At 37.2% G+C, this 72089-nt stretch overlaps 2 pseudogenes; both read right to left on the minus strand.

Annotated features, from left to right (window-relative positions):
- Positions 1-11291: 11291 nt before the first annotated feature.
- On the minus strand, positions 11292-12897 carry LOC129903688 (protein DOG1-like 3; annotated as a pseudogene).
- Positions 12894-32587, minus strand: LOC129903689 (protein DELAY OF GERMINATION 1-like; annotated as a pseudogene).
- Positions 32588-72089: the final 39502 nt, after the last annotated feature.

Genomic DNA, 72089 nt, shown 5'->3' on the forward strand with positions numbered 1-72089 from the left:
GGTGCTTAGTCATTACCTCACTGGAATTCATTAGAAATATATGCATTATCATCATTATGAAAGGCTATAGTAAATACCAATCCAACATCTTAAATAATCATGAGAGTAGCTCATTAACATGATTGATTCATACAAGAATGAGAAAATCCTTCAATTCTTATGAATCCATGATAAGGTGATAAAAATCCTTTCACCATCTTTAACATGAGTGTGTGAGAATTACCTTTCACAACCATAGATACTTACTTAAAACATCATTCATAACTTTTCATGAGTCATTCATAAGCCTTGATAATCATTCATATATCAATCATAGAAATCCTTTATAAATCATGATCATAAATCCGTGAAATCATACTTGAAAATAGCATATGACATGGGTCTATAAAAATTGACTTGAAATCATGCAATCTAACTTGAATTGTGCATAATTAGATCAACAACAATGAAATAATTCATAATTGAGATAACCCACTGCAATTTCATGAAAATTAGGCTTAGAAGAAGAAGTCATAAAGAAAATTGAAGAAGAACCTTGGGACTCTTTGGATGAATTCCCACATACCTTAGACTATAGAAGCCCTAAATGCACTTGAATTTGGAGACTTGAGCTTGAAACCCTTGAAATCTTGCTTGAGGAAGAAGAAGACCTTTGGGAGAACCTTTAGAAATAACATTTTGTGATTTGGTGTTAGGGAGTGAATGAGGGAGTTAGGAGGGTTTAGGGTAGTTAATAGAATAGAATTTGTACCCAAAAACCGTCAAAATAAATGAAGGAGTTAGTATAAAAAAGACCAAAACACCCTTAAAAATTAACTGAACGGACCCCCTGGATGGACCATTTTCACAGTCCGTGTAAAGCTTCATGGGCTGTGGAAACTGCATTGGTCAAGGCTGGGCATAAGACACTTTGACGGAAGGGACTATAGTCCGTGGAGATCATGATGGGCCATGGAGGCCCTCGTGAAGTTGACTTATTTCCTTGGTTCATAGGGCTGAGTTCCATAGAGGTCACTACGGTCTGTGAAACTACTACGGGTCATGAACATCAATCATGGGATAGACTTGATAGGCCTTGAGGGGTCAGACCACGGGACACACCCACGGTCCATGGTGCTTCCCATGGTCTGTCAACCCTCTCATCATCCTTCATCATTATTTCCCCAAACTTCCAGTGCTGGACCACATTGGCTTTTCATGACCCGTGGCCCACTACACGGTCCGTGAAAGGCTTCTTGAAGGGACAAAAAGGTGTAATTCTTTTGAGATCCTCTTTTAAACTCTATTTTCTGACTTTCCAACTTTTGAGGTCTTACAAAATCTCTCCCTTGGGAACATTCATCCTCGAATAGGTGTGGGTATCCTTCTCGAAAAAGGGCTAGGGGAATTAGCATTATGATCCTATTGAACCTCGCTGGATGAACCAACGCCCACCATATCATGCAAGTGAAAATGAGAAAGATAAAGGAAAGGGAAGCAACTAATAATTGAAAAGTCGAACTCCAGTGATGACTCATCATCGGATGATGTTATTCCCAAAAGATGAGAGGGTCCTACTAAGATAATTCACGCACCCACTGTGGAGTCCCAACCTTCTCCTCTTGCTGAAGATCAGGTGAATGAGCACTCACGGGTGGATATGCACTTCAAAGTTGTCCAGAACCCATTATCTAATAATGTGCCTTGGGTAGTTCTCGTCTTCGCACCCTGTTCTATGAATTGTTTAAATGCTGTTTGACTTTACACCATTATTAAGGAGAAAAGACTCTCTATTGATTGAGTACTCACTAGATACCCCAATATTTTGAGGATTATCTAATTTCACAATTCAAACAGTTCACTAGAGCTCGGATATCTAATTACATAATTCGAATGGTTTACTAAAGCTCGAATACCTTATGTCCCAGCTTAGGTTTGTGAGTTCTATGAAGCATATGCCAAATTGCTTCCAAAAAGGAAGAAGAAAACCAGCATAGTGGGACCTATTAAGGGTATGACAATTTGAGGAAAGGAAGTTAAATGCAGTGAAAACGATATCAATGATGTTTTTGGATGCACAGTCCAGATTCATCATTCATTGGCGAATAAAATAAAAAATAGCACATAGGATTTAAAAGGTTGGTTGGCACCCCTAATTTTGGATATTACCCCTCCGTGGATTGAGGAGGGAGCGATGATAGAGAATAAGGACATCAACATGGTTGTGTGGTATTAGTTTAGATTCATTAGCAGCACACTCATGCCTTCACAAAATAAGTCGATCGATCTTCACCCCAAAGCGGTATTATTGGGGAGTATCATTTATAGGCAGAGATTGAACTTAGATTCGATCATTGTGCCAGATATTTTCTTGAGGGCCCGACAGAAGCAGACTTTATTGCCATTCCCTATATTGATTACATATCTTTGTGAGCGGGCTGGAGTCCTATTTATTGATGCAACTGATGTTCGTGTGCCCCCCGCTACATCTAGTGACATCTTCCAGATTAAGGCAGACTATTTGGGGGATGTTGAGTTCCAGAAGAGACTGGCACTGATTGATACGACGCTAGTAGTAAATATGGAGTCTCTAGAGACAGGCACTACATCTCCCACTCTTACTGTGCTAGATATATCTACTACCACTTCTACCTCTATAGTCCCTACCACTAGTACCACATCCCGACCACCACTTACATAAGCCATGCTTTACCAGATGGGCAACCTTTCCCACTCGGTTAATGTGAGAGCCTTAATACTTGAGGCTTTTGTCCACACCATGATTGCTACAACTATTAAGGTAACTATTGCCCCCTTACGGAAGGAGATAGTGGGACAACGTTCTATATTGAGCGACATTGCACTATGGTTAGCTACTCTCACTGCTCAAGTGAAGGAGCTAGAGAAAGATGAGGGAAGCTTTGCTGCTTTATTATCTATATAGACTGATATTAAGGACTTGAGGAGGGATATAGACAAGCTTAGATCCACAAACATTTCTATGTTTTGGGGGAGGTATTGATGCACTTGAGGATCCGAGTTCAGAAGTACCTCTAGTCCACATATTTGTTAGTTTTCAGGACCCTCCGGCTGCTATGACCAGAGTTTATGCAGATGTAGCTGATGATGATGCGGAGCCTCCTGATACTGATAAGGAGAAGTTAGTTGAGATTGATCATTAGGCCGAGGATACATACGAGGGACTTTCTAATTTTGAGGATGACCAGCTCCAGGTGGTTGTTGAGTGTTCACTTGCGGATCCATCTCCCGTTGAGCCACTCCTAACCTTCTTAGTAAGACCAGGCACTGATGCCCCAGTTGAGGATGCATCTGTGGTCCAGCGATCTCCTCAGTCTTAGCCTGACGGGGGAATCCCCATCTCTATTTCTCTTTTACTTTCATATTTTTATTTTCGCATTGAGGGCACTACTTTATCTTTTTTGGTAGCGTGAGGGTACCTTAGGTATCTAACCATTTATTTTTGGCTATTTTTGATGCTTTAACATTTTGGGTTGTAAATATTACTTTGTTATTGTGATGGATTGAATATATTTGGTTTGGTTTTGGAAATTGTCACTTGTTCTCCCTCTTAAATTGCTATGGTTGTGTCTAAAGTTTCACTTGTACATTTAAAAATTGGTTTTGATGAATATCGATGACTTGAATAATGATCTTGATGAATGACACGGTTGTGTGATACCAACGAGGCAAAAAAGTTGCATAAGTCTTGTGTGAACTTTTGGTATCTCTATGTGATTAATCAAATCTCAATTAGGAGTCTTACAATGATCGTTGCATGTGAGCCTAATTTGTAGAGTTATGTTTGATATACATGTTGGAATGCCATGTGTGTTGAGGCTTACTTGAAAGGTATCCATGTGGATACCTAGAACTTTCCCCACTAGTCCAATCTATTAGAATTGGTGATTGAAAGAAATGATTTTAGGAATGATTTTTGATAGCGAACCTAATTGCTATACCTTCTTGTGATTCCCTTATGAGGGAGTGAACCTAGTTTGGCACCATTTTAAGCCTACCCTTTTCTTTGGATGAAAGATAAACTCAATTGGTAAATAAATTTTCAAAATTTCATTTATTTCCCTACCTATAATCTTCTTAGAGCATTGGGTGTTTCGAATAACCAACTTAGGCCAGAAGCCTAAGTTGGGGGTGTGGTAGATGAAAAAGAATCCGGATAAATGGTTTGTGAAAATCACCCTTGGGCACATGATATATAAAATAATGGACCCCTCCATATACAATTTAAATAAGAGAAAAATAAAAATTTATCACACACTATTAAATTTTGGCACTTCAATAAAATTATACTTTATAAAAAAGGAAGAAATTAGGTTGAAGTTGGCTATGTTGTTCTAACTCTTCAATAATGCTATTGGATTGGTGTTGGATTTTCAAAATAATGCATTTTAAATCATCCAAGCTGAAAAGAAAGTCAGTTGTTATTTAAGATTATCTCATGACAACTTTACATGGCAAATTTCGCCTTTTGCTGACTGATGTTTTGTTTTCTTCTCCAACTACCCCACCCCCTCCCATACTAAACCCCCTAATAGTTTTTCTATTTTTTTAATTTGCTTGATGTCAATTAGCTAGTTTTATGTGCATCACCTAATGTATTTACAATTGACTGGCAAATTGCAGTTGAGTAACAAATTCAACAATTCTTGCTCATTGTTCGGTACTTTTTTTGGTTCTATTTTATAGGACATTCTTACCTTTTTTTTTAATATGTATCAAAAAGAATGACAACGTTTTAAACTATGTTTTGCTCTTAATGACACACTCTTATAACCACAAAAAGGAATTGACATGTTTAAGATTGCAAATTCTAAGAACGCTTTTGTATCTCACAAAAGGCTTTATTTTTTTGAACTCTATGTTTAGTCAAAACACTATTATATAATATAAAAACAAAGAGAGTACATGATTTTTCCAAACTTCCTAGCCTAATTTATGCAGAAGACAATAATAACATAAGGGTATAAACATCTTCATTCAATACTAGAACCTAAGTAGTCATCTGTGCTACTCGGACTCTCTAAAATACTGTCTATCATATCAATGTCTGATTCAAAACATGTGTGATATTTTTGAAGAGTGAGAGCAACATGTATCATCATGACTCTGCCACAACAACAGAACTAAAGAAAAGAAATCAAAAAAAGATTTTTAATACTCTTTATGTCTCTGCATAAAAAAAATAAAAAAAAAGGCCTAAAAGATGTTCATCCTATTCCTAGTAATTAGTAGTAACAACATTTGGCTCTTTAAGCAGTAATAATATTCATAACTATTATCATGTTGATCTTGTTTGTTTCGTTATTAAAATCACTAATTTTTTACAGATGTCCCCTCATAATTTTTCCAAAAAAAATATTTGTGATGAGAAACAACAATATCTTTTTTCTTACTATAAGACCCTAGAAGTTAAAAGTCGAAAAATGAGGAACAAAAGATAAAATTCTAGAAAACACAGCTTTTGCGGACTGGGTGGTCTTCATGAGACCCAATATGGGCTGTGAAGAGAACCACGAGCCATGAAAGGCTACCGTGTTCCCTGTCCAGCCAAGTGGTATCCTGAGAGAGGACCACGAGAGGCCTTCACGACCCGTGGTGCGGTCCATAAACTGTTATCGCTTCCATGGTGGATACCTCTACAGGCCCTTATCAGAATCCTCTTCACGCCTCAAGTTCACTAACTATAGTATCCTCCATGGACCGTGAAGGTCTCTATCGAGGAACTTCTAAAACTTCCCTGCGAACTCCAAACTTTGAAGTTCAAGACAACCACCACATAGGACTACTACGGAACATGGTGCCCATTATGGGTCGTGGTGGATCTTGTGGTGGGCAGCCTTCCCAAGCCTTTTTTAGATAAAGTACAAGTCCCTTACCACGTAGGGGACTACGGACCATGGTGTCCTTCATGGTCCATGGTGATGGCCCATTATGGGTCCCGAATTCAGTTTTAATAAGGGCTATTCTAGTCTTTGAGTTGTTAATTTCAGTTGTTAATGAGTTTCTCGAATTTTTTCCCAATGATCTCCTAGGTTTTCCTCCCGAAAGGGAAATAGACTTCAGTATTGATTTCCTACCCGATACGCAGTCTATCTCTATTCTTCCTTACCGAATGACTCCTGCAGAATTGGAAGAGTTAAAGAATCAGTTAAAGGATTTATTAGATAAGGATTTCATTAGACTGAGTATCTCTCCATAGGGTGCTCCTATTCTCTTTATTAGAAAGAAATATAGTTCTCTTTGAATATGCATTGATTATCGGTAGTTGAACAAGGTCACAATTAAGAATAAGTATCCAGTTCTAAGGATAGATTATCTGTTTGATCAATTGCAAGGGGCTAGTTACTTTTTAAAGATTGATCTCCATTTTGATATCATCAATTAAGGGTAAGGGAGTGTGATATTCCCAAGATGGCATTTCAAAATCGGTATGGTCACTTTGAATTCTTTGTTATATCTTTTGGACTAACGAATGCCTCTGCAACTTTTATAGATTTGATGAATAGGGTGTTTAAGCAATACTTGGATATGTTTGTGATCATATTCATTGATGATATTTTAATCTATTTTCGGAATGAGAAAGAGCATGCCGATCATTTGAGGATTGTGATGTAAATTCTCAAGGACCATTAGTTGTATGCAAAATTTAGCAAATATGATTTTTGGTTAAGGTCAGTTCCATTCCGTGGTCATATTTTTTCCAAAAAAGGAATTATGGTTGATCCGAAGAAGACCGAGGCAGTTAAGAATTCACTTAGACCGTTGAGCCCTTTAGATATTCAGAGTTACTTGGGTTTAGCCAGTTATTATAGATGGTTTGTGGAAGGTGTCTCTTCCATTGCATCTCCCTTGATGACTTTGACTCAAAAGAAGGTAAAATTCCAATAGTCCAAAATAGGTGAGAAAAGCTTCCAAGAGTTGAAGGATAGGCTTACCTTATCTCTGTTATTGACTCTACTCGAAGGTTTCGATCGGTTCATTGTGTATTATGATGCTTCATGAGTTGGTCTTGCTTATGTGTTAATGCAAAATGGTAAAGTGATAGATTATGCTTCAAGGCAACTCAAGGCACATCAGAATAATTATCCAACTCATGACTTGGAGTTGACTGCGGTAGTGTTTGCTTTGAAGTTGTCAAGACACTATCTATATGGTGTCTATGTGGATATTTCTACCAATCATAAGAGTTTCCAATATATGTTCATTCAAAAAGACTTGAACCTTAAACAAATGATATGGCTTGAGCTAACGCTCATAGTAGATTATCCATGAACAATGTTTCCATGTTGATGGTAAGAAGAAAGAATTAGTTCGAGATGAGCATTAATTAGCACGTTTAAATGTGCGATTGGTTAATTCTGAAGATAGTGGTGTTATTGTACAAAATAGTTCTGAATTATCTCTTATGGTGGATGTAAAGTCAAAGCAAGATAAAGATCCCGTTTTGGTTAAATTGAAGAAAGCAGTTGCTGAAAAAGCCATTGAGGCTTTCTCCCAAGGGGGAGATGGTGTTTTGAGATATCAAGGACGATTGTGTGTTCCGCTTGTAGATGGATTGAAAGATATGATATTGTTCGAAGCTCATAGTTTGCGGTATTCTATTCATCCTAATTCCACAAAGATGTATCGATATTTGAGGGAGTTGTATTGATGGAATGGCATGAAAAAGGAATTGCAGAATTTGTGGCTAAGTGTCCTAATCCTCAACAAGTGAAAGTTGATCATCAAAAACCGGTAGGTTTGTCTCAAGACATTCATATTCCTACTTTGAAGTAGGAAGCCTTGAATATGGACTTTGTTACTGGTTTGCCTCAGACTCGCAGGCAATATGACTCTATTTGGGTGATTGTCGACCGAATGACTAAGTCAGCTCATTTTGTTCTTGTTAAGACTTCATATTCAGCTGAGGACTATGCTAGATTATATATTCGAGTACTGGTTAAGATTTATGGTATTCCATTGTCTATCATTTCGGATCGAGGTACTCAATTTACATCTCAGTTTTGGAGATCTTTCCAAAAGGGTCTTTGTACCTAAGTGAAGCTTAGTATCGCTTTTCACCTACAAACTGATGGTCAAGCCGAGATCACCATTCAGACATTAGAAGATATGTTGAGAGCATGCGTCATTGATTTTAAAGAAAATTGGGATGATCATTTACCATTAATAGAGTTTGTTTATAATAACAATTATCACTCTAGCATTGAGATGGCTCCATTTAAAGCTTTGTATGGTAGGCGGTCTAGATTCCCTATTGGTTGGTTCGAGGTAGGTGAAGTTACTTTGATAGGATCCGAGTTGGTTTTGAGACTATGGAGAAGGTTAGACTCATTAGAGAATGATTAAAAATTTCCCAAAGCCGACAAAAGTCCTACTCAGATGTGAGAAGAAGGGAACTTGAATTCGAGGTTAATGATTGGGTTTACTTAAAAATTTCACCCATGAAGGGTGTGATGCATTTTAGTAAGAAAGTGAAGGTGATTCCCTGCTATGTTGGCCCATAACAGATTTTGAGGCCAATTGGAAAAGTGGCTTATGATTTGTATTTTCCTTCTGAGTTGGCATCGGTGCATCCGATGTTCCATGTGTCATTATTAAGGAAATTGGTTGGTGATCCTATCTCTATCGTGCTATTGGACAATATTGAGGTTAAGGAGAGTCTTTATTATGAAGAGGTTCTAGTTGAGATCTTGAATCGGTAAGGTAGAAAGTTGAGAAACAAAGAAATAACTTCAGTTAAAGTTTTATGGAGGCACAAAGAGGTTGAGGGTGCTACATGGGAGGCCGAAGCCAATATGATGTCTCGATATCCTCATTTCTTTCCTTCTGTGCCTAGTTGAGGTATTTCATTCCTTCATGATCCAATCAACCCAAATCATGTATTTTAGTTGTTCTCATGGTTTCATATGCATTCATTTTCATGAAATTAGTTTTTAAAGTTATGTTTGTAGTTGAGATTAAAGATTTCATGATTTATGCATGATCGAGATGTTTTACATTCATTTTGGGCTGTTATGTTTCTTTCCTATTCCATTCATGCTAGTTTGAGTTCCATTCGAGAATGAATATTCCCAAGGGGGAGATATTATAAGACCCCAGTAGTTGGAAAGTCGAAAAATGAGGAAAAAAAGATGAAATTTTAGAAAACATAGTTTTTGAGCACCAAGTGGTCTTCACGAGACCCAATACGAGTCGTGAAGAGAACCATGGGCTGTGAAAGGCTATAGTGGTCCTTGCCCAGCCAAGTGTTATCCTAAGAGAGGACCATGAGAGGCCATCACGACCCATGGTGCAGTCCATGCAATGTTATGGCTTCTATGATGGATACTTCTATAGGTTTCTATCAGAATCCTCTTCACGCCTCAAGTTCACGGACCGTAGTATCCTCCACGAACCGTGAAGGTCTCCGTGGAGGAACTTCTGAAACTTTCCTGCAAACTCCAAAATTTGAAGTTCAAGGTAACCACCACGAAGGACCACCACGGACCGTGGTGCCCATGATAGGTCGTGGTAGGTAGCCTTCCCAAGCCTTTCACGGTCCGTGGTGATGCCCGTTATGGGTCCCGAATTTAGTTTTCATAAGGGTTATTCTAGTTTTTTCCCTATATGTCATTAAAGAATGTTGACAGTTCTTCGGGATAAGTTCATACCTATTAACTACCCTAGAGCATTCTAACTCTCTCATTTTCTCCATAACTCCCAAAACCCCAAAGTCTTCTCTCAAGGTTTTCTTCTCTCTCAAGCAAATTCTAAAGGGTTCTTCAAGATCAAGCTTTTAATCTCTACAATCTATGGCTAATCAAGGTTAAGGTATGTGGGACTTCATCCATGGGTACCTTTCACCCATGCATTTCCAAACATTTCTTCTCAATTCTTATTATTATTTCTTCAATTAAAAGTCCTAATTTCATAATTTTCATTAGGTCTTGTCAATTATGATATTCTTCAATGCATTTAGTCTAATTATGCATAATTCACATCATATTTGAGATTACAAGTTGAATTTCAATGACCTATGATATATGCTAGTTTCAAGTATGATTTATGAGATATGATCATGATTTTGAAGTTATATTTTATGAAAGCTTTATGCTATGAATTAAAGATGCTTTATGTAAAAAAATTTATGAATGATGATTCTATAATGTTTCGTGCAAAGTTAAAGATAGGGAAAGTTAAGCCCTCAATATGTTTACGACTAAAGATATGTAATGATGGAAGGTCCACCCCCATATTGCATGAGTTCTATGATAGATGAGCTAATCCTACGTTTTTACTATGATGATGCTAAATAAGCTATTTTATGATATTTTGTAGAGATGGATTAATAGGTAGTTACTATCTTTCCCTATGATGTCTATGATCATGTTTTATGAGTTCCATTGGGATATTGACTAAGCATCGGGAGGACTTTTAGGTTGGATTCGGTCCGATAACGCAGTTAGTTATCCAAGAAAATCCTATTATCAACCTTAGTCCCAAACTACGTTACCCGCATAGGTTGATATATGCCAATATGGAAAAGCTAGTGGATCCAAGTAACACAGTTTAAAGAGTTACTTATGGAGTATGCCCTAGTAAGGTAGTCTCCCTTGTATCGATGCAGGAGTCATAGGATTCAATGTATTAACTCGCATGGTCTTATATGTTAGTTAAATGTCCTATCCCACACAGTTTCAGTTGAGGTATGAGTTCTTATAATAATTATGAGATTCTTTTGATGCATTGACCAATGAGATAAATGTTTTAACGTTTTTATGATTTTAGAGATGTTTTAAAGATATAGGTCTTGCATCTCATGATTCTTAATGATTATTTCCTATATTTATTGTTCATACATATTCTCACATATTTAGTGAATTTCATGTACTAATGCATACTTTTTGCCTACATTGTATTATATTATAGGGACCAACGATCACGCTCGTTGTCCTCCTGCTTATGGCTAGACTCTACTATTAGTTTCTCATTGGTAAGTCCTTATAGTTTGAGGACATGACATTTATTTCTCATTTGACACTTATACCTCATTACGTCTGTTAGGTGAGCTAGAAGATTGTATCATGCCTCCATGTAGTATTAGAGGCATGTTAGATAGTATGTGTCTCTGTTGTCGCTTTCTCATTTTGAGACTTATGTTCTATATGAGATTTTGGCTTCTGTATCTTTATTTAGCTTTATTATTTAAATTTCTTATGTATGCTAATGAATGATATGCTAAGACGCTTGGTTGGAGTCCTCCGAGATTATAATCGCTTTGTTACGAGTAGGCCCTAGGTCGGGTCGTGACACTTACCCCATTCATGAATCCTCAAATGAACTTCAGCATCAATAATCAAAAAATGAACACCTTAAATTGGTGTCAAAATTCTTAAAATCTCTTTAATTGTCCTTAACCTAAAATCATCACTGTTTTTCAACAAATCCAATAAACTTTCCTTTTTTTTACCAATATTTGTCTTATTTTTTCCTCTTTGTCAACAACTTGTCTTGTGATAATTCAACCATTGATGCATCTACCACACTTTCTTGAACTTTAGCTAAGTTTTCACTTAACTTTCTTTCTTCCTTTATTGTCTTGTTTTGTAACTCATCAATTTTTCCAAGTTGATTACCACTTAAATTTCCCAAATAAGATTAGCTTCAAGTTGTATGCCTGATTTTGAGTATAACAAATGAAAATCCATACTAGGCCTGCATCCACCAATCCATAAAAATGCATCTTCAAGATTACTTATCCATGAGGGGTTCAACATGCCTAAAACATCAATGTTAGCGTATCGTGATTTCTCTCTGTAATATTCTTCATAATGCTTTACTGTACATCGTACATTGGAGTAAGACTTATGAAGACTCTTATTGTCAATAATCACTCTGTCACGACTTTTGACACCCAATTTTGACTAACCTATGACTATTTTTTGGATTACTATTTTAATATATAGGCATTTCTCAAAACTTATTTCTTTACTAAGTGAATGAGTTTATATTTCGTTTTACCCAATAATTCGTATATATTGACATTTATATTCCATGATATTTTGTTGTTGTTGTTGTTATTATTATTATTACTTTTATCTTTTTTATTGGTATTCTTAATTAGAAAATAAAAGTAACAAGTTTCGTACGTTCAAATATTTTTAAGTGTCTATTTGGTATATATTACATATGTGTGTGTATTTTCTTTATATAAAAAATATTACTCAACTAAGTATATTTTTATTAATTTACTTATATATATTACATATATATTTTAATACACCTTATGTACATATGTATATAAAAGGTTATTACATAAGTTTATTATATATTTTACTTGTTTAGTTAACTATATTAATTATACATCTATTTTTAGTACGTATTATATACATACGTAAGTTATATATACATATGTACATATATTTACACAGTATATATATAAGTAGTTACTTTATAAAATATTTCTACTTAATAAAGTTTATGATTTTATTTATTCAACATATATATTATGGTTATTAATTAGATAGCAATCTATTCAATTTATTTAAAAGCATAATCCTTTTTATTCAATTTATTTATACATTTCTCTTGACAATTAATTATAACTCTAGCCTAATCGAATTTAATGTGGCCTAATTTTAAATCTTTTTTTAATCACATCCGTTCATCTATACTGATCATTGGCCATGATTTAATCCATTCTTATTCCCCTATTTCTAAATACCCAAACCCAAAAAACATTTTGATTTTTCTTCTTCTCATCAAAAATAAGAAGATCTAACTCTCTCTCTGTAAACTCTCCTCATCATTTTCTTATGAAAGAGAAGAGAATCCACTGCACGCCCTTCTTCTCCTCTGATCACCTGCAACCACCAACAAACGGGCAATATCTCCTCTCATGCTACCCCACCGGCAAAACCAAGCTCACGCTGCTCTTCTCCACCAAGAGATAGCCACCAGCAAAAATTCCACAACAAAACCACCGCCTCTACCTCTCTTCCATCCTCATGCAGCCACAACCAACAGCTATAACAACCACACTACACCAACAACCATGGCCGTCGCCCATTGCCTTTCTCCCTCCTCTATCCCTGGCGAGCTACTGTCCAGAGAAGACAACAACAACCACCTACAAGTGAACAACAGCAGCGATAGCAACACGAACCGCAGCACTGGCAACCAACAGTAGCTGCAACAACAATCGACAGCAACCACCTACAACGAACTAGCAACAACACTATCCTCCAGTGGCGACAACAAACAGATTAGCAAACAACAGCCCACAGTGGTGTCAATAAAAATAATAAACGAACTCTGGCTAGGATTTAAATGACCATTCGAAACTCAAGATATGAGTATACATTTTCAGAGACGGATCTATAACATCCGTCCCAGGTTTGTTCATATTTTAACTTTTCAATTTTTTGTTTATCTTTAAATGGCATGTTAAGTTTGAAATTCATAAATGTTTATACAAGTATATTTACATTATGACTTATGTTCATATTATTGTGTTTAAATAACCTGGATATGTAAATATGGAGCTTTACAACAACTTCTCTACCAATTGCCATTGTTGAAATATTCAAGCGGGTATCCTTATTTCGGGTATAACTTCAAGAGTTTGCAGATTTCTATTACAACAATTCTTTGTGATAATGCAGTAGCTAATATTTATTTTTTATGCTTTATCTTTTTTGATGTGGGATCACTGGACCAACATATCATGCTTATTCGGATCACCATCTCATATTGATATGAGTTGCATATAATTGGGTTCGAAAATGTTTGACAATCTCTTATTAATGTTGATACTAGCATACACTACTCTTTCTTGAATCGATTGTAGGAGGTTTGAATTTAGTTTGTGATTGATTTTAGTCACTCTAATTCATTCAATTCTTTGCCTTCTTGATGCTCCTTAGTTAAATTCAAAGTTAGTTTTTAAAGTATTAATCTGGGTATCTGTTTGATTAGTTAATTGATAAATAATATTTTATTTTCTCTATTGGATTTAGGTAGAAGGTTTAGTGTTTTACTGATTATGACATATTTTGTTGATTGAAATGCTTGATTGTTGAGAAATTATTTTAGTAATTAATATTTTCTTAATTTGCTGGCATGTAGTATTTATTTTGGCCTTTATCATAATTCATCTTGCCCCTTTATTAAAATTTAAACAAAGTTAGTATCCCACTACTTTAAATAAAGTTAGTACCCCACTACTTTAAAATAAAGTTTAAAATAATTTGGTTGCTTTAATTATTTGGAGGGATGATTACATGTCTACTACTTACGTAATAGACTTTGGCCTTAAATTTCAGCTTTTCTTATTTTCAAGTAACTTGCTATTGCAATTTAAACCAATTCTTATTTTTGGGTTTTAAGGTAGCCTTTTTTTCCCCTTAAATTTATCCTTATTTAATCTTTATTCGTTTAAGGAAATAATTCTTTTACATTTATTGATAAGGGCCTCTCTTTCCATAATTGTAGGCCTTTGTTTAGTTGTGTTTCTTGACTTTTTCACCAATTTTTGAATTATTCGACCAAATTAATAATTGATTTATTTGTTGGAAAATATTGACGGATTTGGTGGTTGAAATTTTGTTTGATTTTTTTGTTGAAATTTGTTATCTCTTTTGAAATATTGGCTTCTTCGATGGACTTATTAAACCAAAGTTTTGAAAAAAGAGGAGGCCATTTTTGTTGATTTTCTTGTTTCTTAATGGTTGGTTATTATAAATGGGGAGGACACACAGAGACATATAAACACATAGAGAAAAACACAAGAACAAAAATAGAGAGCAGAGAAAGAAAAAGAAGAACACATAGTTACATTTGTAGTTACATTTTGCTGACTTTAAACCTTTGAATTATTTATTAGTTCATATGCATTTTCATGGCTTTGGATAGTGATGGTAGACTAGGGTCATGTTCTCGCTTAGGGATAGGGATGGGGATGAGGGTAAGGAGGGGTAAGTGGGTTAAAGGAGCATCTAAACTGAGACTAGGTTCTTGGAACATTAGTACGTTGAAGGGAAAATCCATAGAGCTAGTTAAGATTCTAAAGAAGAGGAAGATTAATATAGCTTGTGTACAAGAGACCAAATGGGTAGGTTCTAAAGCTAAGGAGGTAGACGGGTATAAGCTTTGGTTCTTTGGTAGGTCGAAGTATAGGAGTTGGGTAGGCATTTTAGTAGACAGTAATTTAAGGGATCAGGTGATGGAGGTTAGGAGAGTCACTGATAAGATGATATCGATTAAGGTGGTCGTTGAAGGGATCACGTTGAACATTATTAGTGCTTATGCATCGCAAGCGGGCTTACACGAGGAGGATAAGAGACGCCTTTAGGAGGATTTGGACGAGTTAGTAGGAGGCATACCGCCTACTGAGAAGCTTTTCGTGGGAGCGGATTTCAATGGCACATCGGGTCTATTTTGGGAGGGTATGATGATGTGCATGGAGGCTTTGGATTAGGGGACAGAAATAGAGGAGGAGTTTCACTTTTGGATTTTGCAAGATCTTTTGGGTTGGTGATAGCCAATTCGAGTTTTCCAAAGAACGAGGACCACTTGGTAACCTTCCGTAGTGCGGTGGCTAAGACTCAAATATATTTTTTTACTCCTTAGGAAGGATGATAAAGTTCTGTGCAAAGACTGTAAGGTCATTCCGATCGACAACCTTATGACCTGATATAAGCTCTTGGTGATGTATTTAGGGATCAAAATGATGCGAAAGAAGAGTGTCGGGGATGACCGACCTAGGATCAGATGGGGGAGTTTGGCCACGACTAGCGCCCTAGAGATGGGTGAGAAATTAAAGGATATAGGGGCCTGGGATAGTAGTGGGGATATGAACACTATATGGGATAGAACGTCTAGTTGTATTAGGGTTATAGCAAGGGAAGTGTTAGAAGTTTCGATAGGTAGCAGTAGCCGACATCGAGGGGACTGGTGGCGGAATGGGGAAGTGCAAGGGAAGGTGGAAGCAAAGAAGATAGCGTATGTAAATATGATAGAAAGCAAGGATGAGGTGGGGAAATGGAGAATAGGGAACTTTATAAGATAGCGAGGAAGGAGGCAAAGTCGGTTGTTTCGATGACAAAACTGGCAGCTTTTGAACACCTTTATACTGAACAAGAAGTGAAAGGCGGGGATAGGAAATTGTTCAGGATAGCCAAGATGTGAGAGAGAAGGGCACGCGATGTGGATTAAGTGAAGTGCATTAAGGATGAGCATGGAAAAGTATTGGTTGAGGAGACTCTCATGAAATAAAGATGGTAGTCGTACTTTCATAAACTCTTGAGTGAAGAAGAGGATAGAAAGATTGTGTTGGGAGATTGATGATCATGTCACACATCATATTTGTAACATCCCTAAAAAATCCCATAAAATACCTTAAGAATGCCATGGAAATAGGCCGCTCATGTAACGCATTATTCTTAATTTTTTTGGAAAATCAGAGTTTGGAATATCGATTTGGGGGTCAAAACCTGCGGGAAAATAGTCTCGGTGGATTTTAAAGCCCGTAAAATGGAAGAAAGATTTTTGAAGAATCCATAAAATAGTGTAGACCGTGATAGGACCGCGTCGTTGACTTGGGAAGCAGTTCTGGCCGAGTCTGGGAAGGTTTCCTGATCGAATTTAGTTTTTTTAAGGGCGGTTTAGACTTTTTCCAAATTATTAGTTAATGAACCTAGACGTTTTTAGGACGTAATTCAACTCTATAAATTAACCTAAACCTCTAATTCTATTCATTTTTCTACAATTCATCTATCAAATATTTCTCTCTCTACAAAAAGGCTCTCAAGGGTTTCCATTGAAGACTTCAAGCAAATTCACTCAATTTCTGTATCAAAATTCTCAAGTTTTTCCAAATTAATTGGTGTTCTCACTTAAGGTATGTCGGTATTGATTCATGGATCCTTTCATCTATGAAGCCCAATCAATTTTTCAAAGTTTTCTATCAAATTAAAGTATGGTATTTTATGGATTTTGTGATCTCTATTCTAATTGCATGAATTTTGATTTAAAGCATGATCATGAGACTATTTTGATATAAATAGATGGTTATTGAATTAAATGGAAGAGTTTTTCCATGAATTCTCCTAGTTTAATTTCCAGGGTTTATGATGTAAATTATGAGTATTTTGATTCATACTTCTAAAGGATATTATCTATATAAATTATGTATGGGCTGATCTAAAGTTTATGATCATGCATGTTTTCAAGTAAATTTCATGATTTTCAAGTCAATTGATCATGCATTCATTTCATACCCTAATTTCAAGTTCAAGCTATGGTCATGAATTTTCAAAGTCTGAATTATAACTATGTGTTTCCATGATGATCATGAATTCTAAGTATGTTTCAAGGTATGAATTTCATGCAAGGTATGGAGTGAGGTGACTTAGGATCCTATGTGGTGACCTAAGGCCTAACTATATGAATTATGCAAAAATAATTGTAATGATGAAAGGACAATTCTCATATTACAAGTATGTTATGAGAATGAGCTACTCTATGTTTTCAAGCCTATGATCATGACTATGATATATGATATTATGATCTTATGTTACATATGTATTCCGTGGAATTTGACTTAGCACTGAGTGGACTTGAGGTGGGGGCCCTACCAAAAGCCTTAGTAGCAGCCTCATGTCCCATAAACTACATGCCACCATAGGTTGCCTTTATGGCCTAGCTAGTGGATCCACAAATAGCACATGTTCATGATTAAGAGTCTACCTTAGCAAAGTAGCCTCCTCCTTCTCGATGTGGGTATCATCAGATTTCATGTTATAGCTCACATGGTCTTATTGTCGGTTATGGTTCCTATCCCACATATGTATGATTTCTTAAATATGTTATGACTTGAATTTATGTTTTTAAATACTCTGGTCAATATAATTTTCTCATGAATTTACATATTCTATCTTATCATGTGTTTTACTTGACCCTTTGTATTCCATGATTTACGTTGCATGTCACGCCCTCATACTTAGTACATTCCAACGCACTAATGCATACTTTTTGCCTACATTATCTCATAATGTAGGGGTTGAGGTTGAAGATCCTAATCATCCACGTAACTATTAGGCATTCCTATTCGAAGGTTATGATATATACAAGAGACTTGGTTTGAGTTCTTCAAGGTTTCGATCGCTGTGTTACGACTAGGCCCTAGGTCAGGTCGTGACAAACTTAGTATCAAAGCACAAGGTTTTCCAAGTGTTCTAGGGTGTCCAACATACCGCATTAAGTAGAGTCCTATTCATGGGTGTGAAGCGCGCCATACTTATGAGTAGGAGGCTATGAAGCATTTTAGGAATTCTCACCTCTTTCATGATCCATGTGGTGCTATAGAGTTTACGTTAAGACTTCTTTTCCCTAACAGTCTTTCTTTGCGATTTTCAGAAAAATGGCTCTAAGAACCACCATTTCTAAAGGGAGAGAATGATATTGAAGCCCAAGCTCCCCCTGCTCCTTAAGATAATGGTCCTCTACCGGACTAAGTGCCTAATGTAGAGTTCTGAACCGCTATCACTAAGCTAGCCAGAGTGTTGACCAACCAAGGTGTCGTGGCTCCTCCTAATGTTCCTACTCCAGCCTCAAGAGTAAGGACTTTGCACGAATGAATCCTCTGGAGTTTCATGGCTCAAAGGTTGATGAGGATCTTCAAGAGTTCATTGATGAGGTCTATAAGGTAGTGCGTATTATGGGGGTGACTTCGGAAGAAGAAGCGGAGTTGGTGGCTTACCAACTTAAAGGTGTTTATCAACTATGGTACACTTAATGGAGGTCGGAGAGGGTGGATGAAGGTATTATCGAATGAGAAGCTTTCAAACTTGCTTTCCTTGATCACTCTTTCCCTTGAGTTAAGGGAGAATAAAGTGTTGGAGTTCATAAATTTTCAACAAGGCAATATGGGGATGAGGGACTATGCCCTCAAGTTTACTAAACTATCCAAGTAGTCTCTTTCAATGGTTGCCAATCCACATGCCCGAATGAGTAAATTCATAGTGGGGTGTATGAATTGGTTGCTAAGGAAAGTCACACTGCTATACTTGTTAAGGAGATGGACATATCTCGGCTTATGAATTTTTCCGAACAAATTAAAGGAGAAAAGCTCAAAGAAATGAGGATGAGGGATTCTAAGAGGGCCCAATATGAAGGTGGGTTCTCAAATTCTAGGACCGTTGGTAGTAGTAGATGCTCTCATCAAGGCCAAAGCTCAGGGAAGAAGTTTGCTAAGGATAGGGTGCCATACCGTAAAACTCAAGGTGAAGGAGGTGCAAAGCTTGGCCAAAACTTTAAAGTTAAAACGACAAATCATGCAAACTAAAAACGAAGACTCCAAAACCCAAACCAACTTCCTTCTAGATTAAAATAGACCTTTCAGAGCTGATGGAACTGTCAAAATTCTCTTACGATGCCCGAATCTCTGGATGTTGACTAAAATCAACTCTTTCAAGTGTTAAGCCTAAAAAATTATCAACCCATATAAAAAATTAATCGAACACCTTGGGGAGCGTACCACCAATCCTGACTTCGCATAAGAGCTATAAAGAATCTATCAAAAGAGGTACAATGCAGAACTGACTATCTAAAACAAGAAATACATGTCAAAAAATAAGGAAATATAGAATGTCTCTGAACGTTGGAGAGCTCACCATAATCTGGATCTGGCACAACTACAGATGATCAGATGCGCATTGGGGGTGGCTCGAACTGAAGTTGCATAAAAAAGATGTAGAAGTGTAGTATGAGTATCAAAACAAGAGGTACTCAGTAGGCATCATAGGCTAACCTATCTCATAAAGGGTTTCAAAACATTCCCACAAGAATTTCCAACACACCGAAACAAAAATGATCGAAAATGGTCAAGAATTGATCTCCAAATCACTCTTTTTCTAAGTCCCACTGAAAACAGGCATTTTAATTCACTACTGTCAGTGAATTTACCCTTCGCGATCATGGGACACATGACTTTGGTCGCGAGACCCAATAAAAATGACCTTCACAATTGCGACACTCATCTTTGTGATAACAATGACCAAAGAGTTAGTCCTTCACGATCACGGCCCTTGTCTCAGATAATGCTACCCAACAAGAAATAGCATTTCGGACTCAATGGAATCGACGTATTTCCCAACGAAAGTTGTTTCATTAAAATATTGACCAAAGTTAATACTTTCCAAATAAAGCATTCAAAACACACAAATAGCCTAAAGCTCAATTTGAGCACCTCGAAAACCAAACTAAAGGCCGTTCTAGACCAAACTTGATATTTCGAAGCTAACCGCATTGACGGAATTATCATCCTAGCGATTTTACTTAAAATGTTAATCGAAGTCAAACTTGGCCAAAACTATAATGTTAAAATGACAAATCGCAGAAACTCAAAATGAAGATAACAAAACTGAAACCAACCTTTCTTTCAGACTAAAATGGACCTTCCGGAGCTGATGGAACTGTTGAAATTTTCATATAATGACCGAATCTCCGAATATTGAATAAAGTCAACTCTTTCAAGCCTTAAGCCTAAAAAATGGTCAACCCACCTCAAAACTCAACTAAATACATTGGAGAGCGTGCCACCTATTCCAATATTGCATAAGAGCTATAAAGAAGTTATGAGAAGGGGTAAAATGGTAAAAATATGTAAAAGTATGAAAATGACCTTGGAGGTCATTACAAGATAGTTTTTAGGGGTTTATACCAACCTATTAACTACCCTATGCTTTCCTAACCCTCTCATTCTCACACAAACACTCAAAACCCAAAATCCTCTTTCTAAAGTGTTCTCTCAATAGTTTTATCTTTCCTTAAGCAACTCAAAGAATTTCTTCAAGGTCAAATCTTAAATTCCCCACAATTTAGGGCTCCTATGATAAAAGTTATGTTTGAATTCATAGATGGGTACTTTCACCCTTGGAGTCCTAAGTTTTCTCTCAAAATATCTTATGAATTCTTCTTCTAAAATTCTTAATTTTATAATTTTGAATTGGCTCTTCTCAATTACAAAATATTCCATTGTCATTAGTCCAGTTATGCATAATTTACATCATATTGCATGATTTAAAGATGAATTTCAAAGACCCATGCTATACGCTAGTTTCAATTATGTTTTCAATGAACCATGATCATGAATTTCAAGGGATTTCAATGAAATATTTATGAATGTTTAGCTAAGCTTATGAATGGCTCATGAAAGAATATGAATGATGTTTAAAATAAGAAACTAAACTATGATAAGTTAGTTCTCACACAATCATGTTAAAGATGTGATAAGATAGTTCTCACCAACACATGGATTCTTATAAATCAATCATGTTAATGAGTTATTTATATCATCTTCGTATGATGAGAATAGATATCTTTTATTGTATTTCCTAATGATGTAAATCACTATGTTTTAATGAAATTTTATTCGGATAATGACTAAACACCGAGAGGACTTTAAGGTGGGTTTTAGTCTGGTAGCCATTGTAGCTACCTAAAGTAATCCTAGTAGCAACCTTTAGTCCCTAACTATATTTCTTGCATAGGTTTATGATGCCAATATGGCGTAGCTAGTAGATCTGCATATAGCACAAAGTTAGAGAAATTACCATCACAAAGTCTACCATGGGAAAGTAGCCCCCCTTTCTCGATGTGGGGCACATTGGATTTTATGTTATAGCTCGTATGGTCTTATATCTCGACTAAAGATCCTCTATCATATCAAGGTATATGAAAAAGGTATAAAGTTATCATGTTGATGTTTTGATGCATTGACCATATGATTATGATGTTTAAAGGTTTTCATGGTTTTACTCATGTTTTAAGATATTGGTCATGCATCTCATGTTTCATATTGATTATGCCCTATATTCATTTTTCATGCATAAATCTCACATATTTAGTGCATTCCATGTACTAACGCATACTATTTGTCTATATTATATCATAATGTAGGGACAGATGATCATCGCACACCTCCTATTCGTGAGTAGAGTCGAGCCTTTACTTTTACTTTTTAGTGAGTCCTCATACTTCGAGGACAATTATTTTATCTTTAGTATTCTTATGAATTTCTTATGTTGTCATGGGTGATCTAGGAGCTTGTATTATGTCCCCATCTAGTTAGTAAAGGCATATTGGATATTATAGAGTCTAAGTTGTCTTTCATTAAAGTTTGAGACTTAATCTCTTTTATTTAGACTTTCATTTTGAGACTTTATTTCCCCGTCTATGTCTTTCTTTACTGCTTTTCTTACCTTATGTATGCTCATGAATGATATGCTAAGGGCTTGGTTGGGGTCCCTCAGAATTCTATTTGTGTCGCACCTAAGTTCTAGCTTAGGTCATGAAAAGACAGTATCTAAGACTTCCTTGCACGAGCCCACCTATGATCCATGGAAGCTTCTATAGGCCGTAGGTTCCACCCATGAAAGGACACCAAAAGCAAAAATTCTCAACTTTTGTTTGGGCTTTTGGACTAATATAAGTTGGAATATTTTGGGGTGATACAAAATAAGCCCTCAGTCAGCAAGGCCCCTTTCAACATAACTTGTTATAAACTCAGCTAATCTAAATAATTCATATTGAACAATAAAAAATAATGTGTGGGTCATCGAGTCCATCATGATATGTATAATATAGTACCGTTATGTGGGTTGTCAAGGCTACCATGGTATCTAGAAATTGAACATATATAATCATATATGATCAAGGACAAAAAATCTTTGTCTAAAAGGATAAAACACAAAGTAAGCATAGACGATAATGCACATCTATAAAATTCAAAGTTTGCAAGCCTCTAAATGTAATATACTTGATCGGGACAGGACTCCACACCTTCCACCAGCCGAACATGACAAAACACTAGCAACTTTAAAGAAGTAGAGCTAACCAATTTGTTGTTACTCAACTATACTACTTAGGAAACCTGTTTACCTGTCTATTGGGACCTATAGCTAAAAATGTAGACCCCCAGATAATGGGGCGTCAGTATAAAATATTGTACTGAATATGAAATGCAATAGAAAAATTGAGCAATACATAGATAGACCCTTAGGCAATCTGTGTATAGCTCCTAAAGAAATATCTATATATCTCTGAAGACAATCTCTATATAGACCTTTAAGCAATCTATAAATATCCCCTTAGACAATTTGTATATACCCTCTTAGATATCTATATATATCCCCAAATACAATCACTATATTCCAATAGCCCCTTAGGCGTCAATGTAGCCCCATAGGTGATATGTATAACCTATAGAAACATGTATGTCTTAATATCTCCTTAGCCAATCTGTACATAGTCCCAAAGGTACTAGTCAAATTCTTAGACTGGGGGCAACAACAAACAATTAAATAGCTTGAAGATAAGCAACGTGATCGTAATAAACTTATATGAACAATCATTACATCATACCTAAATATGAGATCACTTACAATAGAATATAGATCCCAACTAGGAATGTGTATATCAAACACAACAACAAACACAATCAAATAAGGCTACAAGTAACTTGGTATGACAACTAGCCATATTTTTTTATAAACTTTATTGTATCTTGAGCAGACTTACATGGCTCTTGTATTTGTATCTTGAGCCTGTTTCCTTTGGGGCTCATATAGATCCATCTAAGCCTTCTTGACTCTTGTAACTATTTTTGAGCGTATAACTATATATGAGCCTTCTAATTTACTAATACTGCACCTCAAGCACACAAAAATCTACGGATAAATAATGTCAACTTAGGCATAAGGAAATTCCATAAGTTATTAAAATTCAATATAGCACTATAGGCTTCAATATGGTCATTCTCGACATTTTATAGCTCTTATATGCAAAGTATAGACCTATATGCAAGATAGGTTTTTCAATGGTCTTTATAGGTAACAAATAATTAAGGCACATCTATATGTATGTGGCTCAAAGTCTTAGTCTCAAATACCAATAGTTGACGAGATAACCACTCTAGGCAGCAAATAATCTTCTAATTTTCAACAAGGTGATATTTTAAGCTACCTAGACAGCAATCTATATGTTGAATTGAAGTATAAGGGCGATAAAAAATAGGTTAAAAACCTATAATCTCCCTGCATAACTCAATAGGCAGTCACAGTTCTATTTACCGAAAGGTAAAATTTCAATTCTATTTTTTTGCTTTATAGACGACAAGATACGCCAAATCAAGTCATGTAGTTCATAAGCATTGCAATATAATAATTTATACTCTAAGCTAATAATTATGATTCCAATATCAATATTACATGATAAGCATTTAACTACAAAACCCTTAATGCATTGACAAGGCAACAAGCTATCAATTACCAACTAAGCAATGAAAATTTATATGAGAAGATTCTTATGTCACTATCAACATGTGGTAGCATCTAAATAAGACAAATACCAGCGAGGAAAGATCATACATACATGCATATATATATATATACAACTCCAACAACCAAATCCATCAACAACTATTATTGTAAAAAAGAACAAATTGTATTATCTATACGACAAAGAAATTTTCTGAAAATTGCTTAGCCTTAACATACATTTTTCTGTTGAATTCATATTGTAATATTACTTCTTATATCACCTATATAATAATAAAATATGGATAATATTAATCAAACAATAATAATAAAAATTACCACGACAATTTGATAGTTGGTATGGATTTCCACAGTAAATTACTATTTGTGGCTTATCTAAGCTGGAAAAATGGAAGGAGGGTTTTACCTAGATTTGATGCTCGTACTATGACTAAAAAAGTATCAACCCAGCCCAACCTCGCCTACCACAACACCAATGAATCTACACCGTGCAATTCATGAAGAAAATTATATCAAAATGATGAGCTCGCAACATAGAGAATTTTTTGTTAAAGGCCCAATATATGATTATAAGCATATAGGGATGAAGAGGTTTAAATTGATATGGAGGAACCAAGAGGATGAGGGTGCTACATGGGAGGCCGAAGCTGATATGATGTCCCAATATCCTCATCTCTTTCCTTCTGTGCCAAGTTGAGCTATTTTGTTCCTTTATGATCTAATCATCCCAAATCATGTATTTTAGTTATTATCGTGGTTTCATATACATTCATGTTCATGAAATGAGTTTTAAATTTAGGTTTGTACTTAAGATTAAAGATTTCATGTTTTATGCATTATCAAGATGTTTTGTATTTATGTTGGGCTATTATGTTCCTTTCATATTCCATTCATCTAGTTTGAGTCCTATTAGAGAATAAATGTTCCTAAGGGGAGATGTTTTAAAACTCCGGAAGTTGAAAAGTCGGAAAACAAGGAACAAAAGATGAAATCTAGAAAACACAGGTTTGGGGCACCAGGAGGTCTTCACATGCCCAGCTAAGTGGTATCCTGAGAGTGGATCACGAGAGGTCAGAACGACACATGATGCGGTCCATGGACCATTATGGCTTTTGTGGTGGACACCTCTATAGGCCCCTATCAAAATCTTCTTCACGCCTCAAGTTCATGGACCGTAGTATCCTCTAAGAACCGTGAAGGTCTTCATGGAGGAACTTCTGAAACTTCCCTACAAACTCTAAAATTTGAAGTTTAAGGAAACAAACACAAAGTACCACCATATATCATGGTGCCCATGATGGGTCGTTTACCGAGATTCAGAGTTTTATTGGGTTGGCAGGCTACTATCATCGGTTTTTTCAAGGATTCTCTTCTATTGTAGCTCCATTGACTAGGCTAACTCAAACGACCGTGGCATTTCAGTGGACTAAGGAGTGTGAGGAGAGCTTTCAAAAGCTCAAGGAATTATTGACTTCAGCACCTATTCTAGCCTTACCGAGGGCATGGCATTTATTGTGTTTTGTGATGCTTCGGGAGTCGGCTTGGGTGGTGTATTGATGCAAAAGGTAGAGTTATAGCTTATGCTTCTCGACAGTTGAAGGTACATGAGAAATACTATCCTACCCACAACTTAGAGTTAGCAGCGGTGGTGTTTTTTCTAAAGTTGTGGAGGCATTATCTCTATGGAGTGCATTGCGAGGTCTATACTGACCACCGTAGCCTTAAGTATATCTTTTCTCAGTCGAATCTGAATATGCAATAGCGTAGGTGGTTAGAGTTATTGAAAGACTATGACATTACCATACTTTATCATCCGTGAAAAGCTAATGTGGTAGCGGATGCCCTGAGTCGCAAAACATCTAGCATGGGTAATGCTAGTTGGCCTTTCTTAAGGCTGTGGAGAGGCCTTTGGCATTGGAGGTTCAGTCATTGGCTAGACAGTTGGTCCGACTTGATATTTCTACACATCATGGTATTTTGGCCTTTGGAGGCTAGGTCTACTTTGATGGACCAGATCGTACACACCAGTTTGAAGATGAAAAGTTGAGGTCCATTCGAGACAAAGTATTAAGTGGTGAAGAAAAATCAGCCTCTCTTGATTCGGAAGGAGTTTTGAGGATTAATAGTCGCATTTGTGTGCCCAAGGTTAGTGAATGGGTACGTATGATATTGGAGGAGGCTCATTGTTCCAAGTATTCGATTCACCCGAGAGTGGCAAAGATGTTTCATGACTTGAAATAACACTATTGGTGGTGTGGCATGAAGAGAGACATTATTGATTTTGTGGCTAAGTGTTTAAATTGCCAACAAGTGAAGTATGAGCATCAAAAACCAGGTGGTCCTATGCAAAAGATGTCCATTCCTGAGTGGAAATGGGAGTGTATCACTATGGACTTCGTGTCTGGATTACCGATGGCATTGGGTAAGTATGACTATGTCTGGGTGATTGTGGATTGATTGACCAAATCAGCCCATTTCCTTCCGGTGAAGACTAGCTACAATGCGGATCAGTTAGCTAGGATCTATCTTCGTGAGATTGTTAGGCTGCATGGGGTGCCTATCTCTAATGTATCGGATCGGGGTTCAGTGTTCACCTCTCACTTTTGAAAGGTATTACAACGTGGTTTGGGTACGCGACTAGAGATGAGTTCAGCATTTCATCCCCAAACCGATGGTCAGTCCGAGTGGACTATTTAGGTGTTGGAGGATATGCTTAGGGCCTGTGTGATTGATTTTGGTGCCCGATGGGACCAACACTTGCCCTTAGCAGAGTTTGCCTATAATAACAGTTATCACTCCAGCATTCAAATGGAACCATTTGAGGCATTGTATGGTCGTAGGTGTCGATCACCCATTGGATGGTTTGATTCTGTTGCGGTTGATGCATTGGATACTGACTTACTTAGGGATGCTGTGGAGCGGGTACGTTTGATTCAGGGTCGACTATTGACAGCTCAGAGTCGTTAGAAGAGTTATGCTGATAAGAGGGTTCATCCCTTAGAGTTCATAGTGTGTGATTGCGTGTGGCTTAAAATATCGCCCATGAAGGGTGTGATGAGGTTCGGAAAGAAGGGCAAGCTTAGCCCAAGGTTTGTTGGCCCATTTGAAATCTTGAGGAGAGTAGGCGGAGTGGCGTATAAATTGGCCTTACCCCCTAAATTGTCAGCTGTCCATCCGGTGTTTCATGTTTCCATGCTTCGCAAGTACATACCGAATGAGTCTCATGTGATTTCTTATGATGCGGTAGAGTTGAGTCCGGATTTGACTTATGAGGAGGAGCCGACAGTTATTCTAGATAAGCAGCTTCGTAGACTAAGGACCAAGGAGGTCGCTTCGGTCAAGGTGCAGTGGCAGCATCGGCCTGCTGAGGAGGCGACTTGGGAGTTAGAGTCTTATATGCAGGCTCGGTACCCTCAGCTTTTTGAGACCCCAAGTACTTTATTTTATCTTATGTTCGAGGACGAACATACTTTTTAGTGGTGGATATTGTAATGACCTTGAGGGTGATTTTCAAAAATTTGTACAAAACACGCGTGAACAGTAACACGCGTGAACAGTAACTTTTTGGGCAAAAAATGCCCCTTTCTTCCCATTTCAATATTTTTCATCATTTATTTGAGTTCTTGAACTCCTTGAGGTGATTTGAGAAGAGATTTTCGAGGCAAAGTGTTGGGTAAGTGATTTTTGACCTAAAACCTTCCTTTTTCATTAAGTTTTTGACGATTTTAACTCTTAAATTTTAGTTTCAAACCCCAAAAATCTTTGTTTCTTCCCTAATCCGAATATAAGGAAAATTGTGATTTTCAACTCATTTTGAGCTCTATTTTTATGGGTTTTTCAACCAGGAGTTCCTTATTACCAATAGAATGGGATTGTTCAATAAATTTCCAGATTTGACCCTTTTCGAAAATAGTTAATATTTGGACCATTTTTCCCCCGGTTTCGAAACCTATCAATATGGGTGTCATTGAACTCCTTGTGACGTGTATGTTTTATTGTTGATAGTGGGTTGTCAATCCGAGTGTTGAATTCGAGAGTTGCTTATCTGGTGGAGGTATTCGAGTGCGGTTTCGGCAATTGAGGTAGGTTTGGCTATCTTTCTTTGAGATTGAGATGGGGTAATTAGTTATTCATATGTTATAGACTTTGGGATGGGGTTGTAGTATGAGTTGAGAATGTTATATATATTGTGATGACCGTGTGGGGGCTTATTTATTAATGTGTTGCCGTGTGGGGGTTTATTTGTATTACATAGCCCGTGTGGGGGCCTTATTTGTTATCTTATTTGTTTTGAGAGCATGTGATTTGTGATTTGCCTAAGAGAGAGGCTTGAGTATATTATTTGACTTATGATGCCGCCTGAGAGATTGAGTTGGTTTTTTTTAGCATACTTGAATATTGAAATATTGTTGAGAAAGGGGTGAATATTTAAAAGAAAGTGTTTCCTTCCCGTTACTATTTATTGAGGGTGAATATCATGTGTAGGTTAAGTTTTGAGAACTTTGAAACTTATACCACATGTGAGTTGAATATTACTTCCATGCCATATGTGTTTTGATGCATTCATCCTCATTCATCATATCATGAAACATGGGTAGTTGAGAAATATGGAAATTCTTTTTGAGAAAGATAATGAAATACCTTTAAACCTTTGTATCTTGAGTCCCTGACCGAGGCAGTTTTCCGGCAGGGTAGTGGATGCATTGTGATCTCAACCTTTGTATCTTGAGTCCCTGACTGAGGCGGTTTTCCGGCAGAGTAGTGGATGCATTGTGATCCATTGACCACGAGGAGGTGGCAAGGATAATGAGATATTGTGATTGAGGTATATGGTCTGCGAGACCCCCATGGGCCCTGCTTGGTAGCACAGCTCAGCAGGTGTATACGACAGTCTGTGCGACAATCTTGATTCCACCATACCACCACATCATTACATCATCATATTACATTGCATTGATATTTGTGCTGCTTGAATTATCTGGTTAATTGTGATTATGAGCTGTTATTATGGATTTACTTTACTCGCGTCAATATATATATAAACTGGTGGCACCGATGCTGAAGTGGGACTTTTTTATATGTAGGTGGATGCGTTCCTTAGTTTATTTCATAGGTTTGATTAATTCCTTATACTCAGTCAGCTAAATCCTACTGAGTACATGTGAATTGTACTCACCCCTACTTCTGTGTCCCTTTTTGATGCAGATACTAGTCGGGGTACCCCACGTGACAATTAATATTCTAGCGGATTGTGTATTCTCAGATTAGTGGTGAGGTCCCAAAATTCGGATCGTCACTAGTCTATCTTTATTTTTCAGTCTTTTGTATCATTCAAAGACTTATGTTGTATCTTCAGATTCAAACCTTGTATTAGATGGTCTTTATACTTATGACACCAGGTTTTGGGATAATTTCTTCATTTTTTTTCTTTTTATTTAAATCGTGGCATCACTTTCCCTTTTGGGAGTCTTGTACGAGTTTTATTTTTAGGGTTACACATCAGACTGGGTTTTGAGATGTGTGCCATCATGACCTCAGTTTTTGGGTCGTGACAGGTTTGGGGCACTAGGAGGTCTTCACATGCCCAGCTAAGTGGTATCCTGAGAGCAGATCACGAGAGGTCAGAACGAATCATGATGCGGTCCATGGACCATTATGGCTTTCATGGTGGACACCTCTATAGGCCCCTATCAAAATCTTCTTCACGCCTCAAGTTCATGGACCGTAGTATCCTCCAAGAACCGTGAAGGTCTTCATGGAGGAACTTCTGAAACTTCCCTGCAAACTCTAAAATTTGAAGTTTAAGGAAACAAACACGAAGTACCACCATATATCATGGTGCCCATGATGGGTCGTGGTGGGTCTCGTATTGGGTAGACTTCCCAAGCCTTTTTCAGAAAAAGTTCAAGTCTTTCACCACAAAGGGGACCATGGACCGTGGTACCCTTCACATTCCGTTGTGATGGCCTATTATGGGTCTTGAATTTAGTTTTAATGAGGGTTATTCTAGTCGTTTTCCTATATATCATTAATGAATGTGGACGGTTTTTGGGGCTAAGTTCATACCTATTAACTACCCCAGAGCATTCTAACTCTCGCATTTTCTCCATAACTCCCAAAACCCCAAAGTCTTTTCTCCCAAGTTTTCTCTCAAGGTTTTCTTCTCTCTCAAAAAAATTCAAAAGGGTTCTTCAAGATCAAGCTTTCAATCTCTACAATCTAGGGATAATAAAGGTTAAGGTATGTGGGACTTCATCCATGGGTACCTTTCACCCATAGAATCCCAAAGATTTCTTCTCCATTCTTATTATGATTTCTTCAATTAAAAGCCCTAATTGCATGATTTTCATTGGGTCTTCTCAAATATGATATTCTTCAATGGTATTAGTCTAATTATGCATAATTTACATCATATTCGAGATTTTATGATAAATTTCAATAATCTATGATATATGCTAGTTTCAAGTATGATTTATGAGATATCATCATGATTTTCAAGTTATATTTTATGAAAGTTTTATGCTATAAATTAAATATATTTTATGCAAAGAAGTTTATGAATGATGATTTATGATGTTTTATGCAAAGTTAAAGATAGGGAAAGTTAAGTCCTTGAAGATGTTTATGATAAAAGATATGTAATGATGGAAGGTCTACACCCATATTGCATGAGTTATATGATAGATGAGCGAATCCTATGACTTTACTATGATGATGCTAAATAAGATATTTCATGATGTTTTGTAAAGATGAACTGATAGGTAGTTACTATCTTTCTCTATGATGTCTATGATCATGTTTTATAAGTTCCATTGGGAAATTGAGTAAGCACCGAGAGGAATTTTAGGTGGGCTTTTATCTGGTAATATAGTTAGTTATCCAAAGGAATCTTAGTAGCAACCTTTAGTCCCAAACTACATTGCATGTGTAGGTTTACATATGTCAATATGGCGAAGCTAGTGAATCCACATATCCCAATTTAAAGTATTACTTATGGAGTATGCCCTAACAAGGTAGCCTCTTCTGTCTCGATGCATTAGCTCACATAGTCTTAAATGTCGGTTAAAGGTCCTATCCCACATAGTTTCACAAGAGGTATGGGTTCTTATGATGATTATGAGATTCTTTTGATGCATTGACCAATGAGATAAATGTTTTACCATTTTTATGAGTTTATACATGCTTTAAAGATATTGGTCTTGCATCTCATGATTCATATTGATTATGTATGATTTTATTTTTCATGCATATTCTCACATATTTAATAAATTTCATATACTAATGCATATTCTTTGCCTACATTATATCATAATATAGGGACCGATGATCACAATCGTCCTCCTCCCACTCTGGCTAAAGTCTACTATTAGTTCCAAGTTAGTGAGTCCTCATAGTTCGAGGACATGACATTTATTTCTCATTTGACATTACGTCTATTGGGTGCGCGAGGAGATTGTATCACTCTCCTATCTAATATTAGAGGCATGTTAGATAGTACGAGTCTATGTTGTCACTTTCCCATTTTGAGACTTATGTTCTATATGAGATTTTGGTTTCTATATCCTTTTTTTTAGCTTTAATGTTTAAATTCCTTATGTATGCTCATAAATGATATGCTAAGAGGCTTGTTGGAGTCCTTCGGGATTCTAATCGCTTTGTTATGGCTAGGCCCTAGGTTGGGTTGTGACACTTACCCCATTCATGAATCCTCAAATGAAGTTCAGTAGAAATAATCAAGAAAATAACACCTTGAATTGATATCAAAATTCTTAAAATCTCTTTAATTTTCCTTAACCTAAAATCATCACCGTTTTTCAACAAATCCAATAAACTTTCCTCTTTTTTACCAATATTTGTCTTAATTTTTTCCTCTTCACCAACAACTTGTGTTGTTTCTTCCCTTATTAATTCACTCACAACATGTGATAATTCAACCATTGATGCATATACCACACTTTCTTGAACTTTAGCTAAGTTTTCACTTAACTTTCTTTCTTCCCTTATTGTCTTATTTTGTAACTAATCAACTTTTCCAAGTTGATTACCACTTAAATTTCCCAAATATGATAAGCTTTAATTTGTATGCCTGGTTTTTAGTATAACAAATGAAAATCCATACTAGGCCTCCATCCACCAATCCATAAAAATGCACCTTCAAGATTACTTATCCATGAGGGGTTCAACATGCCTAAAACAACACTATTAGTATATCATGATTTCTCTCTATAATATTCTTCATAATGTTTCACCATACATCTTACATTGGAGTAAGACTTATGAAGACTCTTATTGTCAATAATCACTCTGTAACAACCCAAACCTAGGGACTAGATGTAACACGGTAATGAGACACCTGAAGGTACCTCATCCTAGCCTCTTAGCATACATTTAGCTTTCCATAGGTAATGAGATTTAATAATAAGCAGAAGGGAAAGAGAATAATGGGACTAAGGAAAATATCATAGCACAAAAGTCATAAGCAACATTGAAAGCATCATCTATTTGTCAAACAATACCGCTACATTTTTTAGACTTGGCAAGCACTAAGACATGCCCCTAGCTCACCCTCAAATGTAGTGTCAAAAGTACCAAAATATAACCAAAAGTCTATGCATATCATAATCTAGAAAAAGTAAAGGGATATTATTTTCGAAACATGGGAACTCACCAAGTTAGTAGCCTTCAAGGATCAAACTAGCCACGTGGATGTGAATAAGGAGCAACACTGGTCCCTACATGGTGATATCATGTAGGCAATATAGTATATGTTAGTATTTTGAATGTACTAATTATGTAGGCATGCAAGGACATTTAAGAAACATTAGAACATTAATCTAATATGAAACATAGTGTAATGCATGCATAATCATTCATGCGAATAACCTTTAAACACTCATTTTGTGGGAATATGATCGTAACCAATATTTAAGACAATGCGAGCTATTACATGAAATCCAACATACCCCCCTATGTTGGCATGGCGAGACTACTTGCCGGGTAGACCTCTATCAACTTTAATCACTTATTTACCTTTAACTTTAAGGTCAATCTGTGGATCCACTAGCCTAAATAGCCTAAAAGAGCTCTTATGTTAGCGCAAATTTAATGCAACATGAGACTTTACTTAAGGACCCCTTAGGTTGAGTCCTCATCTGCATGCTATATTCGGTGCTAGGTCAATCCCATCGAATAATATTTAAATATCATAAGAACATAAGCATTCATATAACTTTAGACATCAAATCATCATTCGGTAGAATAGCTCATTAAAACCTTTCATTTGATTCAAATATGTGATAATTGTCCTTTCACATAGAATCCATTATTTGTCTAAGAAGACCTTTCATCATCATTCAATCATTCTTTCATTTCATAAGATTTCCTTTAATCATAAATATTGATTTCATAAACTTTCATTTGGAGTCAAAGCTTTCAATTCAACTTCATTTCAACATAATGACTTTCCAAATTTTTGGGGTCTTACACATTCTCTAATGAGTTCAAACCTTTCTTCACATTGATGTATCGAGTCAAGTCTAACAAACCTTGACACACATAACTCATATCATCTAATGGGGGATCAAAGTTTTTCCCCATATAAAGCCTCATAAGGTGTACTCATAATATTAGAATGGTAGCAATGATTTATACGCAAACTCAATAAGATGTAAGTGGTCGTCCCAATTTTTATTGAAGTCTAGCACACACGCTCACAACTTATCTTTGAGCATCAGAATTGTAGACTTAGCCTGACCGCCTGTCTAGGGATGAAAATTTATACTAAAATTAACCTGTGTACCCAAACTCTTCCAGAAAAACCTCTAGAAGTTAGTTGTAAATTGTACCCTTTGTCAAAAATAATAGATACTAGGACACCATAGAACTTGATAATCTCACTTATATATAAATTTGTATAATTCTCAACTATAAAAGATGTTTTCACGCATAATAAATGGTTAATTTTTGTCATCCTGTCAATAATCACCCAAATGGAGTCAAACTTATTCCAAGAATCAGGTAATTATGCTATTGAGATGGTCTACAAAGCCATGCAATTCAGATCTTTAGTTGAACAATCCCTCTTCATGAACCCACCTATCCATATGAATAAAAACTTATGAAACTCGGTCTGTATCTCCCAAAGTGCATCCTGCTGCAAGTAGAAGAATGTGGTGGTATGGTGCCCTTACAGGATCGTGGTTCCCTCTATGATGGAAACCTCACCCACGGTTAATTTTCCCCTCCAGTTCATGATCATCACCACGACCCGTATTGGGATTCACGGGCTATGGTGGAAGTCTTTGCAAGTGTACGATTCAGTTAAGTTTAGGGCTCTTTTTGTCTTTTACTATGTTTTCATTAATGAATGTGGAAATGTATCGTCTCGAATTCGGACCATAATGGAGCATACTATAACCCCCGAGTAGGCAAGCCAAACCCAACTAATGCGAAAGTCAAACATCATTTTAAATAAATAATTAATAACATAAGAATGTGGAAGTAAGACGAATATAACAAAAGAAATCGGGCCAAGGTATAGATATATGTAAATACGATACATAATAAACAAAAAGGCCCTAAAATGACCAAAAATAACGGACTGACACTAGACCAACCCCGGACCTGGTGTCACCTATATAAGAGATACTAACCACAAAAGTTGACAATATGTGAATATACAATGCAAAACTGACTATCTAAAATACAAAATACAAGTCAGAGCAAAAGAGGGAATGTAGCAAGTCTCTGAACGTTGGGAGCTCACCACAATCCAAATTTGGCACACATATGGATGATCAAGAGCTCCTTGAGGGTGGCTTGAACTAAGACCTGCATCAAACAGATGTACAAGTGCATTATGAGTACCAAAACATGGGGTACTCAGTAGGCATCATAGGTCGGCCGAGCTCAGAAAGAATAAATATATGATAAGCAGTATGATGATACTAATAGTAACAGGGGAGAAGCATAAAACTATGACCTCGGGAAAAGAGCTAAGGGAAGATCATCCAATAATAAAGTAAAATCCAACAAGTCATGTAATCACATCAATAATAACAACTTGTAAAATACCAAAAGAATGCACAAATGTAAACTCGTAGTTATGGCTCAACATCCTCCAAAAGTATCATGAATCACCCAAAATAACCCTCGAGCTCATCAATAAAAGGGTCATTCAGAATCATACCTTGAGCTCATCAACATCGAAATAATAACCTAAAATATACATCAATGGGACGCCCAAAATTTGCACCTCGAGCTTATAAAATATGATAAAATGTAGCCCAAAGTCAATAAAAGGGACACCCGAAATCACACCTCAAGTTCATCAACCATGAATTTCCTAGGAGCAAGTTCTAAGGATTATAAGCGATGTAAACAAGTTACACTAGCCCTTTAACTAAGTCTCCAACGGCTAACATCCCAATCTAGATACTAACGATGATCATCGACTCCAAAATTCTAAATAGGATATCTACACCTAATTACTAACATAATCACTCATTAAGACCTAAAATATATCAATTCTAACCAAGCCAAGTCTAACAAGAGTAAGCCATAACTAACCTCAAGACCAAAACCGCACACAAACCGCTAAATTTGAGACTTTCCTTTTCGGGCCGCCTACAAATGATGTCACTCTATCAAATTATCAAAGAACACATCAAAACAAAGACAACAATACCCATATTACTCTTTTTAAAAATTTAAGTATAATCGGGTAAAATTTGACATTGGGACCTGCGCACAAATTCAAAACACCAACTCCATCACAAGGTCCCAAATGACTCATGGAACTTGTGCCCCAAAAATGGACACATTCCTAGCATTGAAAGAGCTCAAACAACCCCACTAATTTCAAGCCCTAGAATAGTCAAAAATACAAGGAAACAATAAATTTACGCAAAACTTATAAGGTTTTTTAGGACGAAAAAGGGTTTCGGACATCCCCGCAAAAATTTCCAACACACCAGATCAAAATGATGGGAAATGGTCAAGAATTTCTCTCCAAATTACTCTTATTCTAAGTTCCAAATGGGATTTAGACTGCTGAAAATAGGCATTTTAATTCACAACTGCTAATGAATTTACCCTTCATGACTGCGACACCCATGTCCCCGATCGTGAGATCTAATAAAAATAACCTTCGCGATCACGACTCTCATCTTTGAGATCGCGATGACCACAGAGTCAGTCCTTCGCAATTCCGGCCCTTGACTTGCGAACACGAAGAACAAAATACCCTAAACAAGTAGTTCAGCTGGTGCTGAACTTTGGATAAATGGTATTTTCTCCGATGGGGGTCCAAAATTCATTCGGGACCTCGCAAACCCAAAAAGACTATGCTACCCAACCAGAAATGGCATTCTAACCTTAATGAAATTGACATTTCCCAAAAGAGGTCGTTTTGTTAAAATGTTGACCAACGTCAACACTTTCCAAAGAAAGCATTCAAAATGGACAAACGGCCTAAAACTTAATCCTAGCACCTCGAGAACCAAACTGAAGGTCGTTCTAGACTAAATTCAACATTATGGAGCTAACTGCGCTAACTGAATTTTTATCCGAGCATGTTTACTCAAAATGTTGACCGAAGTCAAACTTGGCCAAAACTTTAAAGTTAAAACGACAAATCAGAAAAACTCAAAATAAAGACTTCAAAACCCAAATCAACCTTCCTTCTAGTCTAAAATGGACCTTCTGGAGCTGATGGAACAGTCAAAATTCTTATACAACTTTCGAACACCTTAGGGAGCGTGCCACCCATTCTAACATTGCATAAGAACTATAAAAAAGCTATGGGAAGGGGTAAAATAATAAAAACATGTAAAAGTACGAAAATAACCTTGGAGGTCATTACAATATCCACTACTAAAAAGACTTTCACCCTCGAAATTCAAGGAAGAAAGGATACCTGGTGGCTCAAAAAGATGAGGATATCGGGTCTACATATCCTGGTTGGTCTCCCGAGTCGTCTCCTCGACCAGATGATGCCTCCACTATACCTTTACCGATATAATCTATTTAGACCTCAACTTGCTAACCTGCCTATCCATAATAGCCATAGGCTCCTTCTTGAAGGCTAAGGATTCATCAAACTGAATCGAATCTTACTGATGCAAGTGAGACTCGTCTGGAGCGTACTGCCGCAACATAGATACATGAAATATAGAGTGAACATCTAATAGTGCTGGGGGTAAGTCCAATTCACTAGCTATCTCCCATACCCATCTCAAGATCTAAAAGGGCCAATGAATCTGGAGCTAAGCTTACCCTTCCTCTCGAATCTCATCACACTCTTCATGGGCGACACTCACAAGAATACCCAGTCTCCAACCATAAACTATAAGGGATGAACCCTCCTGGATCATATGAACTCTGTCCATTGAATCATAAAGTAAATCAGTTCCCCAAGGCCTAACCTCAAAAGAGTCAAACCATCCCACTAGGGAACGACATCTCCTATCATACAATGCCTTAAAAGGTGCCATCTCAATGTTCAAATGGTAGCAATTATTATATGCGAACTCTGCCACAGCCAAGAACTGATCCTACTGACCCCCAAAATCAATAACACAGGCCTATAGCATGTCCTCCAAGACCTAAATGGTCCTCTCTAACTGATCATCGGCCTAGGGGTGAAAAGATATGCTGAGCTTGGCTCGAGTACCCAAATCTCTCTGTATGGAGCCCCCAAAATGCGAAGTGAACTAAGTAACAGGGTATGATCCAAATAGAATCAAAACCTTGAGAGGTACATGGTAAACCTACTACAAAGTCCACAGCTATCCGTTCCCACTTTCACTCTTGAAAGGACAGTAGCTGGGTCAAACCACCTGGCCTTTGATACTCGAACTTAACCTGTTGACAGTTCAAGAACCTACCCATAAACACTGCAATGTCTCGCTTCATTCCACACCACCAATAATATTATTTTAGGTCGGGATGTATCATTACCGCACTAAGATGAATGGAATATCTAGAATAATGGGACTCCTTAAGGATGAGTCTAACTAGATCTCCAACTCTAAGAAAATAGATACTAACCTCAATCCTCAAAATACCCTCTGGATCTAAGGTCACCTTCCTAGCCTCTCTAGTAAGTACCTAATCATGAATCACTCTTAGTTTTGGGTCCTCAAACTGTTGTGCCCGAATCTGCTCCATCAGGGAAGACCTAACCTCTACACAAGAAAGTACTCTGCCTAGCTCGAAAATATCAAGATGAATAATTTTTTTAGCTAAGGAATGAATTTCTAAAGATAAAGGTCGCTCCTCAATAGATAAGAATGCCAAACTCCCTATACTCACCCCCTTCCATCTCAAAGCATCTGCTACTACATTTTCCATGCTCGGTTGATAGAGAATAGTGACATCAAAGGTCTTTAGTAACTCCAACCACCTGCGCTGTCTCAAATTAAGGTCTTTCGGGTTGAAGATGTACTAAATATTATGATGGTCAGTGTAGATCTCACAATGGGATGCATACTAGTAATGCCCATAAATCTTTAATGCGAAGATTACCGACACCAACTCTAAATCATGTGTGGGGTAGTTATGCTCATGAACCTTCAGTTGCCTATAAGCATATATAATAACTCTAACTTGATGCATCAACATGTACCCCAAGCCAACACTTGAAGCATAATAATATACTGTAAATCCCTGGACCTCGACAAGAAGAGTAAGAATCAGAGATGAAGTCAACAAGAGTTTAAGCTTCAGGAAGCTCTCCTCACGCTTGTTATACCACTAGAAAGGAACATTCTTCTAAGTCAATCTAGTCAAGGGCACTGTAATAGATGAGAACCCCTCCATAAACCATTTATAATACCCTGCCAACCCGAAAAAACTACAAACCTCGGTAGGAGAAATGGGCCTAGCCCAATCACAAATTGTCGTTATCTTCACTGGATCTATTATAATCCCATTCTTAGACACCACGTGCCCAAGGAATTCCTCCAACTTGAGCTAAAATTCACACTTAGTGAATTTAAGATACAACTGCTGATTTCGCAAGGTCTAAAGTACCATCCTCAAGTGCTACTCATGCTGCTCTCTGCTCCTCGAGTAGAGTAGAATGTCATCAATGAAAACAATAACGAAGAAGTCCAGGTTGGATCTAAACACACGGTTCATCAAGTCCTTCAATGATGCAGGTACATTAGTAAACCTAAAACACATGATTAGGAACTCATAGTACCCGTATCGGGTCCTAAAAGCAGTCTTAGGGATATTTGACTCCCTAATCCTCAACAGGTGATACCCTAACCTCAAGTCTATCTTAGAGAATGTTGCTGTACAGTGGAGCTGGTCACATAAGTCATTGATATGCGACATTGCATACCTATTCTTGATGTTCACCTTATTTAGCTGCCTGTAATCAATACACCCACGTAAGGTAACATCCTTATTTTTCAAGAACAGAACATGAGCACCCTAAGGAGACACACTGGGCCTGGTAAACCCCTTACTCAAGAGGTCCCTGAGTTGCACCTTAATCTCCTCAACTCAACTGGAGCTATCTGATATGGTGGAATAGAGACTAGTTATGTACACTGCTCAACATCAATGTCAAAATAAATATCACTCTCAGGAGAAGACCAGGTAGATAGGTGGGAAATATATTAGGGAACTCTCGGACCACCAAAACAAAATCAATAGAAAGAGTGTCGGCACTGGTGTCATGAACATAAGCAAGATAAGCTAGACAACCCTTTGCCACTAACCTATGAGCCCTGAGGAAGGATATCACACTACACAGCATATGACTAACTGCACCTGCCTACACAATTAGAGGGATACTGGGCATACACAAGGTAACAGTCTTAGAGAAGAAATCCAAAATAGAATAATGAGTGGACAATCAATTCATGCCCATAATCAAGTTAGAGTTTACCATATCTAGCATAATCAGGTCTGCTCTTGTATCATACCCCACAATAGTCACCACACTGGATTGATATACTCGATCCACTTACATATATATTCAAAGGAAATGGCTTATATAAAATATCTCATCGAGTTGCACAATGAGCAGACACATATAAGTAAATGGACCCCAGATTAAATAAAACATAGGCAGTCTGATGAGAGATGGAGATCATACATGTAATGATGACATCTGATGTTTCCATGTCCGGCCTGCCTGAAAAGGCATATATATGATAGCGTCCACCTCTTCCACCTGTCAAGATTGCCTGGGACTATTCCTAGTACCCTAAAACCACCTATTCCACCTGCACACTCTTTTTGGGCGGCTAAACTAGGCCCTAGGGGCCTGAGCCTACTGACCTTATTGACCATGCTGACTCTGGTGGAAATGATGGTTAATATTATGACACTACCTGGCAAAGTGGCATATCATACCATACTCATAGCATGGCCCTCTGAATGAACCACCCTGAGATGTCCCAGCTGAACTTAAATAGACACCACGGCCTAAATACCCAGAAGTCTGACCCTGAGAAAATTGACACAAAGTCTGGCCGCTTTGACTACTGGCACCTTCTGATCTACTTTATGTAAGCTGTAAGATTGCCTGAACCAGTCTACTAGGTGGATACTGCTGTGGATGGCCTTTGCCAAAAGAACCTGTACCGTATGACTGACGTCCATTGAAATAGCCCTAGCGGCGAGGCCTCTTGTCGCTGCCTCTGTAGGCCTCATGACGTATAGCCTCAATTGTATGGGCATGATCTACTATCTACAAGAATGAACAGCCTGATGCAACCATCTTCTCTGTATAAAACCTCAAATGAACAAATAACCCTCTGATAAACTGGTGTACATGTTCCTCCTCTACCGGCATAATCATGGTAGCGTGCTTAGAGAGTTCATGGAACCGAGACTCATACTCTATGTTCGATCCCTGTACAAGTGCTTTGGACTCATCTCTCAGCCTCTCCCTCAAGCTACTGGGTACATATTTCCCCAATAAAGCCTTGGAGAATTGGGTCCATGTCATCGGCGGTGAGCCCTTGGGTCTGCAGCTAAGATAAGACCTCCACTACTGCTTCACTATTCCATCTAGCTGGAAAGCAGTGTAATCAACCCCGTGGGACTCCACCAATCCGAGGTTATGCAACCTCTCTTGGCAAATAAACAAAACCTAGTAGGCATCTTCACCCATGGCACCCCCAACCTGCGAGGGGCCAATCTGATAAATCTTCCCAACATCTTCTACTCCTCCGCAGTCATAACTGTATTGCTGCGATATGCTGAACAACTATGGGAATAGGCTGAATCACTTGACACGGAGTTGTAGTAGTTGGCTGTAGAACTGGGGTTGGACTATACTGTTCCCCTACCTTCTCTTAAGTCTAAGCCTCCTCTCGGATTTAGGGTCTGTCTGAAGTACTAGGTAGTGTCCTTACTTGGGACATACCCTACATAAAGGTGAGGATCCGGTTAAGAATATCCTATAACACTGGCATGGCCACGAATCCAGGTGGAGGCTGGGATGGATGCTCCTCCGCTGGCTGAGGCTCGAACTACAGGACTGCTATATCTAGCTCCGACACTTATATTGTAGCCTTGTACGCCTCGGGTGGATCTCGTCTTTTCCATATGAGAAAGAGTGAAACAAATAGGGTTTAGAGGTGTTCTCCATCATTAGCACACGATTCGAAACAAAAATAGTGAATTCATTTCTAACAATGTCCTATAGCCTCCTAAAGATTGGATACGGACGTCATCGTACCGATCTGTAGGACTCTACTAGACACTTGCTCCTATAATGGTGAGACAACAAACCTAAGATCTGATATCACTCTCTCACGCTCAAATTCGAGCCATCATGGCGTCTACTATAACCCCTAAATTGGCAAGCCAAACCCAACTAATGTGAAAGTCAAACCTCAATTTAATTAAATAATTAATAACATAGAATGCGAAAGTAAGACGAATATAACAAAAGAAATCAAGTGAAGGTATAGATATGTAAATATGATACAAAATATACAAAAAGACCCAAAAGTGATCAAAAAAGATGGACTAACACTAGACCAACCTCGTACCTGGTGTCACCTATACCGGATCTACTAAGCGTAAAAGCTGACGATATGTGAATATATAACGCAGAAATGATTATCTGAAATACAAAATACAAGTTAGAGTAAAAGAGGGAATGTAGCAAGTCTCTAAATGTCGGAGCTCACCACAATCTAGATTTGTCATAGCTACAGATGATCACATGCGTACTGGGGATGGCTCTAACTAGGAGCTAGATTAAAAATATATAGAAGTACAGTATGAGTACCAAAACACGGGGTACTTAGATGTTATCAGAGGCCGACCAAGCTCAGAAAGAATAAATATATGATAAGCAGTATGATGATACAAATAGTAATAGGGGAGAAGCATAAAACTACGACCTTGGGAAAAGGGGTAAGGAAAGATCATCCAATAATCAACAAAAATCCAACAAGTCATGTAATCATATCAATAATCTTAACTCGTTACATACCAGGAGAACGCACAAATGTAAACTCGTAGTTATGGCTCAACATCCTCCAAAAGTAACATGAAGTGCCTGGAATAACCCTGGAGCTCATTAATAAAAGGGTCGCTTGGAACCATACCTAGAGCTCATCAACATCGACATAATAACCCAAAATATGTATCAATGGGTCACTCGGAATTCGCACTTCGAGCTTATCAAATGAGATAAAGTGTAGCCCAAACTCAATAAAAGGGCCGCCTGAAATCATACCTCGATCTCAACAACCATGAATTTTCATAAGTAACATATCACCGTATTTCCTTAAATCCCTCATATTTATTCATCAACCAAAAGTCTTATTCTCATCTTTTACTACTTTTTAAAAGGCTTTTTAACACCGCTGACGTAATAAGACAAGTAACATGCCAAAAATTATATATCACTCACCTGAGACTCCGGTGCACCAAAAGCACTGCCTCAGGCCCAACATTTCCATATCATAAGAAAATAAGGCACAAGCATAAGCTAAAACTCACAACGAGTGGCCAATAAAAACCAAAAAAAAATCAAACATGCGGCATCCAAAGTTCAAATCACCTAGGAGCAAGTTCTAAGGATTCTGAAAACAAGCCAAGCTATCACTTAGACTAAGGCTCCAACGGGTAACATCCCAATCTAGATACTAACGATGATAATCGACTCTAAAATACTAAATAGGATATCAACACCTAAACCACAAATCTAATCACATGTTACCACCCAAAATATAGCAATTCTAATTAAGCTAGGTCCAACAAGATTAAGTTATAACCTACCTCAAGGTCGAAACCGGACACGAACTGCTAAACTTGAGACTTTCCTTTTTGGGCCGCCTCCAAATGATGCCACTCTATCAAATTATCAAAGAACACATCAAAACAAAGACAACAATACCCATATTACTATAATTAAAAACAGAACTAAAATTGGGTCAAAATTTGACATTGGGACCCATGCATAAAACTGAAAAACCAACTCTATCACAAGGTCCCAAATGACTCAAGGAACATGTTTCTCAAAAATAGACATATTCCAAGAACCAGAAGAGCTACAACATCACTAGTTTCAATCCCTAGAATAGTCAATAATGTAAGGAAACAAAAATTTATGCGAAACTTACAAGGTTTTTAAGACGAGATAGGGTTTCAAAAAGTCCCCTCAAGAAGTTCTAACATACTAAAATAAAAATGATCAGAAATGGTCAAGAATTGATCTCCAAATCACTCTTTTCTAAGTCGTAAATGGATTTAGACTGCTGAAAATGGGGATTTTAATTTACTGCTACCAGTGAATTTACCCTTCGTTAATTGCGAGACCCAAGTACGCGATCGCGAGACCTAATAAAAATGACCTTCGCAATCGTTATACTCATCTCCGCGATTGTGATGACCAAAAAGTCAGTCCTTTACAATCGCAACCCCTTGCTCGCGAATGCGAAGAGCCAAACTCCCGGCACCAACAGTTCAACTATTGTTGATCTTTGGAGAAATGGGATTTTTTCGATGGGGGTTCAGAATTCATTCGGGACCCCATGAAGAAAAGGTTGTTCAAGACCAAACTCGACATTCTAGAGCTAACCGCGCTGATGGAATTTTCATCCGAGCTTATTCACTCAAAACATTGACTGAAGTCAAACTTGGCCAAAACTTTGAAGTTAAAATAACAAATCTCACAAACTCAAAATGAAGACTCCAAAATCCAAACCAACCTTCCTCTTAGACTAAAATGGACCTTTCGAAGCTGACAGAACTGTCAGAATTCTCATACGATGCTCGAATCTCTGAAAGTTGACTAAAATCAACTTTGTCAAGTCTTAAGCCTCAAAAATGGCCAACCCATCTTAAAACTGAATTGAACACCTTGGGGAGCATGCCACCCATCCCGACATCATATAAGAGCTATAAAAAATCTATGAGAAGGGGTAAAATAGTAAAAGCATGCAAAAGTATGAAAATGACCTTGGAGGTCATTACATGATAGTTTTTCGGGGTTTATACTTACAATTAACTAACCTAATCCCTCTTAACCCTTTCATTCTTTCACAAACATTCAAAACCCAAAATCCTTTCTCTAAAGTATTATCTTAATAGTCTTCTCATTCCTCAAGCAACTCAAAGGATTTCTTCAAGGTCAAATTTTAAATTCCCTACAATTTAGGGCTCCTACGACCAAAGGTATGTGGGAATTCATCAATGGAATTTTAATGAAATGTTGATGAATGCTTATCTAAAAATATCTTATGAATTCTTCTTCTAAAATCCATAATTTCACGAATTTGCATTGGGTCTTCTCAATTATGATATATTTCATTGTTATTAGTCCAATTATGCACAATTCACATTATATTGCATAATTTCAAGATGAATTTCAAAGACTCATGCTATATGCTAGTTTCAAATATGTTTTCAATGAACCATGATCATGAATTTCAAGGGATTTCAATGAAATATTTATGAATGCTTATCTAAGCTTATGAATGGCTCATGAAAGAATATGAATGATGTTTCAGAGGTGTTTAAAAATAAGAAATTATGATGTGATAAGGTAGTTCTCACACAATTATGTTAAAGAGGTGATTATGTAGTTGTCACCAACTCATGGATTTTTATAAATCAATCATGTTAATGAGGTATTCCTAGTATCTTCTTATGATGAGAATTGATTTATTTTATTTTCATTCCTAATGATATTAATGAGTATGTTTTCATGAAATTTTATTAGGATAACGACTAAGCACTGAGAGGACTTTAAGGTGGGGTTTTAGTCCTGTAGCTATTGTAGCTACAGAAGGGAATCCTAGTAGCAACCTTTAGTGTCATGACCTAATTTCTCAAGTTTTGATGACACCTACTATCAACCCACTAGTAGATAAGCCTAACCCCACATTCCGAAATCATAAGCAACAGACCATCACAAGCGGAAGGAAAGAAACGAATAATAATAATAAAAAAGAATAAGAATAACAATACGACAAGATAACCCCAAGACCTGGTATTAATTGGTAGTCGAGCCATTGGAACAAATAAGGAAGTACAAGGTTTATACATATACAATAATAGTAATAATAATATAGACTGTCTCTGAATACCAAATAAAGACTAGCCTAAGCCAAAATAGAAAACATAGGCAACTCTGAATTCCAAGAGCTCATCCAAGTCTCCAAAATGCAAGAGCTGCTATGCACGATATCCAAATCAGTAGTGAAAACCTGTACGGTGATCTGCAGGTTGTAGAAGTGTAGTATGAGTACCAACAAGTGGCACTTAGTAGGCATCGGCCGACTGAACTTCAAAGATAAACCAAGTATACAAAACATGTAAGCAAGGAGTATATATCACAAATAACTAACAAGAATAATATGAAAACTTGCAATAAGGAACATCAGATATAAGAAAGGGAGAGAAGTAAGGACGTACCTGGGGGCTCCAGCCCAAGACCTAAGAAAAATGACACACTACAAAAGGGGGAACAACTAAGTGACAACCTACTAACTGAAGTAAACACATATATCACATAAGGGACCATAGGACCATATCAACTAAATCCCTGCATAAAAAATGGATAAATAAGAACAATGGCAGTAACTACCTTCAAATAAGAGACCACCCTTTATACCGCCACAAGTTTGTAAATAGTAAGTCAATACCTCCCTATCCCCTATGTGCCCAGGAAGTTAACTCATAAACAGGTAAACCCGTATGGCATCCCGTACTACCAACATGTAGAAAAACTATGCTAGTGATAGGCAATTCATTTATGAATGAAAGTAATACAAAAAAACCAGTAGTTCTATGCCAAGTGCCTCATACTAAGATATATATGCCTACTTCCAGTCCCAGCCAGGTCTTATATACCGCCTACTTCTGATCCATCAGAATTCTGTTCTGAGGTCGTCTTCCTAGAGTTTTGACCGAAGTCAATTGTTCAAACTCCAAGTTTTCCAAAATTGGGAATCGGGCATAAAATCCAAATGAATGACTAGACAACTGAACTGTCAATGCCAGCAAGTCATAAATGACTTGGGGTATCTATAGGAAAGCTCTAAATATTGAAAATATCGGAGAAAGATAAAAATGACATTTAGGGTCATTACAACATCCATTACTAAAAGTACTTTTGTCCTCAAAAGTTAAGGGACAAAAAAGAACCCAAGGGCACGAAGGGATTAGAATTAGGCCCACAACCTCCACTTGACCTACAGGTACCTTCTCGGGTCATACAACGCCAACCCAGAACTTAGGCTAAGAGAAAAAACACTCCAATTCAGTTTTCTGCATTATAACTCAATCCAATTTTCAATTTCTCTCTTTTGATACTAACTTCAACTTAATAGAACAAACTTCACCAAATGCAATAGACTCATCCGAGATAAGCCAAAACCACACATATTTATCAGAATTAGGTTACCAACAGATAAGAAAAGGTGCTAAATATCTCCCAAGTCAAATTCCTTTCTTTATACTCCAAACTCATGACTATTTAGTTATCATGGGTATCCTACCCGTCCTAAACCATAATAACAATTCTCAGCACCATCTGAACATCGCCTAAATAACCATGACGGAATTGCAAGCATCTCCTCAATACTGAAGAGCGGCAAGACTAAATAAGCAACTCAGCCTAGGGCATTAGCCTAAAGTTCTAACCCGGTAAAACCCAACCAATAACTTGATTCTGAAATATATCTTTCAAAATTAAAAAGGTTACTCCAAGGTATAACCAAATCCTCGAGTAGAAATATCGCACTGAGACCAGCTCCAATGTCGCTTTGCTGCCAATGGAACTTCCAAAAAATTGAACCAATATGAGAATCTAACCACCAAAAGAAATCAAACTAAGGCCATGAGTTCATGTACCACTCTACGAGTGCAAATTTAAGTAAACTACCAATCCAGGAGAAAAACTGACCCAATAAACAATTTATTAGCATATTAAACCTGCCAAAAGTGACCCAATGGAATCACACCATGGTAGCAAATACTACAAGTCGACCCGCTAGTGCAAGTCTGAGCTAACCACTCAAACTCAAGAAAAGTTAACCCTATAGGTAGTGAGTAAATAGATCAACCCATAAAAAGCGGCCCAAAAGAAGATGAACCATGTCAAGTCACACCACAAGAAACACTGTCAGCTAACCATAATGACACACGCAAACCTCGCACTCTAAACAAAATCCAAGAGATGATTACACGAAATACTTTGACTTTATCCTAAAGGAGAGTCATTTGAGGAATTTCATTCGCCCATGGGAGCCAAAGTCTAAATTAGTCAAAGAACACCACAAAAAAATCCATAAATCATAAGAGCACAACAAGGCAGTTCTGATAAATCAAGACTCATCAATATGAACTTTTTCGCTCTAGAATGATCCCTTCCCTCTAACTATTGGTTGGTCAGAAGCATAAGAATACCACCATTTCTATGAACCCAATAAAACCTTCTTTACACGGAACTTCAAGCTAAAACATCAACATACTTAGAATAAATAAAGTCAATTTCATTTATGGCCTTCCCAACTCAAACATAGCCATCTGACACCACATCTCATAACCAACTGAATGGATAATTTAACTATTAAACCTACTTTGAAGAGACAACCCAGTCAATCCAAAGGGCAAACCTTAACCCTAGGAGCTAAGAACACAAAATCGAAAGAAGAAAGAATTACGAACGAGAAATATAGTAGAACATAAGGGCTACAACTACTGATGCACCCTTCTCTTATCTGCATCCTCACACCAACTAAGCACACTAGGTGGGGGTAGGCTAAAAAGGAGAAATAATCAACCCAAGAAAACTCTAAAGTGACTAAACATAACTCTACCAGGGAAAACAACTAAAATCTACATCGCCAAGGTAGAACTCTACCACTACTGCCACATCACATTAAAATCAACAGATCCACTACTAAAAGAAATCACCTAAGGAAGATAAACACATACACATAGTTTCAAATAAAGTTGTCATAGTAACAATAGATAAGTAATCAGGCTAAAAAAGCACGCTCACATAAGTCCAAGTAAAGTAACTACCAGAATCACAAGATGGATCTTAAAAGCCAAATAATCACTGATGGGTATGAAGACCCCAACACCTAAGCACTACATGTAAGAAAGGTCCTAAAATCAAAATTTACACAAAATTGATTGATACCTGGAGCCTCGTCATCTATCTGACCTGCATAAGCATATGATGGAATGCGCCTTTCCTCGAACTAAACACCTGAACCACTAACCACCACACTCAGAGTACCACCTCTAATTGACTGTCCATAGGCCCTAAGGACCTGATCCTATTAAGCCTCTCACCTGCGATGTATGACTGTAGGACATTCTTTAGCCGAATGCCCAAACTCACCATACATATAACACTTTTCACCATATGCATCCCGCTAAGATGAACCAGCTAAATTATTATGAGCCCCAAAACTTGAATGCTTAGATAGCAAAGCCTGAAAATTAGCAAAGAACCTTATCGAGGACCAACAGATCCAACTCTAGGATGAGAACCGCTCGGTGCATTCAAAACTGATCTTACCTGTGGTGTATCCTTAACAAGATACAGAATCTCTGACCAAAAGAGCCAAGGTGATCATAAATATCGTCGAAGTCAGGGTAGTATGTGTTGATACTCCATACATGTCCACTGAAAAGATTGAACTATCCATCTAAGGAGGAATTAATTCCAAGAAAGTATTTAGAGGTTGATCAAGAAAGTATCACATGATAAAGAATCAAGCATAGTCTTTCCCTAAAATGCCCTATAGCCTCCCAAAGATAGGATACAAACTTCTCCGAACTGATCCACATGACTCTACTAGGAATTTTCTCTTATACTGATGATATCGGCGAACCTAACCTCGGATACCACTCTATCACGATCTAATTTCTCAAGTTATGATGGCACCTACTATGAATCCACTAGTAAGTAAGACTAACCCTACAGACAAGAACCATAGTCAATGAACCATCACAAGCAAAAGGAAAGAACCGAATAATAATGATAAGAAATGAACAAAAATAACAATATAACAAGATAACCCCCAAGACTTAGTATCAATCGGTAATTGAGACACTAGAATAAATAAGGAAGTACAAGGCTTATACATCTACAATAATAGTAATAATAATAAATACTGTCGTTGAATACCAAATAAAGACTATTTAAAGCCAAAATAGAAGGATATAGGCAACTCTGACCGCCTAGAGCTCACCTAAGTCGTCAAAATGCAAGAGATGCTCCTCATAATGTCCAAATCAATAGTGAAAACCCGTACTATGATTTGTAGGTTACAGAAGTATAGTGTGAGTACCAACAAGTGGCACTCAGTAGGTATCACCCAACTAGGCTCCAAAGATAAAGCAAGTATAGAGAACATGTAAGAAATGAGTATATATCACAAGTACTAACAAGAATAATCTGGAAACCTGCAATAAGGAGCATCAGATATAAGAAAAGGAGAGAATGGGAGATAAGTAAGGACGTACCTGGTGGTTCTAGCCCAAGATCTAAACATAATGGCACACTAGAAAAGGGGAACAACTAAGTGACAACCTACTAACCGAAGTACACAAATATATCACATATGTGCCCAAAGGACCATATAAACTAAATCTCTACACAAAAAAATGGATAAATAAGAACAAGGGAAGTAACTACCTTCAAACAAGAAACCACCCTTTATACTACCATAAATTCGCAAATAGTAAGTCAATACCTCTAGAGCCCCTGTGTGCCTACGAAGTTCACTCACTAACAGGTAAACCCGTATGGCATCCCATACTACTGATAGGTACAAACAGCTATGTTGGGGATAGGCAATGCATATATGAATGAAAGTAATGCAAAAAAATTGGTAGTACCATCTGTGCCAAGTGCCTCATACAAAGATATATACATCTATTTCCAGTCCCGGCCAGGATCTTTGTGCCTCTATGGGATCGCCACGGGGGGCTCAGGAAATGCCCCTATATACCGCCTAGTCTCGATCCAGGTCTTATATCAATCTGTAAATGAGAGCATCCCCAATACCTTGAATTAATATCATAAAATGAGCGCATCCTCAATGCCTCGAATTAATATTATAAAATGAGCGCATTCTTGATGACTCCAGTACACTAAAAATAGTTGTAGTAAAGGTAGTACGACCTCCATTAGAAAATCAGTGTAAAATAGTTTAGGTTATAACCCAACTTTCTCAAATCAATACCAAGAACCAATGTTTGCACCAAGGTTGACTAAATCCGTGAGAAAACAATGATCCAATGCAATGCATGCCATCACCAACACCCAAACAACACACACAATCACATACACTAATGACTCCACAAGAACCTTACACTCTAGAGCATAAACATAGAATTAACAAATGTAATCGACCTCAAATTAAGGCCTAAAGCTCCACTCTACTCCTCTAAATCAATCAAAAGTCCTAAAAGGGAACTCAACCCTAACGGGGTAACAAGGAGGAAATGAGGAAATAGGTGCTCAACTAGTCGATCAATACCTCTAGATCCATCTAGGAAATATCACTTTTATATTCATAACCACAGATAGCCCTGCCAAACGGCGATAAGAAAGATAGGGGATTCTAGCTCTAAATCCAAAAATGGGATTCAACAATAATTTACAAGCCTAACTAGGTGAGAACCACTACACCAAGGCTTCAAATTAGGTGTTATAATAGCGAAGGATACTAAGTCTCATAACTTTCGCCAACAACAACTACATCAACTAAGTTTCATCCTCAAGATCAATTCTAAGGAAAACAATTATGCAAACCACCATAACATCAATCTAGTCATCTAAAATAGGCTAAACAAGGCCAAATTAAGGCATAATTAATAAGCTTACCAAGTAGATAGGAAATCTCATAACGACAAACTAGCCTAAGGCTCATAAGGGAACAACGAGATAATAATTTAGGATTCAAGCCTAACCTATCACATATAATCCAAACTATAAGAAAATTATACTAAAGAATACATATTGAAGTTTAATCAAACAATAGAAGACCGTAGCCTACCTCAAAGCCGAACATGCGCGCTCCAAGTCCACTTTTCGGTAGCTTTCCACTTCAAAATCAACTCCAATTGCCTCCATACTTTCAAAATATCAATAAGCTCATCAATACGGATGTTTTCACATAAAAATCACATTTTTCGAAGACTGACCTAAATTTGGGCCTAAAACGAGATTGTGAGACCCGCGATGGGTATCCTAAAAATGAGTCTGTGAAAATGTTCTAAACAAATTGTTAATTTTGACTCCAAAATGAGGCACCAATCAATGCTAAAAAATGGGAGAAAACAACCCAACATAAGAAATCACCATTAAAGCCCTAACTAAGCTTTGGGCAGCCCCTTTGGGAAAGAAATTACCTCAATAAAACACTTTTCGAAGCTCCCCAAACACTCCCATGTGTTCCAATATCACCTCTAACACTTAGGACTTGAAATCGCCTCAAAAAAATCTCCCACTCTTAAGATATCTTATTTCAAATTTTGAGGAAAAAGGCTGAAAATGGGTCTTAAAATGACCCTCTGGTATTGCAAAAGCCAACCCGAAGTTTGCTTAAGTGAACCCCTCAAAAGAGGAGGACCTCGCTAAAGATAACCCTAGCCGCTTAGGAGAGCATCACTTAAGAAATCCCTGGCCTCTTAAGCGAGCCTCGCTAGAGCGACGCCCAGGCCGCTTAAGCGAGCCTCGCTAAAATGATACCTAGGTCGCTGAAGCTACATGCGCCTCTCTAGAGTGCCTCGCTTAAGAGGTGACTTGGCCTCTTAAGAGAAGGTTTCTATAGTGATTCCAGGGTCTCTAAAGTGAATGCACCAGCAACTGCTGCAACCAAGACTTTTGCAAAACCCAAAGTTCTCCAACGGGGTGCTCGGGATTTATTCGGCCTCCCGTGCGAGCAAATGGACTATGCTACCCCACCAAATTTGACGTTCTAGACTCAATAACATAGTTGAAATTTCCATCTGAAGTCGTCTCAAAAAAATATAGGTCCCATACCCAAGCATAATTTTTGTCAATTCTATAAGGAGTCTCGAAATGAGACTGGAAGCCTCAGTATATGAACAAAAGGTCATCCTAAACCAAACTCAAAATTCTGAAGCTAACCCCGCTGACGAAATTCCAATCCGAGTACGTATTCTAAGAATATTTACCAAATTCATCCTTAGGCTAAATTTTGAAGGCTAAAGCGCCAAATGGCCTTAACTCGCACCGATTGCCTCCATACTGATGCCCACTATTCTAGTAGCCTAATTTGGCCATTTTAGAGCTGATGGAACCGTCAGAATTCTGTTCTAAGTTCTTCTTCCTAGAGTTTTGACCAAATCAATTATTCAAACTCCACGAGCTTCAGAATAGGGAATCGGGCGTAAAATCCAAACGGATGATTAGGTGACCGAACTGTCAGTGCCAGCAAGTCCTAAATGACTTTGGGTCTCTACAAGAAAGCTCTAAATGCTAAAAATATTTGAGATAGATGAAAATGACCTTAAGGTTCATTAGATTTAGTCCTTAACTATTTTTCCACATAAGTTTATGATGCCAATATGGCGTAACTAGTGGATATGCATATAGCACAATGTTATAAAAAGTACCATTATGGAGTCTACTATAGTAAAGTAGCCTCCCTCTTATCGGTATGGGGCACATTGGATTCCATATTATAGCTAGGATGGTCTTATATCTCAGTTAAAGGTCCTATATCACATAAAGGTATATGAAAAAGGTATAAAGTTCTCATGTTGATGTTTTGATACATTAACCATATGATTATGATGTTTAAAGGTTTTCATGGTCTTACTCATGTTTTTAGATATTGGTCATGTATCTCATGATTCATATTAGTTATGTCTTATATTCACTGTTCATGCATACTTCTCACATACTTTGTGCATTCCATGTACTAACATATATTTGTTGCCTATATTGTATCATAATATAGGGACAGATGATCATCGTGCACCACCTATTAGTTAGTAGAGTCGAGCCTTTACTTTCACTTTTTTGTGAGTTCTCTTGCTTCGAGGATAAGACTTTCACCTTCATTATTCTTATGGATTTCTTATGTAGTCATGGGTAAGATAGGACCTTGTATTATGCCCTCGTCTAATTAGTAAAGGCATTTTTGATTTTATGGAGTCTATGTTGTCTTTCGTTCAAGTTTGAGACTTGTTCTATTTTATTGAGACTTTCTTGTTGAGACTTTATTTCAATGTCTATGTCTTACTTTATTGCTTCACTTACCTTATGTATGCTCATGAATGATATGCTAAAAGGCTTGGTTGGGGTCCCTCGGGATTCTAGTCGTGTCGCACCTAGGTTCTAGTTTGGGTCGTGACAAGATAGTAGCTAAGGCTTCCTTGCAAAAGCCCACCTACGGTCCATGGAAGCTTCTATAGGCCATAGGTGCCACCCATGGAAGGACACAAGAAGAAAAAAATCTCAACTTTTCTCTAGGCTTTTGGACTGATATAAGTTGGAATATTTTGGGGTGATACAAAATAAGCCCTCAGTCAGCAAGTCCCCTTTCAACATAACTTGTTATAAACTCAGATAATCCAAATAATTCATATTGAATAAGAACTAAATAATGTGTGGGTCATCGAGGCCTTCAAGATACGTATAATATAGTACCATTATGCGGGCTGTCAAGGCTACCATGGTATCTAGAAACATAAAATTGCACATATATAATCATATATGATCAAGGCCAAAAGATTATTGTCTAAAAGGATGAAAAAACAAACACAACAACAAAAATAACTTTTAGCAGCAATAAATATGCACATTAACAAAGAGTGCTAAAACCTTTACCGACATTAGTTAATTACCATTACATCTAATATCGCTACAGGCTTTAGCAACATTTACAAAGAGTGTTAATTGCCTCTAAAAAGACATTTTAGTGGCAATTAAGCTATTGCCGTTAATTAATTACCGCTAAAGATCATTTTGGTGTAGTGAAAATAAGCATAGCCAATAATGCACATATATAGAATTCAAAGTGTGCAAGCCTCTAAATATATATATATAACTCCAACAACCAAATCCATCAACAACTATTATGGTAATAAAGAACAAATTGTATTATCTATACGACAAAGAAATTTTCTGAAAATAGTTTATCCTTAACATACATTTTTCCGTTGAATTTATGTTCTAATCTTACTTCTTATCTCACCTATATGATAATTAATATGGATAATCTTAATCAACCAATAAGAATAAAAATTACTACGACAATATGATAGTTGGTATTGATTTCCACAGTAAATTACTATTTGTAGCTTATCTAATATAGAATAATGGAAGGAAGGTTTTACCTAGATTTGAAGCTCGTAATAATACTCAAAATGTCTCAACCCAGCCCAACCATGCCTACCACAATACCAATGGATCTATACCGTGCAATTCATGAAGAAAATTATATCAAAATGACAAGCTCGCGACATAGAGTAATTTTTGTTAAAGGCCCAATATATGATTATAAACATAGAGGGATGATTTAAGGTCTTGATCTCTAATTTTATGGGTTTTTATTGAAGTAAAAATGAGAAAAATAGTCAAGAAGATGAGCTTTTGTAAAACTCCACTGACTTAGGGGGACCATTTCAAACCTATATTGTGCAGCCTCATGAAAATATAAGTATATCTCTATTTTAAAGTCGTATGGACAAACAGTTTGATGCATTAAAAACTAAACTCGTGGATCATCAATATTATAGGTTGTGACCCTCTAACTCTGGCCACTATAACTCTAGACCCTCTAACATTTTATATATTGAGAGAAAATATCGAAGACATTTGACCTAAATTTCCTAAGTTTATCAAATTAGCTTGCGATAGTTTTGCCATCTTTTATTTTATAACTTATTTACTACAAATCTTAACACGGAATCATTGTGATTTGAACACCTCATAACATATTCTTCTTATGGAATTAGACAATTTTGGATAGATCTCAGAAGTATAAAATCATCATTTAAATAAGTGTTACATTCTTCCCTCTTTAGGAATATTTTTCCTCGAATGTAACTTAGACTCGTGAATTAAAGTCTATAGGAGTAGGCAACAAATTTTAGCAGAGTCTCTTCTGTAATATGGACTATCTAGAAACTTGAAATGTAGAAAAGTCCAATCTAGGTGTCTCACGGGATGACTCAAATAGCTAAACAACACACCTCTGCAATAATAGTATGAGGAAACAACAACAACAATAATAAAAAAACAATACAAAGACCAAATATGTACTTATCGTAACTATAGATCAAAACTAATAAGCCATCATCTGAGGTCTGAAACAAGTGAGGATATTTGGATCCCATTCCATCCTAAGCTTCCTAGGCCACCTCTTACATATTCTTGTTTCTCCACAAGAATTTAACGATACCCACATTCTTGGTCCTCAATATTCAGACCTGCGGATCAAGCCATCTGGAAGCCTAACTCTCATGGCAACTTCACTTGTGCATCAGCTTGGGAGTTAGTAAGAAAGAAAAAGACAAGATCTCTCACTAACAGCAACATATGGCACAATAGCATTCCTTTCAAGGTCTCTTTTCTTTTGTGGAGAGCTTTCAGACTTAAGCTACCCACAAATGACAGAATTGTGGCCTTTGGACAGGAGCCTGCTGCATGCTTTTGCTGCTATAGAGCAGGTCTTGATGATGTAGACCATATCCTTGCTTCAGGCTACTTTGCACAACATATTTGGAAGCACTTCTCAGGGTACTGGGGTCTACAACACAACAACACTCCTCTAAAAAACCTATTGATGAGGTGGTGGCTAATCAAAACTAACAATGAGCTACATAAGTTAGTAATGCAAGCCACCCCCATTTTTGTGTGTTGGAATCTATGGAAGAATAGATGTGCATGCAAGTATGGAGGCAAGAAGTCTAATGCTACTAGAGTAATACTCTCAATATCCAAAGATCTATATATGCTTATCTCTACTGTGTATCCATATATTGATTTGCCAAGTAAGTGGGCAGATTTGGTTACCATGGTTGAAAAAAGCCAACATGAGTTGAGAATAACCAAAGTATGCTGGACTAAACCACAACCTACAATGATCAAGCTCAACACAGATGGGAGTGCCCTTAACAATCCAGGGAAGATAGGGGCAGGGGGCATTCTTAGGGACCATAATGGGGTGTTAATATATGCTTTTGCATCTCCACTAGGTTATGGTTCTAATAACCAAGCTGAAGTGCAGGCAGCACTTATTGGTATTCTGTGGTGCTTACAATATGGATACAGCAGGGTAGCCCTTGAAGTTGACTCTGAACTTCTAATCAAGTGGCTTAAACAAGAAGTTAAACCTCCATGGAACATTCTTACTTATATTACTGAACTGCAGGTATTGGTTAGCAAACTGGAAATTTTCCAGTGCAGGCATATCTTTAGGGAAGCTAATTACACTGCAGATTCACTCTCAAAGGAAAGCCACATGAAAAGATGTACACAACACTACTACAGCTTTCAACAGCTTCCAAGAGAGACCAAGGGACACTACAAAATGGACAAAGCTGGCATGGCTAGCTTCAGGAGAACTAAGATGAAGAAGATCAATCAACTACCTTGAAGGAACTTCTTCATACCTTGTAATATTAGCTGATATAAATAATGATAATCAGGACCATTGTAAAAGGGAGAGTCTCCCTAATTTATTGCTTTTGTAGAATAATCTCCATACCATTAGATTTAGGAGTTAGAGTAGCTATCTCTTCCTTGCTTTTCCTTTTGCATATGCAGGTAGTTGCAGGTCTGGAAAATTTCAGGGTGAGCAGCAGCATGTGGAACCTTGGAGAAACAAACTTAGGTGTCCCATGGTGCAGCAGTAGCAGGATGCAACAAAGTGGAAGTTTGCCTAATCCAACTGTTGCAACTCTTCTTTGGATGGCTGCTAAAGGATGCAATAACACAGGATCATGCATTGGGAGCCCTTTGTACTGCAATTTCAGCTTGCCTCTTACCTTTATCAACAACAACATCCTCCAGCAACAAAGTCACCAACCTGCAACTCTCAGGGAATACATACAAGACATTAGTAGTAGCTATTATAACCTGCAGAATTACTTGTCTGTGTGTTTTTCTGCTTGTTGGTGCAGGGGGATTTGCACCAAGTGGACATGTCCAAAGGCCCCCAATCTTTGCAGGATTGCATAAACTACTATTTTGACAAGGCCCAAGAAGTTTCAGCTCAAAAGGATAATTGGAGACATTAGGCGAGCGACCTTGAAACAATCAGCTGTCTTAAGCCTAAAGAGAGAGAAACTTGCTAGTTGGAATCTCCAGCTTGGGAGTCAGGCCTTCAAAATTTTCAGGGATAAAGAAAAGGCCATATATGCAAACATCATGAAGTTTCAGGTCAAACGGATATTTGGAAACATTAGTCGAGCGACTTGGAAAAAGATAGTAGCCTCCAAAGCTCTTACTGAGGTCCCTTCCTTTTTGCTAGTTTGTGCAAGGTTTGTTTTGTTTGTTTTTGGTTGTTGTATTATTTCAGGTGACTGGAGTGATGTATCAACATTCTTTAACAACAAATACATAGAGAAGAGCACAAATACAAATTCCAAACACCCTGCAACCCCTAAGCTTCAGCAGGGCAGCAGGTGCAGGGTGAGGTGCAGTATATGGACCTGTCCAAAGGCCCCCAAACTTTGCAGGATTGCAGCATATACTATTTTGAAAAGGCTCAAGAAATTTCATCCCAAACGGACAATTGGAGGCGTTAGGCGAGCGACCGTGAAAATTACAGCTGTCTTAAGCTTAAAAAGGAAGAAATTTGCTATATGGAAGCTCCAACTTGGGCAAAAAGCCTTCAAATCTTACAAGGCTAAAGAAAAGTCTATATGTGCATACCTCATGAAGTTTCAGCTCAAACGAATAAGTGGAGACGTTAGTCGAGCGACATGGAAAATGCTAACAGGCTCCAAAATTCTCTTTGAGATCCATTCTTTTCTATTAACCTGTACAGGTTTTTGCTTGTCTTTGGTTATTTGCTGTGTATTTGCAGGTTATTGGCAATATACACCAACATGCTTTAACAACAAATACATAGATGACACCACTATTACAGGACTCTCCATGACTGAAACAAAAGGATTGTGCAGAAATGGAGAACCCTCTTGTTTTTGGTGCTTGTTTGGTTGTCTGTATTCCTTTGATTGTTTTTGTTTAGCTGCAATAACTACCGGGGAGCCACACACAAGCAACCTGAACTAGATCACAAGAGAGGGCCTTCTTTTCTGTGAAGCATGCTCCAACAAGTTCCTTAACCTCTCATACTATGAAAGAAACTTGGAGCTGCACACAAACCTACAGAAGTTTATCCACTCCATCTATGCCTTCTCTAATAGCTCAACACCTGCAGCAGCTCCTTGTGCAAACCCTGTATTGCTGGTTCTTGTTTGTTGTATAGCTACAGATGTCAGGATGGATTCATCAACATGTTTTATCAACACCTACATAGAGCACATCACAGATACAACCACCAAAACAAATACCTTCACTAAGAGGCCTACACAAGGACTGTGCAGAATTGCAATTCCCTCCTGGTTTTTGTGTTTGTTTGGTTGCTTGTCTTTGTTTGATTGTTCTTGCTTAGGTACATCAACAACTGGGGAGCTATTCCATCAGAAAAAGTTGGAGCTGCTCACCAGGACTCCACAGAAACAATCCCATAACATCCACTCCAGCTTTTGGCTTTGTTCTTCTTCATCCCTTTATGCAGACCATCTTTGGAACTGCTATAAGGGCTGCCATAACCTGGGAATTCTATGGAGCAGCACCCTCAGCTTGCCATCTACATTCTCTAACATCAACACACTCCAGCAACACCTCCAACAACTTGCAGCACACAAGGAACAAATACTAGTTAATAATAATGGTTACAGCAGCTTGCAGAATTCTTTGGTTGTGTGGTTTGTTGGTTTTGTTTATCTGTGCAGGTACTCCAAGAAGTTGAACCTGATCACAACAAAGAACCTCCCTCAACAAGCATATTACCAATTCAGCTATAGAGGCAACAACAAACTGGTTACAGGACTGCAGCAAGCTTCATTGCTTGCTTCCTTGGCTATTTGTATCTGCAGATCCATATACCAGAAGCTCTCCAACACCCTCCAACATCCTTCACTACCTGCAGCAACCATACCAAATTATTTGGATCCCCTTGCAGGTGCTTGATTGTGAATATAGGCACAAAAGAAGATCATCTACTAGCTGGGCTGAACAACCACAACATCAATGGCCTAGGTACAAGGCAGCAGCAGTTCTACTCCATAACAATAGCCACAAGCAAAGCTACTACATCTTCAATTTGCAGCAGGCAATAAGCTTTTTCAAGGCCTTCCTCAACAACTCCAAGGATGCTGGTTGCTACAACTCAATATACTTACGCTACCTTCATCCTCCTTAGCTGATATATGCTCAATCCTGAAGTGGATGCAACCTTCCATTGGGACTTACCTTGTATGACAAGACTAAAAAGGGCAAAGATGAAAAGAATTTTCCCACCCCATACGAGATAGAAGGTTCATATACTTGTTCTTCCTTCAATTTAGCTATGTATGGTACGTAGCATAGTTGAATAGGACTAGTGTAAGTTACTTTCTTGTTTTCTCATGGAAGGGGAGAGTCTCCCTCATTTATGCTTTATTAGTCGAATTGTACCGGGAGGAGTCCTCTCATAGGTTTACTGCTTTCTAGTTATAGTTAGCCCTTTTTTGTTTCGGGGATGAGTTAGCCGACCTTAATAGGTTAACTGACTTATGAACCACCATAGGATCGGAGGTAAGGTTTATGTCCCCCTCCTTGTATTTTTACTTTTGTTATTTATGTTAAGGCTTGGGGGTGTTGCTCAACCCCTGACTGTGCACGAGAGGTGGGAGCCTCGTGTAGGGTCTGTTCCCATAAAAAAAAATAATATTCAGACCTACCAATCTAATAGGGAAATTACAGTTTTCTCATAGGGAAATTATAGTTTTATCATAGGAAAAATCCTTTGATGTATGAACATCCTTAATTGGTACAATCAGAGAAGGGTCTCCAATGCACTTTTGTAGCATCGATCCTAGGAAAACTAGATGAACTGATTCTACCCCCAAATCCAACTCTAAATTATGAGCCAATTAGCCTATCTTTTGGAGGATTTTTATGGCTCAATGAATCCCGAGATGAATATTTTCTTCCTACCGAATCTCATAAAGACCTTCTAAAATCAAAATATCTACATCGTACATTGGAGTAAGACTTATGAAGACTCTTCTTGTCGACAATCTCTCTAATGAGCTTAAACTTTTCTTCAGATTGATGTATCAAGTCAAGTCTAATCAACCTTGATGAACACAACTCAGATCATCTAATGGGGGATGAACATTTTTCTCACATAAAGCCGCACAAGGTGTCATCCTAATATAGGAATGGTAGATATGATTTCTATGCAAACTCAATAAGATGAAAGTGATCATCCTAAGTTTTATTGAAGTCTAGCACGCATGCTCATAACTTATTCTCGAGCGTCAGAATTGTGCACTTGGCTTGACCGCCTGTCTAGGGATGAAAGGTTGTACTCAAATTAACCTATGTACCCAAACTCTTCCGGAACAACTTCTAGATGTTAGTTGTAAATTATACCCCTTTGTCAGAAATAATGGATACAAGGACACCATAGAACTTGACTATCTCCCTTATATATAACTTTGCATAATTCTCAACTATAAAAGTTGTTTTGATGGATAAGAAATGACTCATTTTTGTCAGCCTATAAATAATCACCCAAATGTAATCAAACTTACGCCACGAATGAAGTAATTATGGTGTTGAGTTGGTCGGGTGACCCATGCAATTCAAATCTTTAGTTGAAGAATCCCTCTTCATTAACTCTCCTATCCATATAAATAAAAACCTATGAAACTCGATTTTTATCTCCTAAAGTGCATCTTGCGGCAAGTAGAAGAATGTGGTGGAATGTGTCTTGTCAGGTCTTGTCACCACCAAGATTTGCCGTGAGTGGCACCCACACTAACTCTCATATGGGAGAATTGCTTATTAACCCCAACTTAACCCAAAAACAACATTTTAAGAAATAAGTCAAATAATTAAATGAGTAAAAATAGTTTAGAACAATTAAAGGAATGAGTTCCCATAAACTCAATCAAGTCTAACTAAACATAGAAGAATTAAACTACCAAGAATCTAAAATTCATTGTACAAAAAATCTAACAAGTCTAGAATTAAGGGGATGAAACCCCAAACAAGAAATAATAAACTACTATATATGAAATGTCTTAGTCCAAAGAGATGGACAAAGAAATAAAATAGAATCTGTGGCATCCCAGAAGAACTCATCCTTGGATTCAAGTAGTTGAAGTCTCATAGTTGAGGTCTCTCAATAGTTGTTTGAATATGTCGTGTAATCAACAAAAATAGATAAAGTATAACACAGTGTACTAGTAGGATCACATGTCTAGTTCCAGTAAATAAAATATGAAAAGGGAACCACAATTTAGGAAAATAGATAATACACAATTATATCAACATTATGACTCCCAGTCCTTACATTTGAACTTTATACACAATAATCATGATCAATCATATCATAAAAACTAATTTAGTTCTCTCAAGGAACCCACACACAAACTGTTAATATACCGATGTGGTACCCGATCCCAATCATAGTTAGTTTATCGACATGATGTCCAATCTAAATATACAAGTGTGGTACCCAATCCAAATGTACCTGCATGGCACCCGATCCAATAGGAAATAACATGTAACAAACACAAACATAATGATTAACAATCACATTTGTACCACCAAGTAACACATTCGTTACATCGAATTTAATCACAATTACCATTTCAATTCATGTTCTTTCCTTTTCCATAATCATATATCATGAATGCAATAAAAATAAAGTAGTTAATTAGCACATATATCATAAATGGAAAAACACAACCATCACCTACCTCGAAATAAGCTCGAATGCTTTAAAATAGAACATGAGCTTTCCCTTTTTGATGTACCTTGGCTTATTCTTCGTCTAAAACAAATACAGAATATAGCAAACAATGAACAATTGTCAAGAAATACCCAAATTATACTCAAATCCTAACCCTTGACAAATTTCATGATCATACCACCCAACTAGGACTTTTTTCATCATTAATTCAAGTCAAAAACTCTCCCCTAAGATAATCACTATAGATTCTAAGATCAAGAATCAAAATACAAGTTACTAGACTAATAACCTTACCTTTCTTGCAAGAATTGGTGGAGGATCTAAGAAAATAGCTCTAAATCGCCTCTCTCTCCCAAGAACAAAGTTGCAGAAATAAAAATAGTTCTAGAATTTTTCTATATTAAATCTGCAATTGGCCCGCTACAGTGGCCACCAACCTATCATAGTGGGATTTTACCCTCTATGGCGGCTTGCACGGAGACAGAAACTCAAAATTTCTCTCCAAGCCCTATTTCACAACACACCCTCAAATCTTTGCGTTCTAAACTAACCCTTCCGTGCCAAGTTTGATATCAGGATTTTTACTCACCTGAATTCACTTCTGAAAATCTTTATGGATTTCTTAACATTTTAGCTACTAGAAAAACTAACTCCCATTGAGAAATTAACTTCAATCCATTCCTATATTAACCTAAACCTCACATTTATCAAATTTTATCTAAGACTAGCCTAGCCTAAAAATTTTAATTTAATACCCAAAAGTTTTCTAGTCCCAATCTTTTCACCATTATCTTTCCCATAACAACCAAATAGCTCATTACAATAGATACCAATTTATCCATCACTCAACCCTGAGGGATCAAATAAGGAAAATTGGGCTAACTTACAAATAATGTAGAACCAGGAAAAATTGGCTAAGTAAGAAATAGAGTAGTACCTGAATCCTCAAACAAGTGAGGGTACTTATCTCGCAAGTCCTTCTCAATTTTCCATGTGGCCTCCTCAACCAACCAAATGCTAAACTACTCAGTGGAAGGCTAAAATCATAGCAAAAGCTAACTCAAATGGGTATACAAAAGAATATAATCAATGCTCTTCAAAATATGTCTCAATTTCTCCGAAATAAAAGAAGATTATTTAAAAACATAAAAACTCTGAAAAACTCTAAAATAAACTCCAAACTCTGTCTATATCTATGAAGCCACTAATGACTCTAGATATGTACTGGAAAGGCCTACGGCTACCTCAAAAGAATAGAAAATAAATGATTGAAAGAGTTCCTCTGAATGCAATAAAGTCTCACCAAAATGGCTGGATGACTATAATCTTCCACGATGCACCTATTGAGGATCTCTAAAACCTGTATATGCATTACGAAATGTTGCAGCATCAAAAGATGTCAGTACATTAGATGTACGGTATGTAAAATATCTGAAAGGTAACATACTCAAGAATACTCAATGGAATGAATACTGAAATAACTCACCTCTAAGTAAAGCATACAAATATATAATAAATCGGTGATTTACAAAAATATAAGTAAGTGAATTCACTTGATATAAAAATAATATTTACTCTTTGAGGATTTTCTCTAACTGACAACCATCATGATGATACAATGAACTATTGTCGTTGCCACAACTATCTAATACCTTATCAGGATAAAGGATGCAAACTGATCTCAAGGATTCAATAAAAATTGTATTGGGGACTGAAGTGAGGAATCCTCTGAACAAATAATATGATCTTATCCTAATAATGGCTACATAGTTTATGGTGTTTGAGTTTTCTAAACTCTTACCCAAATCGATGCTCAATACCACTCCCAAAATATATTATTATGCTCATATGCTAAGGTGAGTAAGATACTCAAAATTAATATCTCATTTAGTATCATTGGACATTACTAAGTTTAACTCAACTCTGATCAAACTTTTATATTCTCTTTAAAATAGTTACACTTCTCAAACTCAGTACTTGTGGAAAATATAGCTTTTTGCTTCTCAATCTCAGTCTCAAGATAAATACATAAAACTATAGCTCATTAAATTTGATATGGGTCATGCTCAAAATCAGTGAATGTAAGACTTCACAACTTACGTAATATATTATGCTCAAAACTCTTTTGTCGACAAAGATATGAAATTTAAATCATTCCTCAACACAAAACAATGCATAGAAATAAAGAATGTAAATATTCAACTAGGGTTCATGTGAATGTAAACATGAGCAACAGTTCAAGAACTCAAAGCACAAAAATAATCACAATCAGAGAACTCAATGAGAGATTACATAACTAACTCAAAAAATCAATATCGTGGGATTGAAACTCAAGCGTGAACTCTTAAATTAGGGAATTTGGATGTAGGGCACAAGGATGAACTCAGTCCATGCTTTGAACAACCTTACATACCTAGAAGATTGATAATCTTGGTGAAAATCAAAGAACTGAATGCCCACATTTGAAGCCTAGCTTTTCTCCTCTCTAATCCTTGCTCTCAAATATACTAAGTGTTAACAAGGAATAATGCACATATAATACTGATAAGGGACCTAAATTATTTCCAAAATGTCAGGGTTATGGTTTTGGAATAGTGGGAAAAGATAATTTTACCCTCATTAAAACTACCTCGGGTCACCTACGGGTCATTTGACGAACCATAGAGCCTTCTACGGGCCATAGGAGACCAGTCATAGAAATTGGGTACCAAAACTTGGGCCTCACTGGAGTTTTCAAGATGGGGTTTATGATCCCCCCTTATGCATTGTAGACCCTATGATGGTTTATCCATTGTACTTGTAGAAATATAGGTCTCATAAGGGTTGGGGTCTACGGGCCCCTCTATGGGTCATAGGACCCATTACAGGTCATAAAAATTGTTATGGATCATAGACTTTGATCGTAGGGTGTTTGTACAATTTCTAGTAGCTACTAGAATTGTGTCACTGGGTCTACGAGTCCCTTGTATGACTCATGAAACTAGCTCATGGAATGGGATCTTGGGACTAGGCTTAGGGTAACTTCTACAGACCCTTCCTATGGTCCACAAAAACCTTTATGGGTCATAGAAACCATCTATAGAAGGAGCTTTACCAAAGTCAATTTTTCACTAAGTGGAGAAGGGATTTAGGATCCCTACCTAAGACTCATAAAACCTTCTATGGACCCAAAGTTCCACTCTTGGCTCCTTGGACAATTAACTCTTCTTACTTTCTCAGGGCTCATTACGATGGATCTAAGTTAGAATATTTGGGGTGTTACAATATCTTTCCTTTGGGATCATTCGTCCTTGAATTATAACCAAGCTAAAAAAATTCTCAAGGCATAAATGCAATGCAAATATAAATATACTCAAAAACTCCAACAAGGAACTAAATCTGAGATAGGGAAATGAATAGTACCTTCAATATCGACACTAGGAGGAATGAATAGATGAGGGTACTTGGCTTTCAAATCTTCTTCTACTTCCCAAAACCTTGACTGAAGTGACATTTTTGGTACTTAATTTGCAAACTTGATGATCAAGAATTTGTACAGGAATCTCCTCATATGATAGGCTATGCTTTACACCAATGCTTTCTGTAGGAACAACGAGTGAATGATCACAAACACTTCTTAAGCATGGAAATGTGAAGCAATGGATGCACAACTTCTAAATCCAATGGTATCTCTAACTCATACCCTACATTACCAATAAATTGAGGACTAAGCTTCCCTTTCTTCCCAAATTTCATAACACCCTTCATCGGCAAAACTTTCAAATAGACCTAATCATTTACCTCAAACTCTAAGTGTCTTCTCCTAACATCAGTGTAGGAATTTTATTGACTTTGTGCGGTCTTTAACCTCTATTGAATTATTTTCAACTTATCCATAGCCTGATGAACCAAGTCTGGACCAATCAACTCACTTCAACAACTTTGAACCAACCAATTTGTTATCTAAATCTTCTTTCACAAAGAGCCTTATAAAGATCAATCTGAATAATTGAGTGATAGCTATTATTGTACACAAACTCTATAAGAGGCAAGTGATCATCCCAACTACATTTAAACTTAATGATGCAAGATCTCAATATGCCCTTAAGAGTTTGAATCGTATGCTCTGCTTGACCATCTATCTGAGCATGAAAATGGTATTCAAATTTACCTTTGAGCTAGGACTATTCTGAAATGACTTCTAAAACTGAGAAATAAATTCAGAACCTCTATCTGAGATGATAGACAATGGAATTTCATCTATCTCATGAATTACAATATGACATAATCCTTTGCTTAATCTATAGTCTTAACCAGCAAGAAGTGAACTGCTTTAGTCATTCTATCCACAATCACCCAAATCTAATCATGTTACCTTTGAGATTGCGCTAAAACTATAATAAAATCTATATTAATCATCTCCCATTTCCACTATGAAAGATCTATATTTTTGGCTACTCTACAAGGCCTTGATGCTCAACTTTGACTTGTTGATAATTCGAGAATTTAGAAACAAAGTCTTCTATGTCTCTTTTCATGTCAATCCACCAATAGACTTCTCTCAAGTCATGTTACATCTTTGTAGAACTTGAATGAATAGAATATCTAGAGCTATGGGCCTCTGCCATGATTCTAACTCAGAGTCTATCGACATTGGAGACACACAATCTACTTTGATATCTCACTACACCATCTCCCCTTTGGCAAAGGACATCACCTTTTGCTTGTGGACACTATCCTTTAACTGAAGTAGATCAGGGCCTTGGTCTTGTTTTTCCTTCAATACATAACTAGTGAAGACTCATAACCATTATGAACAATGACATCACCCTTATTTGAGTCCACAAGACAAATTCTCAAATAGGAAAGTCTATGCACTTAGATAATTCCATCTTTTCCTCCTTCACATGGGCAATAATCCATATGGGCAACCTACTAAGAGCATAAAAAACAACAGTAGTTTTACTTGGGTGGTTGAAAATGCTCATGTCATAATCCTTGAGCAACTCAAGGCATCTACTATGCCTCAGTTTCATCTCCTTATGACCAAAGACGTTTGAAGGATCTTATGAGAAATGAACACATCCACATGTATGACATAATATAGTGATGCAATTTCATCAAAGAAAATACTATTGATGCCAACTCTAGATCATGAGTTGGATAATTCCTCTCGTGGTTCTAAGTTTTTTGGAAGAATAAGCTACAACTAACCTCTAAGCATCAGTATACAACCCAACCTAGTCTAATTCTAGATGCATAGCAATAGATAACAAAACCATTTGTTCCCTCATATAGGGCCAACACTGGAGCAGTAGCCAATCTACTTTTCAACTCTTTAAAACTTTTCTCAGAAGTATAAAACCATTGAAATATAGTATTCTTCTAAGTCAAATTAGACAATGGAGATGATATAGATGAGAATCTCTCAACAAATCTTCTATAATAACCGTCCAAGACCAATAAACTTCTGATATCTGTCTTGGATATTGGTCTAAGTCAATTCTTTACCTCCTTGATCTTTCGCAAATCAATTTGGATTCCATCACTACATTATTATGGCCTAGGAATGCCACAGATGCAAGACAAAATTCACACTTAGAAAATTTCGCATACTACTCCCTATCCTTGAGAGTTTTGAGAATAATTCTGAGATGGTTGGCATGCTCTTCCTCATTTCCAGAATAGATCAGAATGCCATTGATGAACACGATAACAAACATATTTAGATACTTCTTAAACACCCTATTCAGGTGGTCCATGAATATTGCAAGAGAGTTAGTCAAACCAAAGGATATAACTAAGAACTTATAATGACCATATCGGGTTCGAAAAGCTATATTCGGGTTATCACTTTCTCTCACTTTCAACTGATGATAGTTGGATCTAAGGTCTATCTTAGATAAACAAGTGGCACCCTAAAGTTAGTCAAACATGACATCAATTTTGGGAAGAGGATACTTATTCTTTATGGTGACCTTATTCAACTGACGGTAGTCAATACACATTCTCAAGGAACCATATTTCTTACGCATGAATAGGGCAGGGACACCCCAAGGTGAGACACTTGGCCTAATAAACCCCTTATCAGGTAGGTCTTTCAAATGCTTTTTTAACTCTCTTAATTTGACTGGATCCATTCTATATGTTAGATAGAAATAGGTTGAGTATCAGGAAGAACATCTATTCCAAAATCTATCTCCCTAATGGGAGTGACTCTAGGTAAATACCCAAGAAAGACTTCAGGAAACTCATTTATGACTGGAACTAACTGAAGGGATAGTGTCTCCATACTATCATCTCTAACTCGAACATTGTGGTAGATTCACCCCTTAGAAAGTAACTTTCAGGCCTTAATATATTAGATGAAATGACCCGTAGACACTGCTGGACTACCCTTCCACTTTATAAAAGGCTCATTAGGAAATTAAAATCTAAAAACTGAAGTTCTACAATCGACTGAGGCATAACAAGCATGAAGCCAATCCACACCAAGAATGACATCAAAATATACTATGTCTAACTCAACTAAGTCAGGTATGGTATCTTTATGATAGATGGAAACCATACAATCTTGATATACTCTCTTAGCTACGATGGACTCACCACCAAGAATAGAAATAATGAAGAGCTCTAAAAGAAGTTCGGGACAAATCCCAAACTTCACAACTACATATGGAGTCACAAAGGATAGAGTTGCACCTAGATCAAGTAAGTCATGTACATCATAAGAAACAATTTTAAGAATGCCACTGAAGTTGTTTGACGAGTTCTCTTGGTCTTGGAGACTATCCATAGCATACAAGAGGTTTGGACCTATGCCTGCCCTTGAAGTAGAGCCTCTCTGGCCGACTCTACCAGATGGCTCTACAGAAGAATATTGGACCTATTTTCCTCTATTATCTTGCATATCTAACAGGCAGTCTCTCATGTAGTGTCCAGTATGACCAAACTTATAGCAGCCACTAGTTTCATCACGATACTCCCCTAAATGTAGTCTGTCACACTTACCATAAGGCGACTTACTCAAAGAACCTTGGGCCATACTTCTCTCAGTCTGAGAGCCTTAGTCTCTGAAGTTTTGGTTACTCTCAGACCTATGGTCATTAAAGTTATTGGTTGCTAGTGCACTTGCTAATGAAAAAGGACCAGTTTCCATTACCATTCTTCTATTGGTTAGTCTAATTACCTATAGACTTAGCTAATGTTGGTGCTCCTCCTTGTATTTCCTCTTTTCCTCCTCAATCTATTGTGTATAAACTATTGGTTTGGAGGGGTCCATGTCTGAAATCAACAAAGAAGCCTTGCACTATTTCTTTATATATTTGCCCAAGCTAGAGACAAACACTATCATCTTTGATCTCGCACCAGGGATCATCTCAGGAGAATACATGGATAGCTCGATTAACTTGAGTTTGTACTCTTTCATAGTCAATCTCTTTTATTTCAGGTTCACAAAGTTCTTAACTTTTGCTTCCGTTAGCTCTAGAGAAAAGACAAGGTCTTGGAATACACTTTTGAACTCATCCCAAATAGAAGGCTCCACATCCTCACCATGACTCTCCTTCCACTAATTATACTAAGCATTTGCAATATCCTTAATCTGATAGGAAATAATCTTAACTTCCTCAATCTTGGTAGCATGTATTGGTTTCTAGATCTGTCACATCTCTTTGATGAAGTTCTAAGGATTCTTCTCGACCTTGGACCGTATGAAGATTGGTGGTTTTATCCTCAAGAAGCCTCTAATTCTTATAGTAGAAAAGCGGCCCGCCTTTCATCATCTATACCAGCTGCCATGCAAGAAAGTTGAATATGAATTAAACCAAAGAGGAGTTAGGGATCTTGATAGCTAGCGTTAGGCAGTGGAGTGGTTTGACGGCCTAACTAGGCAGCCATCAACTGTGTGAACATAGTAATCACTCCTCTAAACTCGACCTTAGAAGTAATGGTAAGCTGAGTAGTATGTGTCTGTGGAACCTCTTAAGTTCCATTCTCATTCTCCTGTTTAGCTACCCGGGATCTGTCTTTGTCTGCATACCAGACAGTGGAGGCATACTAGTCGGTGGGATTTTTTTTCTAACAACATTCTTCTGACTGGAATGTGCTTTGAAGGCATGATATGAAAATGTGAAATGCACAAGTTAGAAGAATATTTCATAAGTTAAACTCTATTCAATGAATTTGGAGTATGAAAGAAGTTAGACAATTCCTAGAGTCCTGTAACCTCCTTTTTATAGATATGTTGTTCTTCACACTGAAAAGGAGGACTCTACTAGACTCGGCTTCATTGACATCCTTGGACTCTTGAACTCTATGATCGCATACCAAGTTTTTCACGATCCGAGTCTATACCCTAGGCATGGACGACACTCATAAACTATTATTGGTACCCAAGTGAACCCTTGGCCTAGATAACTAATCAATGGAAGGCTAAACTCATAGCAAAAGCTAACTCAGATGGGCATACGAAAGAACATAATCAATGTTTCTTAAACTAAATCTCAATTTCTTTAAATAAAAAAAGGTTATTTTAAAACATAAACTCTAAAAATTTGAAATAAACTTCAAACACTAAATACATGCATGAAGCCTCTAATGATTATAGATAAATATGGGGAACAGACCAAAACTACCTCAAAAGACTAGTAAATAAATGAGTAAAAGAGTTCCTCCGAATGCAAGGAGGTCTCACCAAAAATGCTGGATGACTGTGATCTCAATGATGTGCCTTTTGAGGATCTCGAACACTTGTATCTTCATCATGAAATGATGCAGCATCAAAAAATGTCAGTACATGGAACATACGGTATGTAAAATAGCATAAAGGAAACATACTCAAAAATACTCAAGGGATAGAATACTGAAATAACTCAACTCAACATAAAGCATGCAAATATCTAATAAGTCAGTGCTTTACAAAAATATAAGTAATTGAATGCACTTAATACAAAAAATAATACTTCCTCTTTGGGGAGTTTCTCTAACCGACAACCATCACTATGAGCATCATAATAATACAAAGACTGATGTCGTTTCCACAATCGTCCAATACTTTGCCAGGATAAGGGATGGAAACTCATCTCATGGATCTAATAAAATTTTATATCAGAGACTGGAGTGAGGAGTTTCCCGAACCAACACCAAGATTCTATCCTACGTTGGCTACGTAGTTTATGGAATTTTAGTTTTCTAAGATCTTACCCAAATCGGTGACCAATATTACTCCCAAAATATATTATTATGTTCATATGCTTATGTGAGGAAGATACTGAAAAATAATGTCTCATTTACTCTCATTGGACTT

The sequence above is a fragment of the Solanum dulcamara genome, chromosome 9 (assembly GCF_947179165.1).
Source record: "Solanum dulcamara chromosome 9, daSolDulc1.2, whole genome shotgun sequence".
Taxonomy (NCBI): domain Eukaryota; kingdom Viridiplantae; phylum Streptophyta; class Magnoliopsida; order Solanales; family Solanaceae; genus Solanum; species Solanum dulcamara.